Source organism: Pelophylax lessonae (assembly GCF_965119305.1).
Source record: "Pelophylax lessonae genome assembly, chromosome: 7".
NCBI lineage: Eukaryota > Metazoa > Chordata > Amphibia > Anura > Ranidae > Pelophylax > Pelophylax lessonae.
In genome coordinates, this window is record NC_138774.1 from 1,070,121 (window position 1) to 1,142,209 (window position 72,089).

At 49.6% G+C, this 72,089-nt stretch overlaps 1 protein-coding gene across 1 annotated transcript; it reads right to left on the reverse strand.

Moving 5' to 3' along the window:
- Positions 1-19,618: 19,618 nt before the first annotated feature.
- Positions 19,619-59,683, reverse strand: PPP5C (protein phosphatase 5 catalytic subunit). The gene is made up of 13 exons (XM_082263754.1): positions 59,526-59,683; positions 56,681-56,922; positions 55,777-55,924; positions 54,311-54,432; positions 54,128-54,193; positions 53,896-53,994; positions 53,575-53,680; positions 48,369-48,511; positions 48,143-48,230; positions 47,950-47,990; positions 47,698-47,876; positions 46,556-46,637; positions 19,619-20,082 (listed from the first exon to the last, which is right to left on the reverse strand). Exons 1-13 carry the CDS (start codon positions 59,656-59,658, stop codon positions 20,020-20,022), a joined length of 1,512 nt encoding a protein of 503 aa, XP_082119880.1. The 5' UTR covers positions 59,659-59,683; the 3' UTR covers positions 19,619-20,019.
- Between the last annotated feature and the right edge of the window lie 12,406 nt (positions 59,684-72,089).

The following is a 72,089-nucleotide window of genomic DNA, read 5'->3' on the forward strand; positions in this document are numbered from 1 at the left end:
GGTGTTATATGGACTGGGGGCAGGAGGGGGAGGTGTTATATGGACTGGGGCAGGAGGGGAGGTGTTATATGAACTGGGGGCAGGAGGGGGAGGTGTTATATGAACTGTGGCAGGAGGGGGGTGTTATATGGACTGGGGGCATAAGAGGGAGGTGTTATATGGACTGGGGGCAGGAGGGGGAGGTGTTATATGGACTGGGGGTAGGAGGGGGAGATGTTATATGGACTGGGGGCAGGAGGGGGGAGGTGTTATATGGGCTGGGGGTATAAGGGGGAGGTGTTATATGGACTGGGGGAAGAAGGGGGAGGTGTTATATGGACTAGGGGCAGGAGGGGAGGAGTTATATGGACTGGGTGCAGGAGGGGGAGGTGTTATATGGACTGGGGGTAGGAGGGGGAGGTGTTATATGGACTGGGGGCAGGAGGGGAGGTGTTATATGGACTGGGGGCAGGAGGGGGAGGTGTTATATGGACTGGGGGCAGGAGGGGGAGGAGTTATATGGACTGGGGGCAGGAGGGGAGGTGTTATATGGACTTGGGGTAGGAGGGGGAGGTGTTATATGGACTGGGGCAGGAGTGGGAGGTGTTATATGGACTGGGGGCAGGAGGGGAGGTGTTATATTGACTGGGAGAAGGGGAGGTATTATATGGACTGGGGGCAGGAGGGGAGGAGTTATATGGACTGGGGACAGGAGGGGGAGGTGTTATATGGACTGGGGGCAGTTGGGGGAGGAGTTATATGGACTGGGGGCAGGAGGGGGAGGAGTTATATGGACTGGGGCAGGAGGGGGAGGTGTGATATGGACTGGGGGCAGGAGGGGGTGGTGTTATATGGACTGGGGACAGGAGGGGGAGGTGTTATATGGACTGGGGGCAGTTGGGGGAGGAGTAATATGGACTGGGGGCAGGAGGGGGAGGAGTTATATGGACTGGGGGAGGAGGGGGAGGAGTTATATGGACTGGGGGCAGGAGGGGGAGGAGTTATATGGACTGGGGGAGGAGGGGGAGGTGTTATATGGACTGGGGGCAGGAGGGGGTGGTGTTATATGGACTGGGGCAGGAGGGGGGTGTTATATGGACTGGGGCAGGAGGGGGAGGTGTTATATGGACTGGGGAGAGGAGGGGGAGGTGTTATATGGACTGGGGGCAGGAGGGGGTGGTGTTATATGGACTGGGGCAGGAGGGGGGGTGTTATATGGACTGGGGGCAGGAGGGGGAGGTGTTATATGGACTGGGGGCAGGAGGGGGTGGTGTTATATGGACTGGGGGCAGGAGGGGGAGGTGTTATATGGACTGGGGGCAGGAGGGGGAGGTGTTATATGGACTGGGGAGAGGAGGGGGAGGTGTTATATGGACTGGGGGCAGGAGGGGGAGGTGTTATATGGACTGGGGGCAGGAGGGGGAGGTGTTATATGGACTGGGGGCAGGAAGGGGTGGTGTTATATGGACTGGGGGTAGGAGGGGGAGGTATTATATGGACTGGGGGCAGGAGCGGGAGGTGTTATATGGACTGGGGGCAGGAGGGGGGTGTTATATGGACTGGGGGCAGGAGGGGGAGGTGTTATATGGACTGGGGACAGGAGGGGGAGGTGTTAAATGGACTGGGGACAGGAGGGGGAGGTGTTGTATGGACTGGGGGCAGGAGGGGGAGGTGCTATGTGGACTGGGGGCAGGAGGGGGGTGTTATATGGACTGGGGGCAGGAGGGGGAGGAGTTATATGGACTGGGGGCAGGAGGGGGAGGAGTTATATGGACTGGGGGCAGGAGGGGGAGGTGTTATATGGACTGGGGGCAGGAGGGGAGGAGTTATATGGACTGGGGGCAGGAGGGGGGTGTTATATGGACTGGGGGCAGGAGGGGAGGTGTTATATGGACTGGGGTCTGGAAGGGGAGGTGTTATATGGACTGGGGGCAGGAGGGGGAGGTGTTATATGGACTGGGGGCAGGAGGGGGAGGTGTTATATGGACTGGGGGCAGGAGGGGGAGGTGTTGTATGGACTGGGGGCAGGAGGGGGAGGTGTTGTATGGACTGAGGGCAGGAGGGGGAGGTGTTATGTGGACTGGGGGCAGGAGGGGGAGGTGTTATATGGACTGGGGGCAGGAGGGGGAGGTGCTATGTGGACTGGGGGCAGGAGGGGAGGAGTTATATGGACTGGGGGCAGGAGGGGAGGAGTTATATGGACTGGGGGTAGGAGGGGGAGGTGTTATATGGACTGGGGGCAGGAGGGGGAGGAGTTATATGGACTGGGGCAGGAGGGGGAGGTGTTATATGGACTGGGGGCAGGAGGGGTGGTGTTATATGGACTGGGGACAGGAGGGGGAGGTGTTATATGGACTGGGGGCAGTTGGGGGAGGAGTTATATGGACTGGGGGCAGGAGGGGGAGGAGTTATATGGACTGGGGCAGGAGGGGGAGGAGTTATATGGACTGGGGGCAGGAGGGGGAGGAGTTATATGGACTGGGGCAGGAGGGGGAGGTGTTATATGGACTGGGGGCAGGAGGGGGTGGTGTTATATGGACTGGGGCAGGAGGGGGGTGTTATATGGACTGGGGCAGGAGGGGGGTGTTATATGGACTGGGGGAAGGAGGGGGAGGTGTTATATGGACTGGGGAGAGGAGGGGGAGGTGTTATATGGACTGGGGGCAGGAGGGGGTGGTGTTATATGGACTGGGGCAGGAGGGGGAGGTGTTATATGGACTGGGGGCAGGAAGGGGTGGTGTTATATGGACTGGGGGCAGGAGGGGAGGAGTTATATGGACTGGGGGGCAGGAGGGGGAGGTGTTATATGGACTGGGGGCAGGAGGGGGAGGTGTTATATGGACTGGGGGCAGGAGGGGAGGAGTTATATGGACTGGGGGGCAGGAGGGGGAGGTGTTATATGGACTGGGGGCAGGAGGGGGAGGTGTTATATGGACTGGGGGCAGGAGGGGGAGGTGTTATATGGACTGGGGGCAGGAGGGGGAGGTGCTATATGTACTGGCTTCTCCTTTACTGTCCAATCACAGGGGAGGTAACTGCAGGCGGAGCTGTGTAAATCTCAGGACTGGATGGACAGAAATGTGAATGCTTTGCCAGGTAGAGAGGAATGCGGATTTCTTTACTCGGAGTTCCACTTTACTGACCATAAAATCCATCTATACTGCGCCATGAAAATTAATGGAACACCCCCCCTCCCCCCCCCCCCCCATCCCCATCCTCCACACCTCCAATAACACAGAGAGACGCAGGAAGGATGTAAAGAGCAGCGCTGCCCCCTTCTGTCCAATCACAGTCCACACCGCAGCGTCTGGATACATTGTGTGTATATAGGAGGAGTCTTCAAAACATTTCCGCACTTTGTTATATTTAATAAAGTAAAAAAAAAAAATTGCAGAAACTTTCCGAAGTTCCCTCCTATGTGTATATATATATACTGAGCATCCGGAAAGTTCTGACAGCGCTTCACTTCTTCCACATTCTGTTATGTTAAATTCATTATTTTCCTCAAAATTCTACAAACAATCCCCCATAATGACAACGTGAGAGAAGTTTGTTTGAAATCTTTGCAAATTTATTAAAAATTAAAAAGGAAAAAAAAATAAAAATCCCATGTATCTGACAAAAGTAAGTACACCCCTCCCATGTGACAACACTGAAGAAATGAGACTTTGCTACAATGTAAAGTAGTGAGTGTACAGCTTGTATAACAGTGTAAATTTACTGTCCCCTCAAAATAACTCAACACACAGCCATTAATGTCTAAACCACTGGCAACAAAAGTCAGTACACCCCTAAGTGACAATCTCCACATTGGGCCCAATTAGCCATTTTCCCTCCCCGGTGTCATGTGACTCATTAGCAGACATGGGAGTAAGTCACACAGGTGCAAGTCCCAAGTTAGCCCCGGTTCACACTTCTGCGTGTGCGGGGTTCGCATGTAATGTCGGAGCGCACTGCTCCGACATTACATGCGATCAGCTGTGCGGTGCGAGTATAGCCATACAGTTTGTATGGCTAAATTCGCATCGCACCCGCAGCAAACACGCACAGGAGGCATTTTTGCTGCCGCATCAGGATCGGATCGCACAGCGGTTCACACTTGTGCGATCCGATCCTGTGCGAACTGCACGATCGCACTGCGATATGCGATCAAACTGGGGGTGTCGTTAAGATTACATTGACACCCCCAGCGTATCGCATATGGCAGTGTGAACTGCCGGGGGTGCGTGTGCGATGCGGGAACAGGCTGCGAATTCGCAGCCTTCCCGCATCGCATATATGTGAACCGAGCCTTACTGTGGAGAAAAGCAAGCAAGTCAAGTCCCACTCCCTGCTAGAAGTCAAGTCATTTATTTTGGTCACAAATCAAGTCAAAATATTGATCTACCCCAATTTTCACCTTTAAATCAGTTAAAAGTCAGTGGTCAGGGTCAGTGGTCAGGGGTCAGGGTCAGGGGTCAGGGTCAGGGTCAGTGGTCAGTGGTGAGTGGTCAGGGGTCAGGGTCAGTGGTCAGGGTCAGTGGTCAGGGTCAGTGGTCAGGGTCAGGGTCAGGGTCAGTGGTCAGGGTCAGTGGTCAGGGTCAGTGGTCAGTGGTCAGGGTGAGTGGTCAGGGTCAGTGGTCAGGGTCAGTGGTCAGTGGTGAGTGGTCAGGGGTCAGGGTCAGTGGTCAGTGGTCAGGGTCAGGGTCAGGGGTCAGGGTCAGTGGTCAGGGTCAGTGGTCAGGGTGAGTGGTCAGGGTGAGTGGTCAGTGGTGAGTGGTCAGGGGTCAGGGTCAGTGGTCAGGGTCAGTGGTCAGTGGTCAGGGTCAGTGGTCAGGGTCAGGGTCAGTGGTCAGGGTGAGTGGTCAGTGGTCAGGGTGAGTGGTCAGTGGTCAGGGGTCAGGGTCAGTGGTCAGGGTCAGTGGTCAGTGGTGAGTGGTGAGTGGTGAGTGGTCAGGGTGAGTGGTCAGTGGTCAGGGTCAGTGGTCAGGGTGAGTGGTCAGTGGTCAGTGGTCAGGGTCAGTGGTCAGTGGTCAGGGTCAGTGGTCAGGAAAGGTTTTTGTTTTATTTTCAACATTAACAAAACTGCTTAGTGTTTTTTTCTTGGCATATTAAAGAAACACTTTGAATGCCAAAACAGCTCAAAATCCTTCATCCGGTCATCAACACCACAGTCACTAAAAACATGTTAAGTATTTCCATTGTTAAACAGCCAGTGTCCTAAAAATCAGAACATACTGAGGGGTTTTAAGTGACTGAGGTGTCAGAAACATAACAGGCATTCATTTTTCTTTAACACATCTTGAGAAAAATGCAAATATTTAATAACTTAAAAGAGTTAAGTAATTTCGAGTCATATGTCTCAAGTCATGAATACCAAGTCAAAGTCAAGTCGAGTCTTTTATTAAGTTTAGTCAAGCAAGTCTGAAGTCCTCAAACTGGTGACATAAGTCAAGTCATGTGACTCGAGTCCCCCACCTCTGCTCGTTAGTGTTGCAAGGTCTCAGGTGTGAATGGGGGGCAGGTGTGTTATATTTGGTGTTATCGCTCTCACTCTCTCATACTGATCACTGGAAGTTCAGCATGGCACCTCATGGCAAAGAACTCTCTGAGGATCTGAAAAAAAGAATTGTTGCTCTACATAAAGATGGCCTAGGCTATAAGAAGATTGCCAAGACCTTGAAACTGAGCTGCAGCACGGTGGCCAAGACCATACAGAGGTTTAACAGGACAGGTTCCACTCAGAACAGGCCTCGCCATGGTCCACCAAGGAAGTTGAGTGCCGTGCTCAGCGTCATATCCAGAGGTTGTCTTCCATTTACGGATTATGGAGGCCACTGTGCTCATTGGGGACCTTCCTTGCTGCAGAAATGTTTCTGTACCCTTCCCCCGATCTTTGCCTCCATACAATCCTGTCTCCGAGGTCTACAGACAATTCCTTGGACCCCATGGCTTGGTTTGTGCTCTGACATGCACTGTTACCTGTGGGACCTTATATAGACAGGTTTGTGCCTTCCCAAATCATGTCCAATCAACTGAATTTACCACAGGTGGACTCCAATCAAGTTGTAGAAACATCTCAAGGATGATCAGTGGAAACAGGATGCACCTCAGCTCAATTCTGAGAGTCATGGCAAAGGGTGTGAATACTTATGTACATGGGATTTTTTTCCTTTTTTATTTTCAATAAATTTGCAAATATTTGAAACAAACTTCTCTAACGTTGTCATTATGGGGGACGGTTTGTAGAATTTTGAGGAAAATAAATGGATTTTTTTAATACAGATTTACCTGTAAAATCCATTTCTTGAAGTACATCAACGGACACAGAGCCATAAATCATAACATATGGGTTATATAGCCACATACAGGTGAAGGACACTGGCAACCAATCAGAAAGGATGTCCCCCTATATAACCCCTCCCACACAGGAAGTACCTCAGTTTTGTAGCAAGCAATAAAGACCCCATAGAAGAGGGGAGGGACCTCTGTGTCCCATGATGCAGAACACTGCGGCCAAAAGCAGATTCCTCCTGGGTCCCAACATCCACTCTATAGAAATGAGTGAATGTATCAACCTACGACCAGGTCCCAGCCTTGCAAATCTGAGCCATAGAGGCTTGATGGCAATGTGCCCAAGAGGCAACTACTCTGATAGAATGTGCCTTTACAGGAAAAGATGGAACCTTCCCTTCTATATCATACGCCTGGGTAATAACCTTGCGAATCCAATGAGAAATCGTAGACTTAAGCCCCGTACACACGCAACGATTATCGGCCGACCGATCGTCCGTCTTTTGTCCAGAGTTGTGTTTTGTTGGTTGGAATGTGCTGTGACAGGAAGTCAGGTAAATCTGTGGATGTAGTCACAGACAGGAGATACATTTCCACCTGGTTTAGAAAGTTCACCAATTACTATAGGGTGTTGGCTGCAGAGGTAGCCAGCAGGAAGTTGAAAACCAGCTGTTCAGAATGAGGAAATGAAGGCCTCTATAATTTGTCCAGAGGAAGTCTAAGGATTGCTACCTCCTGCCGCTGTGTGGGCATGGGGAGAGGAGGACAGTCAGATGTGTGCCCCCTGAAAGCTGTGTGAGCATGGGGAAGACCTCCTGAAGCAATGTGGCTGAGGAGGGTAACAAGTGTGATGACTACTCAAGGTGAGGTCTTGGATCGTTTCTAGGTGAAAAGAAACCAATGGACATTTCCTGTGTGAAGGGGAAATTAATTAAGACTGAAGACTACTCAAGGTGAGGTCTTGAACTATTTCTATGTGGAAGAAAATAAATGGACTATGGAGTGTCTGCTGTAGGATCAGCAAAGTTTGCTCCAACAGTAGGTTGGAGGCAGACTCCGTAGATAGGTTCCGGTATGTGAGAAGGTAGCCACCCACAGTGGCAAGGATTTATTTTATTTATGTTTATTTTGAATTATGCTGTTTTTGGAGCTTGCACTTGTGTGAAGAGATCTTTCAAGAATAAAACCTTACACTGTTGTTTTCAACCACTTCTCGGCTATCTCCCTGTGTAACGAACCCCCCAAGGGGTCATCCACACCTACCACCGAGCTAATCAACCCCACAGTGCCTAGACTGCACACGAATTTTCTCGTCCAACAAAATTCTACTTCAGAAGTGATGTCAGGTGTTGGTTTGCTTTCTTTGTGTTCTTTCTTCACTGAGCATGCCCAGACTTGCTCATCAGATTTTTCCCTGTCGAAATCTGTACTGACTGCACGAAAATCGGCCATTGTGTTGACGGCCAACAAAAATTTTATAGTCTGCACACCAGATTTTTTTCGGCCGAAAAGTCGGAATTGGTTGTCGAAAGCATGATACTAACAAGCCGAAAATCAGCAGATCGGACGTTGGCAGAAAATTCCCTGCCAATTTTCGACGCGTGTGTATGGGGCTTTAGATGCTGCCAACCCCTTTCTGGGGCCTTCTGGCAGCACAAACAAGCTCTCAGTCTTGCAAATCCAATCTGATTTCTCCAAGTAAAATTTAAGTGCAGGCATTACATCAAGAGAATGCAATAAGGTTTCCTCCTCTGAGTGAGGATCTGGAAAAAAGGAAGGTAATATAATGTCCTGATTCAAATGAAAGGCAGACACCTCCTTGGGCAAAAAACCTGAGTGTGGATGTAGAATCACCTTATTTTGATGAAAAATGGCTCTTTACAAGAAAGAGCTGCTATTTTCGATATACTTCTAGCTGAAGTTATCGCAATGAAAAATACCAGTTTTCTGGTCAAAAGAACCACTGGGACCTGTCCCAGAGGATCAAAAGGCTGTTTTTGTAAAACTTCCAGCACCAAATTTAAGTCCCAAGGACATAATGGTGGCTTCACAGGCGAAACCAAACATAACATTCCCCGGACGAAGGTCTGAACCAACGAATGGGAAGCGATCGGTTCTTGGAAGAAAAGCGAGAAGGCTGAAATTTGCCCTTTAATAGTGCTCATTTCATATCCACCCCTGCTTGAAGGAAAGCTATAATTCTCCAGATTATATATTTGCGGGGATGCCTCACACCAGGCAATGTAGGATTTCCAGACTGTAATAAATCTTTCTAGAGACTGGTTTTCTAGCGTTTATCAGTGTATGAACTGCAGGGCCAGGTACACCCCGCTCCTTTAAGATTACAGCTTCAATACCCAAACTGTCAAATTTAGAGACTGTACAGCAGGGTGGAATATCGGACCTTGAAACAGTAGGTCCAGACGCAGTGGAAGAACCCAAGGCCTCGTCACTGCCAAACTCTGGATTTGTGCATACCAAACTCTGGATTGTGCATACCAAACCCTCCTCGGCCATACCGGAGCTGGTTTCCCCTCTAGCTGGATTCTGCGCAACAGACACGGTATCCGCTGTACCAGAGGAAAGTAAATCAGGGAATACTCCATCCAAGGAGTCACCAAAGCATCCACTCCGACTGCAAGTGGATCCCTGGTCCTGGACACAAATCTGTCCAACTTGTTGTTGAACCTGGATGCCAACAGATCTACGTCTGGGACCCCCCCAGCGCCCAGCGTTAGCAGATTGAGTGAAAAATCTCAGGATGTAAGGACCATTCCCCTGGAAAATCGTATTTTTGTAAGATCTTACCGTAAAATCCTTTTCTCTTAGCTCATTGACAGACGTAGTCTTCTTGATTCACAAGAAATGGGTTATGTTGTCTCCGCAGGAGTAGGACTAGGCAGAAAGAAAAAACGTTCTGGCTCCACCCTAGGGGCAGTCCCAGAGGGTATATCCTCCCTCTCTCTGCTACAAGGCATCAGTTCTGTCACAAAGCAGCAACAGAGAATTTAACCCAACCCAACTCAATGATAGAGGGGCGGGTAGTACGTCTGTCAATGAGCTAAGAGAAAAGGATTTTACGGTAAGATCTTACAAAAATCCGATTTTCTCTGTCGCTCATTGACAGACGTAGTCTTCTTGATTCTCAAGAGCTGGGACATCCAGAAGCAGTGCCACAAATGAGGGGTGGGATTGACAGAAATCAAAATCCAATCTAGAAGGCCCAACCGGAGCCAACCAGAAGTATCAAAGGACTCATCGAGTAAACAGATGAGACCTACCCCACAAATCCTCGAGGTAGACCAACAGTCTCCTCAAACAGTGGCCTGCAGGAACCTTGCGGCCAGAAGAGGCATCCGACGATGCCATCACATAAACCTTATACAATATTGTAAAGGTATGAACCGACGACTAAACAGTCGCCTTGAAAACCTGAACCACTGACGCCTGATGGCGGAAGGTCCAGGAAACTCTAAGCGCCCGAGTAGAAGGCGCTTTAACAGGGAACGGGGAATCCCAACCCTTAGATAAAATAAGCCTATACCACCGTCTGTCTGATCCATCTAAAGATGGTCGCAGCAGAACAGGCAACCCCTTCTTAGGGCCATCCGTGATCACAAACAGTGAATCCGTCTTACAAATTGAATCCGTAGTATTCAAATATATCCTGATCGCCCGAACTACATCTAAGGAATGCCATGCAAATTCTCGAGGATGATTGGGCTAAGGACATAGGAAGGACAATACACTGTCCTCATTCAATGAAACTTTGAAACCACCTTAGGAAGGAAGGATGGATTCGGATGAAGAACAACCTTATCCCTATGAACCACCAGATATGGGGAACAACAGGATAATGCAGCCAGTTCTGACACCCTGCGTGCAGAAGTGATAGCCACCAAGAAGGCCACCTTCTGGGATAAAGTAAGCAAGGGAATCTCCCTGATATTTTCAAAGGGAGGTGTCTGAAGAACCGACAGCACCAAATTAAGATCCCAGGATGGTAACGGCGCGTGCACTGGCGGAGCCAGGTGTCGCACCCCCTGGATGAAATTCCGCACCAAGGAATAAGTAGCCAAAGGCTTCTGAAAGAAGATAGCTAATGCTGAAACCAGACCCTTGATAACACTCAAGGCCAGCTTCTGCTCAACTCCCTGTTGCAGAAAAGCCAATATTCGGGCTACCGAATAAAGATGTAGATGGAACCCAAGGGATTCACACCACACAATATAAGACTTCCATGTACGATGTTAATCTTTCTGGAAGTCGCTTTCCTTGTTTTAACTAGAGTAGGAATAACTGAAGCTGACAATCCCTTGTCCTTCAGCACCTGGGTCTCAATAACCAGGCCGTTTAAAAACCAGCGATCGTAAAGCAGGATGGAAGATCGGTCCCTGAGACAGTAGATCCTCCCTGAGAGGAAGTCTCCACGGGACGTCCGCCACCAGTCTGACCAAGTCGGAGTATCAAGCTCGACGAGGCCAGTCCAGAGCTACCAGGATTACTGGAATTCCTTCCTCCTCTATCCTGCGAAGAAGTCTTGGCAGTAACCCAAGAGGAGGGAAGGCATACATTAGCTGGTATTGCCCCCACGGGGTGACCAGTGCTTCTGCGGTCTCTGCTAGAGGATCGCGGGAGCGAGCCACGAATCTCTGTACTTTTTCTGTTGAATCGTGATGCCAACAGATCCACATCCAGGGTGCCCCAACGTAGGCACAACTGGTGGAAAACTTCTGGATGGAGGGACCATTCCCCCTGATCCGGAGTCTGACGGCTGAGATAATCTGCCTGAAAATTTTCCACCCCCGGAATGAACACCGCAGAGATAGCTGGAACAAATCGTTCCGCCCAGCGAAGAATGCAAGCCACTTCCTTGGCCGCTCGGACACTCTTGGTGCCCCCCTGGTGATTGACATAAGCCACGGCCGTGGCGTTGTCCAACTGGATCCGAACTGGGCTGCCCTGGAGCTGCTCGGTCCAGTGAATCAGACAAAGTCTGATCGCTCTCAGTTCCAACACATTTATCGGCAACCTGGATTCTTCCGGGGACCAAAGTCCCTGGACAGATAACTGACTGAGAATTCCTCCCCATCCGGATAGACTGGCATCCGTGGTCACTATCGTCCAATATATTGGCAGAAATGACTTTCCCTGGCTGAGTATCGGAGACTGAAGCCACCAGACCAGAGACTCTCTGGTCTGTTTGCTCAATCGGATCCGATAGTCCAGAGATTCCGGATTCCGATTCCATCTGAGAAGAATCTCTTGCTGAAGAATTCGGGTATGGGACTGGGCAAATGGGACTGCTTCGAAGGAAGCCACCATCAAACCCAGAACCCTCATGCAAGTCCGAAGGGAAGACCAGCTGTTGGATAGTAACAACTGGACTGCTGATTGAATCTTCCGGAGTTTCCCTACCGGAAGGAAAACTCTTGTCCTGAACGTGTCTAGAATTAGACCCAGATATTCGAGCCTCTGGGTGGGAACCAGAAATGACTTTTGCTGGTTCACCAGCCACCCGAATTCCTGTAAAGAAATTATAGTAATTTCTAGGTTTTGTAGCAGGGTCTGAAGAGACTCTGCATGAAGCAGGAGATCGTCTAGGTAACCTAGAATCAATATGCCTCTTTGGCGCAGTAGTGCCAACATTGGGGCCAACACCTTCGTGAAGACCCGAGGAGCCGTGGCGAGACCAAAAGGTAACGCCACAAACTGATAGTGGTTCTCCCTGCGAAATTGGGAATGTGAAGATAGGCGTCCTAGATTCTATGGACGCTAGGACATCCCCTGAATGGAGGAAGGCTGCTACTGGATTCCATTTTGAATTTTCTTATGTTGAGAAAGGAATTGAGTGCCCTTAAGTCCAGAATTGGACGCACTTTGCCCTCTTTCCTGAGTATTGTAAATAGGTTTGAATAAAACCCTAGAAAAAACGTTCTGTCCAAGGAACGTGGACTACCACTCCTTGTTGTAGTAAATCCGTGACTGCTCTCCGCAGATCTTCTAAACGATCCGGGGATAGTCGGATATTGGAAGGGAAGAATCGCGCCAGTGGGAGAGATCGAAACTCGATCTTGTACCCTGATCTTATGATTTCGCAAACTCACTTGTCCGGGATTCTGGAAAGCCATGGATCCGGGAACCGGCGAAGACGTCCCCCCACCCCAATTATGGGTGGGGGCGCACCTTCAGGCTTTGGTCGACTTATCTTCAGGTCTGGAGGGGGCGGGCTTTTGCTTGCCCGACCAACGTCCCCTGAAGCCTCCTGAAGGAGCTTTGGAGGACTTAATTTTTTCACCCGCGGGGCGAAAAAACTTTTTGTGAGCAGAGAAAGAAGGCCCTCGTCTTTGACGAGTTCCTTTACCCTTAGCATTTTGCGGTAAAAAGGTGCTCTTTCCACCCGTGAGATCCTTAATGATCTCATCTAAGTTGGCTCCAAATAAACGCTCTCCTAAAAAGGGGATATTAGCCAATGCTTTTTTGGAACCTTGGTCGGCTAACCAACCTTTTAGCCACAGTGTACGCCTGAGAACCACTGCTGAAACTGATGCTCGCGCCAAAAATGGAGTGGCGTCTAACGCCGCATCACACACAAACTGTAACCCCTGTATCATCTGTTCCAACAAATCTGATACCGCCTGGGGGACCTCTTCTAAGTCCCGGCGTAACCATTTGGTCCATTCGGTTACAGTCTGCAAAACCAGCCCAATAGCAATTATTGGTCTGAAAGCTGATCCAATCAAGGTAAAACGTGGTGCGAGACATAGCTTCTATCTTGCGATCCACCGGATCTTTTAAAAGACGGAGCGTCTTCTAATGGAATAACCGTGGCTTATTCAATCTAGCAATTGGTGAATCCACCACAGGTGGTTCTGTCCATTTCTTAATGAGGGTTTACTCAAACGGATAACGCCTGTTAATGCGTTTGGAAATAGCAGAAGTGCGTTTTGGCAGACTCCATTCTTCTTTGATTGGATTGCCCAAACATTTGGGCAATGGAAAAACCTTCGCCACTTTGATGCGTTTTTTAGTCCCAAAAGGGGATTTCAGTTACAGCTATTTCTGACGGAATACCCTGTAATCTTAAGGTTTCTTGAACAGATACAATGAGTGCGTTTACCAACGCTTCCTCTTTGGCTATGGCTGATGCCGAAACATCCTCCTCACTGTCTGAAGAGACAGTACCCGAGACACCAATACCAGATGAGGTACCTGCAACTGCAGAAATGGGCTCAGAGTCTGAATCCGAGGTTTCAGATAATATGGGGTTAGGCGGGGGTCGCTTTCTTGCGCCCTGTCCCTGACAAGCCACTTCCACCCGGGACACAAAAGTTTCCATAATAGCTGACAATGATTCAATTGTCAGTGGGGTGCTGGAGGATCCTGCAGACCCCTCGAAGGGATCTGGTGGAGATACATGAGTGGCAGGGTCCATGTTAATCCAGGACACTTTGCCAGTAAAAAAGAAAAAACATCTTTTTTTTTTTTTTTTAAATAAAAAATACCTCTTTTTTTTTTTTTTTTTTATGTGTCTCCCCCTAGCGCAATAGCGCCCCTCAGAGTACCTGCTTCTCGATCCCCACAGAGAGAGAGAGGGACCCTCAAGGCTCACCACCCGATGCAGAGAAGTTTCCAACCAACTGCAGTCAGCGTCTGTCTTTTACAGACTGGAAAGAGCTGTGTTAGTTTTCCCGGGTAGAAGGACGTGGCTCCGCCCCCTGTGTACGCCTTCCGGCGTTCCCAGCTCTCCACGAGGTAGCTGGGCTCAAACTAAGTCCACTTCCCACCAAACACATGCTGTATTTACAAGGGGGACTTTTAGTGTCAGATATATACTGACCATGTATGGAGGGGCCCATAATTCATACTGCCTCATAACGAGGAAAAAAGGGAACGTTTACTCACCATACCAAACCGACAGGCACCCTCTCTCTGGTTCCTGGCGTCCAAGCGAGACTTTTAACTCGCAAGGTCAGTCCCTCCAATGGGACTCCGTCGCGGCCGACCCAGCGCGGAGCTCTGGTCTGCACGCGCTCGTAGGCAGAAACCGGGGTGACCACTGGATCTCAACATCCAGCCCGTCGCCCGGCCCCGCATACTTACTTGAATGTGTCGCGGCCGACCAAGCGCAATGCCATGGTCTGCGCGCGCTCGTAGGCCGGCTGGGGTGACCACTAGTGTCGCCCAGTCCGGCATATTTGCTTGAAGATCTCACAGGAAAAAAACACTGGAGAAAACTGCCTAAAAAAATATATTTTTTCCAAAAAAATCTTGCCAGGACCAGAGATCCCAGCAAGGAACTTAGGTCCTTACTCCTGACTAGACAGAAAAAAACTGATGCCTTGTAGCAGAGAGAGGGAGGATATACCCTCTGGGACTGCCGCTAGGGTGGAGCCAGAACGTTTTTTCTTTCTGCCTAGTCCTACTCCTGCGGAGACAACATAACCCAACTCTTGTGAATCAAGAAGACTACGTCTGTCAATGAGCGACAGAGAAACATCTGCCCGCCAGTTCTCTATTCTTGGAATAAAAACTGCCGTCAGGCATGGCACAAACTTCTCTGCCCAGGACAGGGTTAACATCCACCTCTTTCTGGGCTGACTGACTCTTTGTGCCTCCTTGATGGTTGATATAAGCCACAGCCATGGCATTGTTGGATTGCCCCCCGTACAGAGTGACCCCAAAGTCTGGGCGTCCAGTATTTCAAAGAGCGACTGACTGCTTGGATTTCCAGAACGTTGATGGGGAGAACTCTCTCTACCCAAGACCATTTCCCCTGGACAGTGGCTTCCTCCAGAACCGCTCCCCAGCCGGAGAGACTGGCGTCCGTAGTCACCACCTTCCAGGTAACTGGAAGAAAGGATTTCCCCTTCTCCAGATTTCTGGTCAACAACCACCAATTCACTCTGACGTACTCTTGGTACCAGAGACATGGACCAGTCCAGAGACTGAACCCTTCCGGGCCTTGTAGACAGAATGTTGTTCTGTAAGGGTATGGCATGGAATTGAGCATAGGGAGCTGCCTCATGCAAAGACGTATAGAAGGACATCTCAGCCTTACTACGAACCGAACCAGATCCTTCAGGTCTGTGACCTTTCTTGTTGGAAAGAATATCTTTGCCTTTACCGTGTCCACAGAAAGACCCAGATATTCCAGAGGCTGGACCGGCTGTACTGCTGACTTCGCCAAGTTCAGTATCCAACCCAGACTTTCTAGGAACTGTACTGTCTGGAGGACATTTTGGCTTCTTTCTTCTTTGAAGAGAAATGTGGAGACTCTTCACAGTGACCATCATCTTTAGACACTGGTGAATAAATTGAGGTACGTTATACTTCCTCCTCTCTGCACAGGAAGCCCCGATCCTCCTCTTCTTGGGTCGCTCTTCTGTGCTCCTGGCTCCTCTGCTTTGGGGAGTGTCCCCATGGAAAGTCGCTTTACATGTCGGGTTGCCACCTTTTCTTCAAGCCAAATCTGAACACTTTAGCGGCACACAGCAATGTTTTAAGGAGGAATGCAGTGGACTGTAAAGGGGAACTCTGATGCAAGGAAGTTTCTGCTCACCAAACCTTCCACTTACATCAGAGTCCATCTTCTCTTACCTTAGTGTACTCACTCGCTCGGAAGCAGGAGAGAGAAGGGAGGGAGGGAGGGGGGAGACGTCAGACATTGGATGGTGAGCTCACTCACCCGAGGATGGAGGCTCAGGCATCGACACCTTTCACCCACCATGTATCTGCTGGTTGCTGAGCTTCAGATTTCCAGCCCACACATCCATTTCCCGAGGCACAAAACACTTTGGATTGGAATATGGGTGGGCAAATAGAGGGGTGGGGGCAGGAGCAGATCAAGCCCTCTCTCCCCTGTCTGTGTACGGGGGGCATGTGCACACCTATACACTTGGCAGTTGTGGCACTTAGTTACTTGGGGAACCACAGTCCAGTTCTAAATATTGTGTCCGGGTTTCAAGTGGTCTGAAACCTGGACTGTCTGGGTAAATTTCGGACGGGTGGCTTCCCTATTTCCATGGGGCACCCAAGCATGCTCGCTCCCGAGCCACCCTATTGACACAGACCAAGCCCCCCGATCCCTTGTTACAGCATTTGACAGCCAATAGCTCCCGCTGTCAAATGAGGAAGGAGACAGCAGCTGGAGCCACTGCTCTTGTGCACACCGCTGGATCAGATTGGGCACAGGGAAGAATAGGGGGGGCTGGGGGAAATCCTGCAGCAGAAACGGTTAATGCATAGAATATATAAAGGTAAAAAAGCTTGAGGCTTTAGAACCACTTTAAAAGGTAAAAAAAAAAAAAACTTCTACCACTTTAAATGACACACGTGGCTCCCAGCGATCCGGGGTTACATGGGAGGGGTTGTAGTCCCAGCTGTCAATCACCAGCAGGGGTGGCGGAGGGGGAGGGGCGGGGCATACCTTCATACTTGGAAATATTTTTTGGAGCGTACGCAGAGCACCGACCTCCTCTACGCATTTGATTTTAACATTTCCAAGATTTAATTTTTTCCCCCTCAAATTGACCAGAAATTCTACGCTTTTGGCTCGGTTCACACTGATGCGACTTGAAAGTTTAAGGTTGCATGACAACTCGCATCCCTTTAACTGCAATGGAAACGTTCTAATCGGTGCGACTCAGAAAAAGGTACCCACACCACTTTGGGGCAACTTCAGCTGCAAGCAACTCCCCATGAAGTCACATCCCAAGTTGTGTGACTTTACTTTGCCATGGCGGCAGTGTGAACCCCGAGCCTTAAAGGCAGAAGGTGTTCTCTACATTAGGGTGGGGGGAAAAAAAAAACCTCCTTTGTGCAGCTCCCCCCCTCCCCCACATACTTACCTGAGCCTAATCTCAGTCCAACACTGCTCTCTCCCTCCCTCCTCATTGGCTCCTGCTATTGGGGTACTTTGTAAGGTAAGGGGAGCCAGGAGCAACAGTGGGGACCCCAAAAGTGGAGGATCGGGGGCCGCTCTGTGCAAATCACACACAGGAAATAAAACATGTTTATTATTTAAAAAAAAAAAAAAAAAAAGAGAACTTTACAATCGCTTCAAATCCAAAGTTCGATCAGATATGAAACTGCGTAAATGTCGAGAAATACCAGAAACGCGGCGTTCCCAGACTGGCGGAGTGCAGAGTATACATTGTATATATGAGGGAAGGCAGACGATGTCACCGGTCGCAGGATAACCATCTCTCTGATCTGAGCGAACCACACACAGCGCTATGGAGGACAACCGACCACCCACAGCACAACGCACGGTGTACCATCCTCCACCCCCGACAGGCCACCAACCCCCCCAAATGTCACATTTCCCTTATAACTTCAATATGATTCTACATGTTGTGGATGATGTGCGCTCTGTGTACGCTCTGCACAGTGATTGGTGTTCAGGAAGTGGGCGGAGCTCACAGGGCCATATACTGCGTCTCGGCAAGCCGTGCGATTATAGACTCCATGCCGCAATAAATACATAAAGAGAACCGGTCCCTCCCCCGCACACCAATCTCCTTCGGAGCCACAGATAGGGATCCAACTTCACCGGGACCAGCATAAGGTGGTCACCCATGGCAACCCAGGACCACTCTGCACACAATTTCCATCATCACACCGCCCCTCCTCCCCCACATCACCATTCCCCCAATCCAACCCAATAACCCCGCCCCTTTCACCATTCTCCCAGTCCAACCCAATACCCCCCCCTCACCATTCTCCTAGTCCAACTCAATACCCCCCTCACCATTCTCCCAATCCCCCCCCCCTCCCAATCCCCCCAAAATAACGCAACCCCCCCAACCATTCTCCCAATCTAAACCAATACTCCCCCCTCACAATTTTCCCAATGTAACCTAATACCCACCCCCACCCTTACCATTCTACCAATCTAACCCAATACTCCCCCCCCCCCCTCACCATTTTCCCAATCTAACCCAATACCCCCCTCCCTCACCATTCTCCCGATCTAATCCAATCCCCCCCATTCTCCCAATCTAATCTAATACCCACCCCACCACCATTCCCCAATTTATATAACCCAACCCTCCCCCCCAACATTCTCCCAATATATCATCCCCCCACCATTCTCCCAATATAATCCCCCACCACCATCCTCCCAAACTAACCTAACCCCCCCCCCCCACCATTCTGCCAACACAACCCAACCCCACCCCTCCACCATTCTCCCAATCTAACCCAATACCCCCCCCTTCTCCCCATATAACCCCCCACCACCATTCCCCCAATATAATCCCAGCACCCCCATCCTCCCATTCTAACCAACCACCCCTCCACCACCATTCTCCCAACATAACCCAATCCCCCCTCCACCATTCTCCCAATCTAACCCAGTACCCCCCCCCCTTCACCATTCTCCCACTATAACCCCCCCAATGTAACACAACCACCCCCCCATAAAATCCAATCTCCCCACCACCCTTCCAAAATAACCCTACCCATACCCTCGACCACCATTCTCCCAGTATAACTCGCACCCCCCCCCCCCCCCCGCACCATCCTCCCAACAAACACTCCTCACCATTCTCCCAATCTAACCCAACCCCCCACCACCATCCTCCCACTCTAACCCAGCCCCTCCAACACCAGCCTCCCAATCTAACCCAACCACCCTACCACCATCCTCCCAATATGACCACCACCATTCTCCCAATCAAAGCCAACCTCCTCCCCATCCTCCCAATATAGCCCAACCCCCCCCCCCTTCACCACCACCCTCCCAATAGAACCCCCTCCCCCCATTCTCACTCCCAGTATAATCCCCTATCACATTCTTTACAATAACCCCCCCCCCCCTTACCATTATAACTCCCACCACCAATCTAGCAATATAACCCCCCCCCCATTCTTCCTCCCAGTATAACACCCCCCCCCCCCATTCTTCTAAACAGAATAACTCCCTTCACCATCCTCCGTCCATCATAAACCACCCCCCACCATTCTTCCTCCCAGTATAACCCACCCCACCATCCTCCCAATCCAAACTCCACCCCATTCTCCCTCAAAATATAACTCCCCTCAACATCCTTCCTCCAGTATAACCCCCTCCCCCCCACCATTCTCCCTCCCAGTGTATATACCCCACCCCCTCTATTATTTCATCTCCCCATAAAAATGCCCTCCCCCATCACCATGCTCATCCTCCATGTTTAGCCCCCCATCTTCATATAACCACCAGCCACTGCCCCCCTATCTTCTCCATATCGCACCTTTCTACCCTCCCCCACCCCAGAACACCATTCACATTCTCTCCACTTACCACTCACCCCCTTCCCCAATTCCACCCAGGGTGAACCTTCCATAGGTAACCCCCCCCCCCCCCCCCAAGTAAAAGACTGCATTGTGTTGTGTGATCAGAATCTTTATTAGAAGCTAAATAATGACAGACAGCGGGGGAGGGGGAAGTACAGGTGTGGTGTAGAGCGAGGAGGCGGCGCACACAGGTTATACGGAAAGGGGGAGGGGTGCAAGATTATTGTGCGTTTCTAGCTGAGACAACCCCCTCCCCCACACACACGCACAGTCACACACACGTGCGCACACACACTCACGCGGCACACGTCCACACGCGGCCCTCTCCCGCTCGTCTCTCTTCCTCCTTTACAGTAATAAAAATATTCATCTGGGTTCTCTTGTATCCCCGAACCGAGATTGGGGGGGGGGGCAAATACTGCGACAGCCCCGTTCACCGTCCGCCCGCGGGGCAATAAACCAATGGGCTCAGCCGCTGGACCGTCCGCCTCACATCATCCCCATCTGCAGCAGAGAGTTGGCGTACATCATGGGCTTCACGTTGGGGTGCGGCTGCAAGAGAAACGGGAGATCGTTACTGGGCGCCATGACAACCGATCCCAACAACCAATCACAGACCAAGCGCTGCCACCGGACCTCTGGACTTACTGGAAGATCCAAATTCTGAGGGACACAGAAATCCAAAGGCTGCCGGGTTATACTGCCAACTACAGGAGGATTGGAGAATGGCAGGCAAAAAGGACAGGGGTCAGCCCTCTGACTCCTCCTACTACCAGCGGGAGTGGGAGGGACCTGTGTCACTCAATAAGAGACAAAAAATGGATTTTCCAGCAAGTAGATAAACCCCCTTTTTTTTTTTTAAATTAACCCCTGAGGGACCCGCCCTTTTTCTGACATTCGTTGTTGACACATAAAAATCTGTATTTTTTGCTAGAAAATTATTTAGAACCCCCAAACATCATAAATCTATTTTTCTTTTAGCAGAGACCCTAGAGAATAAAATGGCGGTCGTTGCAATTTTTGTTTGGCACAGGTTTAATCTAAAAATAAATTAAAAAAAAAAAAAAACATGATATCTACCCCCGTTTTTTTTATATAATATGAAAGATATATAAAGGAATAAAGCTGAGCTAAATTAGAAATCTATGTTAATACAACCTATGCATAAATGTGAAACAAACAGTGAACAATACGAATCAAACTGCGATACCACAGCATCAATAAAAAAATATCATAGTGTTCATAATTCAAAAATGATCGAAAAAGAGATAAAATCCAAACAAGAAGTGCAGAGTGCAAGAAACGGAAAACCTCCACCGCAATGAAGGGACTCCTTCCTCCATCAGTGATAAAGGTCAAAGCCACGCTATGCACTTACCAGAAAGAAGATGCAATAAAGCCCTTCAGTGAACTCCTATGGTATGGCTCCAATGGTAAACACTCTAGCCTCTTATGCCGGTCCAGCCCAGCGGCGAGCCGCGATAGGGAACCAGCACCGCAATGCGGACAACCCAAGTCCAGCACTCTCCAACATACACCATAAAAAGATGGAGGCCACAGATAGTGAAGTACGTAGGCACAAAATTTATTAAGTAAGGTAAACAACTCACATGGAATAAGAATAAAGTGCTATTTCCGGTAGAATCCAAATGACCGCAGCCGCCCGACTTCCGGGTCTCACGTGGTGACGTCAGGGATGGCGTGCTCATGTCACCACGTGAGACCCGGAAGTCGGGCGGCTGCGGTCATTTGGATTCTACCGGAAATAGCACTTTATTCTTATTCCATGTGAGTTGTTTACCTTACTTAACCACTTAAGCCCCGGAAGATTTTACCCCCTTCCTGACCAGGGCCTATTTTGCGATTCGGCACTGCGTGACTTTAATGGACAATTGTGCGGTCGTGCGACGCCGTACCTAAACGAATTTGACGTCCTTTTTTTCCCACAAACAGAGCTTTCTTTTGGCGGTATTTGATCACCTGTGCGATTTTTTGATCATGGCGCTATAAACAAAAAAAGAGCGTCAATTTTGCAAAAATAACAATATTTTTCACATTTTTTTATATAAATTCCCCCCAAAAAAAATGTATCAAATTTTTTTAACATTTTTGGCCAATTTGTTTTATGCTACCTATGTTTGGTAGCCGGGGATTTTCAACAGGGCGCCACTCCCCTCCAGCCGAGGGACGGTGCGGACGCCCCAGGACACGCTGCAATTGGACTCAGACTGCATCAACCTAGCCCTACTAACTGTAAGTTTATCATCCAACCAATGCTTTATTTTGCATTGTTGGATGTACCTTCATTACAAGTGCCCAAAATGCCTTCTACCAAGGCTGATCAGCACTAACTTTCTCACCAGGGAATTACCAGGATCCATGACCAGGGCTCCCCCTGCTGTTTGGTATCCGGAACTCCCCTCAATGTAAGTTCCTAACAATACTTCATACCAATACTAAAATCACTATAACTGTACCAACACAAACTACAAATCTACTCCACTATACAGGCTTAATGTAAAGCAAGAAAACACCCCTCACAGGCCTCCTTACCAACAATTGGATCACCACCAAGACCTTCACTGTAAGTGATGAGCACTAATTACCTTAGTGCTTTCTAAACAAAATAAACAAATTCTCAAAACAATTATCGTGATTCCATATGCTATACTTTCAGGTCACTGAGAAGGACTCTCTTCCTCCTCACACATATTGAGTGATCCCCTACGCCATGTAAGTCTGTTCAACATATATCTCCTCTTATACCCATACTTCAGCTGGCAATATCATCACTGCCTCTATCATATAATTCTACAGACAGCCTTTCCTCCATAAATCCTGTGTGAACAGTTTGGGACAAGCAATGGGAATTCCAAAGCCTGGGAATCGACCGCTTAGTCACATGTATGTGCTTACTTCATTACTATTCACTATTTTTTCAAATAGTGCTATATCATATATTTCAATATATACCTACTATATATTTTCCAGATATGGTGAACTCTCCACCGCTTCCTTGATAAAGGCAATATACTAATATGCCGAAACGCGTCGGAAGTTCGACAAGACACTCTCTCTCAACAAGCTCATATCCCTGAGCCCAAAAGACAGAGTTCCAAAAGTCACCATTTTCACTTTGTCACCTTTCGTTCCATTTTTTCACTTCTTCACATGGGTCTATAACCCATTGGCACCTATTGTCTTATTATGTTTGTATTATAATTTTTTGCATATCGCAAACCAATATATGTTTAATAAAACATACTATTTTTACTGAGCCCTTAAAGTCCCAATTCCTTTGACCTGAGGCACCAAAAAATCTTCTAAAAAAAAAAAAAAAAAATCACAAAAAGCGTATTTTGATTGGTTTGCACAAAAGTTATTGCGTTTACTAACAAAGGGAAAGATTGTCATTTTTGTTGGGTTTTTTTTAACGCGTAATGGCGGCGTTCTGCGATTTTTTTTTGTGGTACTGCGACATTGCGGCGGACAGATCGGACCCTTGACTGACATTTTTGACACTTTTGGGGTTACCAGTGACATTACTGAAGTAATCAGTGCTATACATATGCACTGTTACTGCAAAAATGACACTGGCAGGGAAGGGGTTAACTGTATTGGAGAGGGAGGGGTTAAGTGTGTCCTAGGGGCGTGATTCTAACTGTAAAGGGACATGGCTATTGGTGTAAAAACAAAGATCAACAGTCCTACATAGTAGAACCGTCTGATCTTCATTTTTACACAGGGGAGAATGACGGGCGGCTTGTTTACATAAGCCGCCTGACTTTCTCCCTTCACCGGAGCGATCGTGAGTGACGATCAGGTCCGCCGGTCACACGCACTGACTTGTCAGTGAACGAGCCGGGGCGGGCGCGCGCCCGCCCGCAATTGGCTAACACGTCAGTGACAGGTGAGTGACGTACCCCTACGTCACTCTGCCTGGCCGGGGCTGACCGCCGCAGTATATAGTCGTGCGTTAAGTAAGGTTAAGTAAGGTAAACAACTCACATGGAATAAGAATAAAAGCGTTATTTTCGGCAGAATCCAAAAGGACCGCAGCCGCCCGACTTCCAGGTCTCACGTGGTGACATGAGCACGCCTTCCCTGATGTCACCACGTGAGGCCCAGAAGTCGGGCGGCTGCGGTCCTTTTGGATTGCTCGCTGCTGGGTTGGACCGGCACAAGAGGCTAGAGTGTTTACCATTGGAGCCATACCATAGGAGTTCACTGAAGGGCTTTATTGCTTCTTTCTGGTAAGCGCATAGCGTGGCTTTGACCTTTATCACTGATGGAGGAAGGAGTCCCTTCATTGCGGTGGAGGTTTTCCGTTTCTTGCACTCTGCACTTCTTGTTTGGATTTTATCTCTTTTTCGATCATTTTTGAATTATGAACACTATGATATTTTTTTATTGATGCTGTGGTATCGCAGTTTGATTCGTATTGTTCACTGTTTGTTTCACATTTATGCATATGTTGTATTAACATAGATTTCTAATTTAGCGCAGCTTTATTCCTTTATATTGTTACTTGGTGTATTCCCACTATAGCTGCAGCTTTCTTCCCACTTTTTCACATTTTATATCACAATATTTGATTTGTTTAGTATATCAATTTCTTCTTCATCTTGTGTGCTTAGCACGGTTATTTTTTTGTATATAATATGAAAGAAGATGTAACGCCGAGTAAATGGATACCCAACATGTCAAGCTTTAAAATTTAAACTACAGTACTTAAAAATCTCCAAAAGGCGACACTTTAACTTTCTACAGGTTACCAGTTTAGAGTAAGGGCTCTTTCACACGGGCGGTCCGATCCGATCCGCCTGTCAGTTTTTTAGGCGGATCTGATCGGATCCTCCATGCAGCTCTATGGGGCAGCGGGTGTCAGCGGAGACACCTCCGCTGCCATCCGTATCCGATCCTGTGCTGAAATCTGGACGGATGGAAACCCTATTTTTCCATCCGTTCAGTAATCAGAGCGGAGCGGATCTGATGAGAGCGGACAAGCGGTCCGCTCTCATCCGATCCCCCATAGAGGGCAGCGGGTGCTGAGACACCTCCCTCTACGCTCTGCAAGCGGAGACGGAGCTGTCATCCACCCGGCTCAGCGGGGATCGCGGATCGATCCCCGCTGAGCAACACGGATCCGCCTGCGGAGGCGGACCGTGTGAAAGAGCCCTTACAGAGGGGGTCTGGTGCTAGAATTATTGCTCTTGCGCTGATGTTTGCGGCGATACCTCACATGTGTAGTGTGAACCCAATATACTTATGTGGGCGTGGCCTATGTATGCGTTTACTACAGTGCATATGCATGCAGGGACGGGGGCTCTTTAAAAAAAAAAAACTGACAGACGCAGCTTCAATCCTTCAGACCATTGGGCTTTACGCTGTCTCTCTTCAAGCGGAAACCTTTTTGGTTACGCCCCCTAGGGCAGTCCCAGAGGGTATACCATCACTTTCTGCTATAGGACTCCAGGTTTGTAACAAGCAGTGTCAGAAGAACAAATAACCCCAAAGAGGGGCGGGTGCTGTGTCCATCAATAAGGATTTTACCGTAAGACAAGCTTCATATTCTTCAGACCATTGCGATGTCTCAAAGCCGTGCAACATGAGGGGGTGGGGAAAAAAAAACACAGCAAACACAGAATTCCCAACAAGGCAAAACATAGCCAACCAGGAACAACAGGAGCTCAACCAGGATAGCTAACCAGGGAACAACAGGAGCTCAACCAGGAACAACTGGAGCTCAACCAGGAACAACTGGAGCTCAACCAGGAACAACTGGAGCTCAACCAGGAACAACTGGAGCTCAACCAGGAACAACTGGAGCTCAACCAGGAACAACTGGAGCTCAACCAGGAACAACAGGAGCTCAACCAGGAACAACAGGAGCTCAACCAGGAACAACTGGAGCTCAACCAGGAACAACTGGAGCTCAACCAGGATAGCTAACCAGGGAACAACTGGAGCTCAACCAGGAACAACTGGAGCTCAACCAGGAACAACTGGAGCTCAACCAGGAACAACTGGAGCTCAACCAGGAACAACTGGAGCTCAACCAGGAACAACTGGAGCTCAACCAGGAACAACTGGAGCTCAACCAGGAACAACAGGAGCTCAACCAGGAACAACTGGAGCTCAACCAGGAACAACTGGAGCTCAACCAGGAACAACTGGAGCTCAACCAGGAACAACTGGAGCTCAACCAGGAACAACTGGAGCTCAACCAGGAACAACTGGAGCTCAACCAGGAACAACTGGAGCTCACCACCAGGAAAAAAAATACACCCTCAAGAGGCGGTGGCCTCTGCAACCGCAGCCTGCAAAACTAAGCGGCCAAACGCTGCATTCGAAGATGCAAGTACATCCACCTTATAAAACTTTGTGAATGTTTGTACAGACGACCACGTAGCCGCCTTGCACACCTTAACCACTGATGCCTGATGACAGAAGGCCCAGCCAGGAGGCACTGAGCGCCCTCATAGAATGCGCCTTGACAGGGAAAGGAGGAACCTGACCCTTAATGGAATAGGCCTGCACCACCGTCTGCCTTATCCACTTAGAAATGGTCGCAGGAAATGCAGCCTACCCCTCACAGGGGTGGGGAACCTACGTCCCGGGGGCCGTATGCGGCCCTCAAAGTCATTTGGTCCGGCCCCCCGTGCAGCTGAGTCAATGTCTCTCAGCTGATCTGTCAGAACGGAGCCAATGCTTCCTGTATAGTTCCGGCTCTGTAGTGACAGTCTGAGTGAGTCACAGGAGGAGTGATATCAAATGCACTCTGCCTGTGACCAATACAGGAAACATCGCCTCTTCCTCCAGCGCGGCGCCGCTGCTAGCCAGCATTTCCCGCCAGCAACACACACAGCAGTACCAGCCAGAGTCAGCAGTACCAGCCAGAGTCAGCAGTACTCACAGCAGTATAAGCCAGAACCAGCAGTACCCACAGCAGTATAAGCCAGAACCAGCAGTACCCACAGCAGTATAAGCCAGAATCAGCAGTACCCACAGCAGTACCAGCCAGAGCCAGCAATACCAGCCAGAGCCAGCAGTATAAGCCAGAGCCAGCAGAACCAGCAGTACCCACAGCAGTACCAGCCAGAGTCAGCAGTACCCACAGCAGTACCAGCCAGAGTCAGCAGTACCCACAGCAGAACAAGCAGTACAAGCCAGAGCCAGTAGTACCCACAGCAGTACCAGCAGGAGTCAGCAGTACCCACAGCACAGTACCAGCCAGCAGTACCCACAGCAAAGTACCAGCCAGCAGTTCCAGCAGTACTAGCCAGTAGTACCAGCCTGAGCCAGCAGTACCAGCCAGCAGTACCTACAGCACAGTACCAGCCTGAATCAGCAATACCCACAGCAGTACCAGCCTGAGCCAGCAGTACTCACAGCAGTATAAGCCAGAACCAGCAGTACCCACAGCAGTATAAGCTAGAACCAGCAGTACCCACAGCAGTACCAGCCAGAACCAGCAGTACTCACAGCAGTACCAGCCAGAGCCAGCAATACCAGCCAGAGCCAGCAGTACTCACAGCAGTACAAGCCAGAGCCAGCAGTACCAGCCAGAACCAGCAGTACCCACAGCAGTACCAGCCAGTGTCAGCAGTACTCACAGCACAGTACCAGCCAGCAGTACCCACAGCACAGTACCAGCCAACAGAACCAGCCTGAGCCAGCAGTACTAGCCAGTAGTACCAGCCTGAGCCAGCAGTACCAGCCAGCAGTACCCACAGCACAGTACCAGCCTGAGCCAGCAGTACCTACAGCACAGTACCAGCCTGAATCAGCAATACCCACAGCAGTACCAGCTTGAGCCAGCAGTACCCACAGCAGTACCAGCCAGCAGTACCCACAGCACAGTACAAGCCAGCAGTACCAGCCAGCTGTACCCGCCAGCAGTACCAGCCAGCTATGCCCACCAGCATTACTCACCAGCAGTTCTTTTCAAAACTTACCACCACAAAGTCAACTGCGCTCCAGACTGACCGACGCAAACCTGGAAAACCAGTTGCGAGTAGCATCATCATCAATACCAGCTAACATCACACACCTCACCAAAGAGAAGCAGTTGCAGCCATCACATTAGGGGTGATTTAATTAAATGTTTGACCAAATATAACAGGCACATTTTTAAGTTGATAATTTTGTACGGCCCCACGAATGATTTTATAAATACCCAAATGGCCCTTGGCAGAAAAAAGGTTCCCCACCCCTGCCTTATGAGGTCCACCCCTAAGAACAAAGAATTGGATTTTCTAATCGGCTCAATCACCGCCAGGTACACCTGAATCGCCCTTACGACATCTAAGGCATGTAAGGCAATTTCCTTAGGATGTTTAGGCTTAGCACATAAGGGACGGTAGCATAATGTCTTCATTCAAATGAAACCCAGAGACAACCTTAGGAAGGAACGCCTGACAGGGTCATAACACCACTTTGTCCCTATGAATCACCAAGTAAGGTGACTGACAGGACAACACAGCCAACTTTGACACGCAACGTGCATAAGTAATAGCTACTAAGAAAGCCACCTTCTGCGACAGAGTGAGAAGAGGAATTTCTCGAATATTTTCAAAGGGAGGCTTTTGAAGCACCGAAAGAACCAAATTGAGATCCCACGGAGGTACCAGGGATCGCAACAGGGGAGCCAAATGGCGAACTCCCTGCACAAAAGTGTGAACCAAGGTCTTCACCACCAACGGTCCTTGGAAAAAAATAGCTAAGGTGGAAATCTGGCCCTTGATGGTGCCCAGAGCCAAACGTTGATCTACACCTAATTGTAAAACTCCAGCAGGCGACATACAGAAAAGGAGCGGGGAAAAACCCCCCGCGACTCAAACCAAGTAATATACAACTTCCAAACTCAATGATAAACCTTCCTGGAAGTTGATTTCCTAGCCTTCAACAGCGTAGGAATCACTGACTCAGACAGCTCTCTGTCTTTCAGCTTTCAATAGCCAAGCCGTTAAAGCCAGCGACCGTAAAGCAGGATGGAAGATCGGTCCCTGAGACAGGAGATCTTCCCTGAGAGGAAGTTTTCAAGGGACGTCTGCTACCAGCCTTACCAGGCCTGCGTACCAAGACCGGCGAGGTCAGACTGGTGCCACCGGAATGACTGGAATTCCTTCTACCTCAATTCTGTGTAGCAGTCTCAACAGAAGTTGTATTGGAGGAAAGGTGTAAATCAGACGATACTGACCCCAAGGGTCCACCAGAGAATGTGCGGCGTCGGCCAGAGGATCCGGAGACCTTGACACAAACCTCTGCACCTTCCTGTTGAGATGGGAAGCCAGCAGGTCCACATCAGGGGTCCCCCACCGAAGACACAGTTGATGAAATACCTTCGGGTGAAGAGACCATTCTCCCGGATCCAACGTCTGTCGACTGAGATCGTCCACTTGCCATTTCTCTACCCCTGGAATGTGCACAGCAGAGAGGGCCGAACATATTCTGCCCACCTCAAGATACTGACCACTTCCCGGGCCGCCAGGGGACTCTTTGTGCCCCCTTGATGATTGACATATACCACAGCCGTAGCATTGTCCGATTGAATCTGCACAGGGCGTCCCTGTAGACGATCCGTCCATTGAGACAGAGTCTGATCGCCCCAATTTCCAGGGTAATGATCGGCAACCTGGACTCCTCCCGAGTCCAGACTCCTTGGGTCGAACACACTCCTAAGACAGCTCCCCATCCGGATTAGACTGGAATCCATGGTGATTACAGTCCAATACAGGGGAAGAAAAGATTTTCCCAGACACAGAGCCACCATGTGAAGGAACTGGAGAGAGTCCAGAGAAGGGTAATAAAAATAATTAGGGGAATGGAGGACATCAGCTATGAGGAAAGACTACAAGCACTGAACCTATTCTCTCTAGAGAAGAGACGATTGAGGGGGGATATGATATCAATGTACAAATACTGTACTGGCAACCCTAGCATAAGGAACAAACTATTCAGAGAAAGGGAATACAATAAGACACGTGGCCACTCACTAAAACTAGAGGAAAGGCAGTTTAACCTTAAAATACGTAGGGGGTTCTTCACTGTCAGAGCGGTAAGGATGTGGAATTCTCTTCCACAAGCAGTCGTATCAGCAGGGAGCATCGATAGTTTAAAAAAACTATTAGATGGGCACCTTAAAGACCACAACATACAGGGGGCATACAATGTACAACATACAGGGGGCATACAATGTACAACATACAGGGGGTATACAATGTACAACATACAGGGGGTATACAATGTACAACATACAGGGGGTATACAATGTACAACATACAGGGGTATACAATGTACAACATACAGGGGGTATACAATGTACAACACACAGGGGTATACAATGTACGATTAACAGCAAACACACACATCATAGGTTGAACTGGATGGACTGATGTCTTTTTTCAAACTCACTAACTATAACATAGGAGAGACTCCCTCGACCCCCAACTCAACAGAATCAGTTTGTCTAATGACAGCGGATCCTTATTCTATTTGATCAGAATCTCCCTTTGCTAAGGTCTGGTGTGGAACTGCACAAACAGAACCGCCTCGAAAGGTGGAGACCATCAGACCCAGCACTTGCATGCAAGTCCTGAGTGATGACGATGGTTGGTCAACAAGAGCCAAAGAGCATCCTGTAGCTTCAGAAGTTTTGTCTGAGGAAGAAACACCCGGGCTGACAGTGAATCCAGCGTCAGACCCAAGTAGTCCAGCTTTGTGGAGACAGTGCCGATTTCTGAAAATTCAGTGTCCACCCGAACTCCTGCAGAGTTTGCACCGGAACGTCCAAGTCGGCTTCTAGAGCTGAGGAAGACTCTGCACTCAGAAGCAGATCCCAGTACCGCAATAAACAAGGCCACCACTTTCTTTGTGAACACCTGAGGAGCTGAGGCGAGACCAAAGGGTAACGCCATGAATTGAAAGTGCTCCTCGCCCACGGCTAAACAAAGAACACGCTGATGTATGACATATATTGGAATATGAAGGTAAGCGTCCTTGAGATTGATAGCAGCCAGCAGATCTCCTTGATGAAGGAAAGCTACTACCGCGTGGATGGACTCCATCCGAAATTTCTGAACCCGTAGAAAGTGGTTCAGAACCTTGAGATCCAAGATCGGATGAACCTTGCCTTCCTTCTGGGGAACTGTAAACCGATTTTTACTAAAAACCTTGGAAATGTTCCAACTCTGGAACCGGCACAATGACTCCTTGTGCTAACAGGTCCTGCACTGCCCCATAAAGGCCCTGTAGCCCATCGGGAGACAGGCGTAAGTTGGAAGGAAAGAACCTTGCCGGAGGCAAGGACCGAAACTCGATCTTGCAACCGAACCAAATCAGTTTGTGGACCCATTTGTCCTGAATGAGCAAGGTCCACGAATCCGGAAAGAAGCAAAGACATCCCCCCCTACCCCAGACGCGGGTGAGGGTGCCCCTTCAGGCTGGGGAAGGCTTATCTGTGGAACCAGATGGACTTACCATTCCAGGGTCTCTTAAAGCCTCCCGCAGTTACGGGTGGATATGGAGCCCTTTTCCTGTGATCCAGACGGACGAAAGGGCCGTTTGTGAGCCGAAAAGAAGGGACCCCATTTACGGCGAGGTTCCTTGCGCTTAGCCTGCAGAAGCAATGTGCTCTTGCCACTCGTAAGGCCCTTAATGATCTCTTCTATAGAGGCACCAAACAGACGGTAACCTACAAAAGGAAGATCAGTCAGCACCTTTTTAGAAGCCTGGTCAGCTGACCAGTACTTCAACCAGATCATGTGGCGAAGGCTCACCGCCGTCACAGAAGCCCTGCCGGCTAAGGAGGCCGCATCCAGGGATGCATCACAAATGTACTGTAATGCTTCGATCAACTGATCAGCCAGGTCCGCCAGCTCAGAAGGGTGTTGACTCCCCTGCAGATCCTGGCGCAAAATCTTAGCCAATTCTGTTAAGGTCTGGGGCACCAAGGTGAAAGCAAACACCGGTCTTAAAATGGAACCAGCCACGGTGAAGAGGTACCGGACCAGAGCCTCAGCTCTTTTGTTCATGGGGTCCTTAAAAGATGGGGAATCTTTCACCGGCAAAAGTGTGGCCTTATTTAGCCTGGAAACCTGAGAGTCCACCGATGGTGGAACCATTCGTTTCTTCAGAAGAGACTCCTCAAGGGATATCTCCTAGCAAAACGCTTAGGTATTCCAACCATGCGTTTCGCACAGCCCCACCGACTAGTGACAATCTCCTCAAAATAGGCAAAAAAGGGAAACACCCTAGTCACCCTGGACGATTTGCGGGTGCAGAACTGCACCGGCGTCGCCGACTCAGCTCAGCAAAAGATCACAATTTTTTTTGATCTGCTTTAACTACTTCCGGTCCGCGCTATAGCCGAAAGACGGGAGGCCGTCTTTAAACGGCCTCCCAGACATAGGCTCCCCGTGCGCTCCCGCGAGCGTGCATCGGGGAAAATCTGTGTCGGCCGTGTCCCTTGGACACAGCCAATCACAGATCGTGGTAAATGGCCAATCACAGCGGCCATTTACCACGTGATCGGCCCATGCAATGAGAGCAACAATTCTAGCCCTAGACCTCCGTCAACTCCAAACTGGTAACCTGTAAAGGCGTTAAAACATCGCCAATGGAGATTTTTAAGTATCGTAGTTTGTCGCCATTCCAGGAGTGTGCGCAATTATAAAGCGTTGACATGTTAGGTATTTACTTGCCGTAGCATCTTCTTTTATATTCTACAAAACAACTGGGGTAACTACTGTGTTTTTTTTTTTTTTTAATTCATCATCTGTATTTCCCCCCCCCCCCAAAAAAAAAAAAAAAAAAAACCCTGCATTTGCAAAAGCGCTGCGCAAGTAACGTGTGCCATAAAAAATTGCAATGAGAGCCATTTTATTCCCTAGGGTCTCTTCTAAAGAAATGTACAATGTTTGGGGGGTTAGGAGTAATTTTCTAGCAATACTGATTTAAACCTGTAAACAAAAAAGTGCCAGAAAAAGCCGGGTCAGCAAGTGGTTAAATTTAGCCGTATCAAAAAGAGGGTTTGGTGTAACCAAAAACCTGCGCAAATGGTTCAACCGTGTATATAAGAAAAATTATATATGTATATATGTGAATAAATAAATAATTTAATAAATAATTAATTATTATTATTAATTTAAAGGAATTGCTTCCTTATAGTGAGCAGCAACAAAAAAGCAAATGTGCTGAACGATTGTTTAAAAGAAGGAAAGTGTCGCGCTCAAACAAATATAAAGTGCCTGTGCAGATATTAAATCAACAATTCATAATTAGTACCAATCAAAATTCAAAACATCAATCAATCTGTGCCCAACATTAATGTAAAGTGCAAACAGTCCATATGCAGCATCAACCAGTCCACATATCATTGGTGTCACACAATGTGGCAGAGACTTGATAGTTAGTGCAGATTAAGCCTTCACCTCCACACTTCACCCAGTGATCTAGTAAGGTACTCCTTACCGGAAATATATGACCCCTTGATTATAGGGGGTCACATAGACATTTTCTCCAACTCAATGCACGATCCTCAGCTCCTCTGTCACACAATAGGTTCCAGCAATAAGCCTTTAGAGCATATCTCGGATCAGGTGGCAAACATGGGTGGAATGAAAAGAGACTCTCATGGTGCAGTAAATCAAAACATGTCGCTTTATTTAAAAGGAAATGCACTTACTAGAATCACCATAAAGAATCGCCTTTCTCATCAGAGTATACAGCGGGGTTGAGAGCACTGCCGATCGTACAGCGCTCCTCTAACCCGGAAGTGGCTACGGTCTCACGTTTCCCTTCCCGACGTACGTTTCGTTAGTACGACCTGACGTCATCAGGGGATCATGTGACCGTATGTTTACTTCTCCTTTTTATTGAGAGTAAACCACTCGGCATCCAATCAAAATCTCCTTAGTTCCTTACTCCACCCACATGACTCGGATCGGAATCATTACGGGGGCCTGACTAGAACAAAAAGGATAACAACATAATATTGCAGCATTATCGCCGCAGCTTCTCCCTTTTATTGGAAAGAGGGTAATCAGATCTGTACCAAGAGTTTCTTCAAGGACACGGATAGGAATAGTTATATTCCCACAAGAAGTTGTCATCATCCCAAGTGGCTGGGAGCTATACCGAAGGGACAATACATGCGCATAAGACGCAATTGTAAGAAAGAGGAGGACTATTTGACTCAATCTAATCTGTTAACATCTAGATTTGTTGAGAAAGGGTACAAATTGGAAGAAGTATTGAAAACAAGAGAACTTGTGCGACAAATGCCTAGGAAAGATCTGCTCAAAACAAAAAAGAAGAATAAGAATAGCAATGGAGAAACAGCATTCCTAACCGATTTCAACAGAGATTATAAAAAAGTGGAAGCCATTATGAGAAAACATTGGCCAATTTTGAAAAAAGATAAAACCTTGAACAAAATATTGCCGGAAAAAACAATTTTTATATATCGAAAAGCTCCGAATCTCAGACATAGCATTGCTCCAAATATACCAGACCCACCCACTAACAAATTAACATTTCTAGACCAGAATGGTTTTTTTCGTGCAAGAAAACTAAGAAAAATCCGAGGAAAACCACCACCTTCCAATCGAATGTTACTGGTCAGCAATTCAACATCAAAAAATTCATTTCATGTAGGTCCACCCACGTTACATACCTGATAAGTTGTCCTTGTGGCCTCCAATATATTGGAAGGACCACTAGACAACTATCGGTGCGTATTAACGAACATGTAAAAAACGTGAGGAAGGGATTCCCAAAACATAGCCTCTCCAATCATTTTCGCCTGTACCACAATAAGGATCCCTCAAAAATGACGTTTTGTGGTATAGACAGAGTAATAAATCATTGGAGAGGAGGAAACATGACCCAAAAAATATCCATTAATGAAATCCAATGGATATATAAAATGAACACATTGCAACCTTTAGGTATGAACATTGAGATAGACTTGAATTGCTTTATATCTAATTTTTAATATTTTAATTTTTTAAAAATATTTTTTAATTTTAACCGGAATTTAATTTTAAACTGTATAACCAAAATAATTTTAATTTATAATCCATCCCCAATCAAGGGTTTTAAAGATATTAAATAAATGTTTAAAGTATATGCAAATCTGCAATTTAGAACGTGTTATTTGAGACATTAAGATATTTAGTACACAAATGGTTAATGAGTCTAATTAGGTTTATGCATTTGTATTAATATTGTTATTTTAAGTAATAAATTTATTGTAACACGAGGCATTCCATTAAAAAATCCCAGTAAGCATAGTTGCAGTATAAGTTTAAAACTAAGCAAATTTTTGCATTGGGTTTAATATAAGCGTATGCTCCAATAAAAGGGAGAAGCTGCGGCGATAATGCTGCAATATTATGTTGTTATCCTTTTTGTTCTAGTCAGGCCCCCGTAATGATTCCGATCCGAGTCATGTGGGTGGAGTAAGGAACTAAGGAGGTTTTGATTGGATGCCGAGTGGTTTACTCTCAATAAAAAGGAGAAGTAAACATACGGTCACATGATCCCCTGATGACGTCAGGTCGTACTGACGAAACGTACGTCGGGAAGGGAAACGTGAGACCGTAGCCACTTCCGGGTTAGAGGAGCGCTGTACGATCGGCAGTGCTCTCAACCCCGCTGTATACTCTGATGAGAAAGGCGATTCTTTATGGTGATTCTAGTAAGTGCATTTCCTTTTAAATAAAGCGACATGTTTTGATTTACTGCACCATGAGAGTCTCTTTTCATTCCACCCATGTTTGCCACCTGATCCGAGATATGCTCTAAAGGCTTATTGCTGGAACCTATTGTGTGACAGAGGAGCTGAGGATCGTGCATTGAGTTGGAGAAAATGTCTATGTGACCCCCTATAATCAAGGGGTCATATATTTCCGGTAAGGAGTACCTTACTAGATCACTGGGTGAAGTGTGGAGGTGAAGGCTTAATCTGCACTAACTATCAAGTCTCTGCCACATTGTGTGACACCAATGATATGTGGACTGGTTGATGCTGCATATGGACTGTTTGCACTTTACATTAATGTTGGGCACAGATTGATTGATGTTTTGAATTTTGATTGGTACTAATTATGAATTGTTGATTTAATATCTGCACAGGCACTTTATATTTATGTTTGAGCGCGACACTTTCCTTCTTTTAAACAAAATTTAGCCGTATATTGCTCGTTACTCCCATAACCTTCCACCAAAGCATGACCCAAAATAAAATTCTCCCGCTCCTGCCGATCGCAGCAATACCGCATGTGTGTTAGTTGTTTGTATCCAGAGTACGGGTCATTTGGTGGGAATTTTTTTATATCCTGCAAAAAACTTTTATTTTTATTGTTTTAACTCTACCCATAATATGCTGACTGTGACCTTTGACCCCAATCCTAACCCCTCCCCCCAACACTTACCCTGGCAAACCATCATGTAAAAAAAAAAAAAAAAAAAAAAAAATTTGATTTTTGACACTGTAGAATCAATTTCTCCGATGTTCATTGATGGACACAGCTCCTGATTCTTCTTAACCATCGGGTTATACTGCCCCCTACAGGTGTAGGACACTTGGCAGCAAAAAAAGTCTGGCTATGCCTATCGGCAGTCCCAGGGGGTACACTCCCTCCCTCTACCATTGAGTTATACTGCCCCCTAAAGGAGTAGGACACTAGGCAGAAAAAAGTCTGGCTACGCCTATGGGAAGTCCCAGGGGGTATATATTTTTTTTTGTAAGAAAAAAACCCCCCTGCACACAGCTACCACAAGAATCAGCGTACCCGCGGTGCTTTCTATAGCAGAGGAAGGACTGTATACCCACAGGGACTCACCACCATGTACCCAGAGCTGGATCCAGAGCGCCAAACTGCCTGCCACGCTCCCTACTATATAGTCACTCAGTTTTGTTACAAGCAGTGGCAGGAGAATTACAACTCCACAGAGGGGTGGGCGCTGTGTCCATCAATGCACATCAGAGAAATGGATTTTACGGTAAGTAAAAAAATCCCATTTTCTCATTCATTGATGGACCCAGCTCCTGATCTTCATAACCATTGGGACATCCCAAAGCAGTGCCAAAACATGAGGGGTGGGAAGAGCAAAAAAATTCCCAAGGCTAAGCATTAGCCAACCAGGCAACAGGAGCTCAACCAAAACTGAAGCTCACCTGAAAAAAACAATACACCCTCAAAGGAGGATCAGGTCCTTTAACAGCAGCCTGCAAAACCTTGCGGCCAAAGGAAGCATCCACAGAAGCCAACACATCCATTTAATAGAACTCTGTGTAATGTGCACTGATGACCAGGCGGCCGCCTTGCAAACTTGCAGCACTGACGCCTGATGACGGAAGGTCCAGAAGGCACTGAGCGCCCGAGTAGAGTGCGCCTTGATAGGGAAAGGAGGAACCTGACCCCTGATGGAATAGACCTAAAGAACTGTATGTCTGATCCATCTAGAAATGATTGCAGAGGAAGCGGACAACCCTTTCCGAGGCCCATCCGTGAGCACAAATAGAGAGTCTGACTTCCCCACCAGACTCCGTAGCTGCCAGGTACACCCTAATTGCCCCGACCACATCCAAGGCATGCAAAGCAATTTCCCTCAGATGTGTTGGCCTGGGACACAATGTCTTCATTCAAATGTAAATCAGAGACAACCTAAAGGAACGATGGAAAGGGGCGAAGAACCAACTAATCACAGTGAACCACCAGTAAGGTGAACGACAGAATAACGCCGCCAGTTCCAACACCCTGCATGCAGAGGTGAAAGCCATCAAAAAGGCCACTTTCTGGGACAGTGTAAGCAGGGGAATCCCCTGAAAATTCTCAAAAAGAGGCATCTGGAGGTCTAAGAGCACCAAATCGAGGTCCCAAGGCAGCAACAGAGACCGCACTGGAGGTGTCAATTGCCTAACTCCCTGAAGAAAAGTACACACCAGTATGTGGCCAAGGGCCATCGAAATACGACCGCTAAGGCCGACACCTGACCCACCAAAAAATACCAAAGATGAACCCCAAGAGACTCACACCACGCAATGTACGTCTTCCACATACGACGGTAGATCATCCTAGAAGTGGGTTTCCTAGATTTTAACAGCGTAGGAATCACCGACTCACGATTGTAAAGCAGAATGGAAGATTGGTCCTTGGAACAGCAAATCCTCCCTGAGAGGAAGCTTCCAAGGAACGCTGGTGACCAGCCACACCAGATCGGCGTACCAAGTCTGGTGAGGCCAGTCTGGGGCCACAAAGATAACCGGAATCCCTTCTGCCTCAATCCTGTGTAGAAACCTTGGTAGAAGCTTGAGAGGCGGAAAGCAGACGATACTGACCCCATGGGGTCACCAGCGCATCTGTGGCGTCCACCAGAGGATCCTGCCACAAACCTCTTGCACCTTTCTGTTGAGCAGGGAAGCAAACAGATCCACCGCGGGGATGCCCCACCAGAGACACAACTGATGAAAACACCTCCGGGTGAAGGGATCACTCCCCTTGGTCCAACGTCTGCCGACTTAGGTAATCTACCTGCTAGTTTTCCACCCCGGGAATGTGTACGGCAGAGAGGGCTGGAACAAACTGCTCTGCCCACCTTAGAATGCAGGCTACCTCCAAAAGCTGCCAGGACACTTCTTGTGGCCCCCTGGTGACGGACATAAGCCACGGCCATTGCATTGTCCGATCGAATACGCATTGTACATCATTGAAGACCATCCGTCCAATCGGAGTTCCAAGATGTTGATCAGTAGTCTGGACTCTTCGAGTGAAATCTGTGGAGATGCCTGTCCAATACATGGGGAAGAAGAATTTGCCCAGCCAAAGTGCCAAAAAACGAAGCCACCATATCAGGGACTCTCTCGTTCCCCGGCTCAGCCGGCTCCGATTGTCCAGAGACCGCAGATTCTAGTCCCATTTTGCCAGAATCTCCCTTGCAGGGACCTCGTATGGAACTGTGCAAACAGAACCGCCTTGAAGGTAGACACCATCAGGCCCAGTACCCGCATGCAAGCCCAGGGGGATGACAATCTGCTGGACAGCAGTAGACAAATTGCGGCCTGTAGTTTCTATATTTGTCTAGAGGAAAGAGTCCAGAGTCAGACGCAGATAGTCCAGCTGGTAGACTCAACGAGAAGAGAAGACTTCTGAAAATTCAGAATTCAGTCAAACTCCCTGAGGATCATATGGTGAATTCCAGGTTTTCCAGCAGAGCAGTAGGAGACTCCACTCACAGAAGCCCAGTACCACGATCCCCCGTTGACATAACAATGCTGGCACCGGGGCCAACACTTTCTGAAGACCCAAGGAGCAGAGGCAAGACCAAAAGGTAACGCCACAAACGGATAATGCGCCTCTCCCACAGCAAAGAGGAGGAAGCGCTGGACACTGACACATTGGAATGTGAAGATAAGCATCGATGTCAATGGAGGCAAGAAAATCCCTGATGCAGGGAAGCCACCACCGTGAGAACGGACTCCATTCTGAACTTCTGCACCCGCACAAAGCAGTTCAGCGCCTTAAGGTCCAGAAACGGACGCACCTTGCCTTCCTTCCTAGGAACTGAACAGGTTTGAGTAAAACCCCTGAAAACCTTCCCAAAGTCGAAACCGGGACCATCACCCTTTAAAGTAAAATGTTCTTGCGCCGCCCAAAAAAAGAGCCTGCAAGCGGACCAGGGACAGACGCACGGCGGAAGGAAGAACCTTAGAGGGTAAGAACGAAACTCGATCTTGTAGCCGGACCAAATGACCTCGTGGACCCACCTGACTTAGACCAGGGGAGTCCACAGGCCTGTGAACAAGGGAAGACGTCCCCTCCACCCCAGACACGAGTGAGGGCGCACCTTCCTGCTAAAGGGGCCTTGTCCGCGGGTCTGGAGAAGCCAGCACTTGACTTGCCAGACTACATTCGCTTGGATCCTCCAGAGGAGGCCCCAAAGGGCTCCGATCCCTTGTCAGTCGACCCGGAGGGATAAAACAACTTCTTATGAGCCGAGGAGGGCCCATGACTACAACAAGGGTCCTTGCCCTTACTAGCCTGTGGAAGAAAAACACTCTTCCCCCTATGAGACCTTTAATGATGTCATCCAGGATAGCACCAAACAGGCGATCTCCTTGAAAGGAAAGATCAGTCAAGGCCTTTTTAGAAGTCTGGTCCGCAGACCAGCATTTGTGCCACCAGACACGCCGAAGGACCACTGCCGAAACAGAGAGTTGAGGCATCACAGATAAGCTGCAGCCCCTCAACTAGCTGGTCCACCAGCTCAGCAAAGGCAAAAGAGAGCTACTTCCCCTCCATGTCACAGCGTAAAAGCCTAGCCCAGTGATGGTGAACCTTGGCACCCCAGATGTTTTGGAACTACATTTCCCATGATGCTCAAATACACTGCAGAATGCATGAGCATCATGGGAAATGTAGTTCCAAAACATCTGGGGTGCCAAGGTTCACCATCACTGGCCTAGCCCATTCAGTCTGCAACACCAGGGCAATGGTGAATATTGGCCTCCGCGCCGAAACAGCCAGGGTGTATATATTGGGGGCCACAGCCTCTGCCTTCCTGTCAGCTGGGTCCTTAAAGCAGAGTTCCAGCCGTTTTCGTGTTTATTAAAAGTCAGCAGCTACAAAAAGTGCTGACTTTTAATAAACACATACTCGCCTGTCCCACGATCCAGAGATGCGATGCGGCCCGGGGGGAGCCTCGGTTCTCTCTGTCTTTTCCCCGCCCTCTGGTGTGGGCACCCGGCTGTGACAGCTTGCGGCTTCAGAGCTGGGTGGGCAGGGTGCATGCGCGAGTCGCGCTGGGCGTGCTGAATGCACAGACAATCTTCAGTGACCTCTGACGTGTCCCAGAAGATTGCAGGGTTGGAGAGGCGGAGAACTTTCGCCCGAGACGCCTAGGCGGCCCGAGCGGAAGTGGGAGCGGGTACATGTCAAATCTAGGTACCTACACACCGCCCCCCCCCCCCCCCAAAAAAAAATGACATGCCAAATGTGACATGTCAGGGGGTCAGGACCACTTAAAGCGGAAGTTCCACTTTTGAGTGGAACTCCACTTTAAAGGCTGGGGACTCTTCAATTGGAATCATGGTTACCTTGTTTAAACTGGAAACCAGAGGGTCCACCACCGATGGAACAGTCCACTTCTTAAGGAGGAACTCCTCAGAGGGGTATCGCCTAGCAACTCGCTTAGGGACCACAAAGGGAAGCTTTGGTCGTCCCCATTCAGTGAAAATTCTGTCAAAATAGGAGGGGAAAGGGAATATTTCTGCCGTTCTGGATGGCTTGTGAGTGCCAAAGGGAAGCTGCGACTGAGGCCTCCAACTAAGTCTCAAGCACAGATTCAATCAGTGCATCCACCAGCGCCATTTCGTACGCGGTTGCAGAAGTGGAGGAATCCTCCTCACTATGTGAGGATTCAGGGCGCGTGGTCACAGACCCAGCAGAGTGACCCACGTCTGCAGCGGCCGAATCAGATTCAAGATCTGAGGAGACAAATGAGGCAGAGGAAGGCGGGGGGGCGCTTTATGCCAGCCCGTCAACCTAAAGCCACCTCGCCCCTGGACTGCCGTCAGTGCATAGATGGATGGGTTGGACCCAGAGGGCCCCGCAGCCCCAGAGAGAGGAGATCAAGTGGGGAGATGTGCTCCAAAGACTCCATGAGTCACCAGGGGGACCCAACAAAAAGTGTAAAACACTGCTAAGAGACAACCCCCACCGCTCTGACAGTACCACCCGGTTATCAGTCACAGAGCACCAATCGATCCGCAGCAGAGAGGGAGAGGTCCCCACCAGACTCACCACCCAGAGGGCTCCACTGTCATGGCCGCAGCTATTTTCGCTAGCAAACCACCGCAAAATGGACCCTGGACTACACAAACATGGCCGCCGTGGCTACAAGAAAATGGCGGCCCCGCACAGCACCCTGAGGCTCCCAGGGACCCAGAAGGGATCCTTAGGCCTTAAGGACAGGCCCAGCCAGAACGACTGGGAGGCCCTGGCAGGAGCCCCCCCTTTAGGTACACCCCCCCCCCCTTCCCGCACAGCCGATCGTCTGGTCACTAGGCAGAAAAAAAAGCAAAAAACGAGCACCTATAGCACAAAGAGGGGAGTATACCTCTGGGACTGCCCATAGGCGTAGCTAGACTTTTTTCTGCCTAGTGTCCTACTCCTGTAGGGGGGCAGTATAACACAATGTTTAAAAGGATCAGGAGCGGTGTCCATCAATGAACGGAAGAGAAAAGCTTCTTCAAACCTTATTTTTTTATTTTTCATTTTAATTTTTTGGGGATTTTTTTTAACATCTCCTGCAAGGGGAGAGAGCAAAGCATCTTCCTATCCATTAAGAAGAGGAATGGAACACAGGGGCGGGAGCACAGCGACTGATCACTATACTAGCAAATCAGAGGCTACCACAGCAATCAGGTGACCCGGAATCGGGGAGATACGCATATATAAAGCCCTACGAAAAACGACACTTCTGTAAGGCCATATATATGCGACACGGCAATCCAGAGACTGATGGGTCGTTTAATAGTGGTCCAAGAGTAACAAAACACAACAGAAACAGAAGACCAGGTGGTGGCCTTGGGACTGGGAAATCTGGGACAACAGTTGCTTGATGCTGAAAAGCTTAGGAAGCCCTCGCAGATCTAGCAGAGAGCTCTTTGAAAGAAAAGGGAGGAACCCAATCCCATAGACCAGCCTCTCCTAAACTTTATACGTCACAAGAACCCTAAAAATAATTTTCAAGTCTCAGGGATTCCCTGCTAGAATGAATCCATTGGAGGTCAGCGGCAAGAAAGTCCCCGCCGTTACCATGGTGGTCAGAATGCAAACCTCGAAGGCAGAAGAAAGATCATAGGTGTCATGCTGCCGGCTCTGTGACATGGCATTGGCCCCGGAACCTTGCAGGCACCATGAAATGGGAGGTGAATTCACCAAAGCTTAAGGAACCTCTGGAAGAACCCTACGATTTTAGGGAACCCCTAGCAACTTCTGGAGGAACCCTACCTTCCAAAGAACCCCTAGCAATCTCTGGAGGAACCCTACGATTTTAGGGAACCCCTAGCAACCTCTGGAGGAACCCTACACTCCATGCAATCCTGGCAGAGAATCGCTGCTATAACCTTGGATGAAGGTTTGTCTGAGTATTAGGAAATGGAGTGAGAAGGTAGTTACCTCTTACAGGGGGAATGGCAAAGAGATACAAAGGTAAACTCGTACAGGAAAAGCTACATCCAGGTTATGGAGAGAAATCTCCTTCTGATGACCTGGAGCCGGACAGAGGAAAATAATGTCCTGGTTGAGGTGAAAACCAAAAAACTTCATCGTGTAGGACAGAAGTTCTGGGCCTTGTAGACATGCAAGACCAAAAGGGGTTCTACATGATAGGGCGGTCAGGTGCCCCCTTGGCTGAAGTGATGGCAACCTTGTGAGTGAGAGAGGAAGGGGGAATATTCAAGATAAATTCAAAAGGCAGCTTTCAAAGTGCCAAAACATCCAAATAGCAATACCGAGGAGTCACAGGAGAGCGGCACCAGGGGGAGCTACATGAGGGCAACCTGTGCAAATGTGTTCAACAAAGAATAGGAAGCCAGCAGAACAAGATGGTGTTGGTCATATAGACCAGTGGTCCTCAACCCTGGTCCTCAGGGCCCACTACCAGGCCAGATTTGCAAGATAACTGAAATACATCCCAGGTGATATAATTTGCTGCTCAGTGATTGAAGTACTCTAGTCTGCATCTCCCCAAGGTAATACTTAAAATCTGGCCTGTTAGTGGGCCCTGAGGACCGGAGTTGAGGACCACTGATATAGACCCAACATTAGAAGGTGATAAGGGCCAAGTGCTGGTCCAGGAAATCTGCAGAAGGGCCAGGATTCGTCCCAATTATGGGATAAACATTTCTTGCCTCCCACTGTGGAAAATACGCCTTCCATGTGCAATGGTAGACCTTGGGAGAATTATAGACTTCAAAGATTTTTAGATTTGGGGGGGGGGGGGAATCAACGATTTGAAAACATCTCCGCCTCTCACAACTTGGCCTTCAACAGCCTTGAGGTGAAATCCACTGACCATGGAGTAGGAGGGTAATTCGGTCCTTGAGACAAAAGATCCAGAAGATCCCAACAGAGGAGTCAGAGCATGACATACCTGCCTGGGCTGACCGAGACCTACGATCCTATTGAGCAGATGAGGAATAAAAACATAGTTTAGAGTCTACTGATCCCACAGAGTCACCAGAACATCCACTGCTTCTGCTAGAGGACCTCTGCACCTGAAGACAGTCTTGCCCAGTTTGATGTTGAATCTTGGAAGTCAGGAGGTCCAAATCTGGCACCTTTTACCTGTAACGAAATTCCTAGAACACAGCCGGGGGGGGGGGGGGGAGGGTAGAGTTATACTTCTGGGTCAAGGAGCTGTCCATTGTTTACACCCAGGATATAAAACATGGCCGAGGATGAATCAAAGTTCTGCCAAAGATCATTTATATTTCTCTTGCTACGGTTGGACTTCTGTTTCCCCCCTGATGGTTCATGCCACTGCTATGGCATTGATTGACCAAATCAGAATCTGAAAACCCTCTAGTCAATATGTCCAGCGCTGCAAAGATATCCAAGTTTCCCAATGCTCTAGGACTAGGTCATTTGGGAAATTAGATTTCCCTGCAAGTCCAAGTCCCCTCCACCAACAAGGCATTGGAAGATGGGATTCCTTTGACATCTAAGTCCCCTCCACCAACAAGGTGTCCAAGAGTCCTTCCCAGCCCAACAGGCTGGCATCTATCATGAGAATCTTCCAACAGATCAGAAGGAAGGACTTTTCCAAACCCAAAAAGATTTCGGAGCCACCAAACCAGGGATACCAGGTCTTCGGTGGCAGAGAAATTGGTCAGTCCAAAAACTGGACTGTCTTGTCCCATGGTGATGGGAAGTTGAGTTATCGGGATTTGGAGTGGAACTGTAAAAGTGTGGAGGCTACCATAAGTTTTCGGGACTCTCAATGTGAAGCGAAGATTCAGGCAACTCCTGGACTAAAGAGTCCAAGCTTTGCAGCAGAGAATCTAAAGCAGGGGTCTTCAAACTGTGGCCCTCCAGTTGTTCAGGAACTGCAATTCCCATCATGCCTGGTCATGTCTTTAAATGTCAGAGTTGTACAATGCCTCATGGGACCTGTAGTTCTGCAACAGCTGGAGGGCCGCAGTTTGAAGATCCCTGATCTAAAGTGTCTTCCAGAGAAGGAAAATCCTGTCTAGAGCTGTGTCCAGGTTTAGATATTTCAACCAATGAAGGATCAGGACCCAGTCGCACCTTAAGGTATGGAATGTCCAGGCTTCTTGTCCATCAGATCCTGAGCTGACTGTTCCCTCAGGAGACCATCTAGATATCCCACTATAGGGATGTCCTGACATTGCAGTAAGCTTGGCACAGGAGCCAGCACTTCGGTGAATACCCAGGCCAAATGGCAGGGCCGCAAACTGAAGTGCACAGGACCTACAGCAAAGCAATTACCTATGTATTGGAAGAATGGGAATATGTGAGTACGCCTCCTTGATGCCGAAAGAGGACAGAACATCTTTCTGATGAAGGAAGGTTGTAGACCAGGTAGAATCAATACAAAGTTTCTGGGCCCAAATGTAGATATTTAAAGCTTTGGGATTCAAGATGGGGTGCATGACCCTTTGGGTTTGGGAACTGAAGAGGTTGCAGTAGAATCTCTGTAACCATTCCACCACAGGTATTAGTGTAATGAGCAACCCGGAAATGTACTAATCTGTGCAAAGACACAGGCAGGTCGGAAGAACCGAGGAGGAGTCTGAAAGCAGAATTCCAGCTTGTACCTCCCTGGAAACACCTCCTGGCCCCAAGCATCTGAGATTCAAGTTGTGTAAGTGTTCACAAGGCTAAGAGTCCCCCCCCCCTACTTTGGAAAGTGGGGGTGCCCCCTCACAATGAACAGGATTCATCAGAGAACTTGGAGGACTTCACAGACTGGGGGAGTTGTAAGTGGACAGGAAGCCAGACATGGATTTGAACCCCCGACGAGGGGCGTGTCCTCCCAGGCAGAACCCTTGACTTTTTCTGTTGAGGAAGAGGAGTACTCTTGCCCTTGGTGACATCCTTCATGAGAGCTTTCAGGGCAAACCCTTCAGAGACCTCCCTCGAAGAGCATGCAGGGTCCATGACCCAACACTTTAGATGTCTACCGTTCAGGTGTTCAACCTCCTGGGATACGAGCAAAACACTCAGGCATGCTGTTATAGGAGGGGATATAGTGGGTAGGAGAGGGGGTCACACGGGGCAGAGGAGGGGGTCACACGGGGCAGAGGAGGGGGTCACACGGGGCAGAGGAGGGGGTCACACGGGGCAGAGGAGGGGGTCACACGGGGCAGAGGAGGGGGTCACACGGGGCAGAGGAGGGGGTCACACGGGGCAGAGGAGGGGTCACACAGGGCAGAGGAGGGGGTCACACGGGGCCAGCTTACAATTTTTTGGCTTGCAGTGTTCAATCCTCCTGTAGTTGGTAATATAACCACAGTCTCTGAACCGGTGCCCTCCAATGAATGAGAATGAAAAGCCTTTTCTGTATCTTAGGTGTGCACTATTAGATCTCCACATGGAACACTTCTGCTAAAAGTTAGTCCGTACCCCCCCCCCCCCCCTTCAAAAAGAACCTGTCAGCCAATTAAAGTGCTGCCTAAAATCAGACACCACAATTTACCTTCTATTCCTTTCTGTATGTGAGCGCGCCTCTGGTTTAGTTTCACCTCATTACTAGGAGTCTGACCATGTCTCACTCTCTAGGCATCCGTAATCTAGAAGGTGTGGAAATTACGCCAACAAACAGGAACTACACAAGAGGGGGGCGCTATGCCGAGGAAACAAGAGGAGGGGGGGGGGGTGCTATGCCGAGGAAACAAGAGGAGGGGGGGGGGTGCTATGCAGAGGAGACAAGTTGGGGGGGTGCCATGACGAGGAGAAATGAGGGGGGGCAGAAGAGAGGAAGGACTCACCACAGCATCAAACTGATGAAATTTTGGCTTCAGGTCGGAGCCGCTGAGATGTATGTATGCACCTTTATTACCCATCTGGTCACTGGAAGACAAGAGGGGAGGAGTCGTCAGACACCATGATCAGACACAACAGAAGGGGAGGAGTCATGCACAGAGCGGGAAGACACAACAGAAGGGGAGGAGTCATGCACAGAGCGGGAAGACAAAACAGAAGGGGAGGAGTCATGCACAGAGCGGGAAGACACAACAGAAGGGGAGGAGTCATGCACAGAGCGGGAAGACAAAACAGAAGGGGAGGAGTCATGCACAGAGCGGGAAGACACAACAGAAGGGGAGGAGTCATGCACAGAGCGGGGAAGACACAACAGAAGGGGAGGAGTCATGCACAGAGCGGGAAGACACAACAGAAGGGGAGGAGTCATGCACAGAGCGGGAAGACACAACAGAAGGGGAGGAGTCATGCACAGAGCGGGAAGACACAACAGAAGGGGAGGAGTCATGCACAGAGCGGGAAGACAACAGAAGGGGAGGAGTCATGCACAGAGCGGGAAGACAACAGAAGGGGAGGAGTCATGCACAGAGCGGGAAGACACAACAGAAGGGGAGGAGTCATGCACAGAGCAGGAAGACACAACAGAAGGGGAGGAGTCATTCACAGGCCGGGAAGACACAACAGAAGGGGAGGAGTCATGCACAGAGCAGGAAGACACAACAGAAGGGGAGGAGTCATTCACAGGCCGGGAAGACACAACAGAAGGGGAGGAGTCATGCACAGAGCGGAAAGACACAACAGAAGGGGAGGAGTCATGCACAGAGCGGAAAGACACAACAGAAGGGGAGGAGTCATGCACAGAGCGGAAAGACACAACAGAAGGGGAGGAGTCATGCACAGAGCGGGAAGACACAACAGAAGGGGAGGAGTCAGGCACAGAGCAGGAAGACACAACAGAAGGGGAGGAGTCATTCACAGAGCAGGAAGACACAACAGAAGGGGAGGAGTCAGGCACAGGCCGGGAAGACACAACAGAAGGGGGAGGAGTCAGGCACAGGGCGGGATGACACGAGAAGGGGAGGAGTCAGGCACAGGGCGGGGTGACACAACAGGAAGGGGAGGAGTCATACAGATGTGGGCGGGTACTCACCAGTAGTTTGGGGCGGAAAAGACGGTCACACAGCTACCATTATGCGTCACTTCATATCCCTCCCCCTTCACCTCGTGACTGCGGATGATGTAGTCCAGACCGTTCTCTTCCAGGAAGCGGCGGGTGATGTCCGGACCGAACTGACAACTGACGCCGCGTTTACTGGGGGAGCGCCCGTCCTGGGGGGGGGTGGAAGCAGTTATAGAAGACCTGTGGGGGGGGGGGCACATCACCCAATACCAGAAACCTTACCTGCGGCTGGGGATCCGACCACAACAAATCACACATTGGACCTGGAAGAGAGAGAGCAGTCAGTAGGGTCATGGGACGGGGGAAGGGCAGAGGGTCATGGGACGGGGGAAGGGCAGAGGGTCACGTGACCCGGCAGTGCACAACCCCTATACGGCCAGTACAATGACATCACAGAGATGGGTTCCCGTCACACCTGAGTCTGGAGGTTGGCGGTTTCGTTCGATGTTCCGGATCTGCTCCAGCGTCACCCCATCCTCAGAGAAGAGCCCGCCGTGCATTATCTGTGCGGAGACACAACATACATCTTCATACACAACGCAGGATGGATCCTTCCATCATCCAATCACATGGACCCCAGAAATGTACATGTAGGAGGAGCCTATGACTCGGACCCCAGTCCGTCCCCCCGGGGGGCTCACCAGAACTCGCTGGTTCACGCACATGGCCAGCGGCAGCCACTGGAACACTTCACTGAAGAGCTGGAACATCTGGGTGGAGTATTTGGCTTTCACCTCTCCCTCGAAGCCGTACATCTGGTTCATGGTGTCCGTCTCATGGTTCCCTGACAGGAGAGAGAGAGAGACAGGTGACACCCCAGTACAGGATCTGCAACCTCCCACCATCGCTACACCAAGATCAGGGGTCTGCAACCTCCCACCATCGCTACACCGAGATCAGGGGTCTGCAACCTCCCACCATCGCTACACCGAGATCAGGGGTCTGCAACCTCCCACCATCACTGCACCGAGATCAGGGGTCTGCAACTTCCCACCATCGCTACACCAAGATCAGGGGTCTGCAACTTCCCACCATCGCTACACCAAGATCAGGGGTCTGCAACCTCCCACCATCGCTGCACCGAGATCAGGGGTCTGCAACCTCCCACCATCACTGCACCGAGATCAGGGGTCTGCAACCTCCCACCATCACTGCACCGAGATCAGGGGTCTGCAACTTCCCACCATCGCTACACCAAGATCAGGGGTCTGCAACTTCCCACCATCGCTACACCAAGATCAGGGGTCTGCAACCTCCCACCATCGCTGCACCGAGATCAGGGGTCTGCAACCTCCCACCATCACTGCACCGAGATCAGGGGTCTGCAACCTCCCACCATCACTGCACCGAGATCAGGGGTCTGCAACTTCCCACCATCACTGCACCGAGATCAGGGGTCTGCAACCTGCCACCATCACTGCACCGAGATCAGGGGTCTGCAACCTGCCACCATCGCTGCACCGAGATCAGGGGTCTGCAACCTGCCACCATCGCTGCACCAAGATCAGGGGTCTGCTGCACCAAGATCAGGGGTCTGCAACCTCCCACCATCGCTACACCAAGATCAGGGGTCTGCAACCTCCCACCATCGCTACACCGAGATCAGGGGTCTGCAACCTCCCACCATCGCTACACCGAGATCAGGGGTCTGCAACCTCCCACCATCACTGCACCGAGATCAGGGGTCTGCAACCTCCCACCATCACTGCACCGAGATCAGGGGTCTGCAACTTCCCACCATCACTGCACCGAGATCAGGGGTCTGCAACCTCCCACCATCACTGCACCGAGATCAGGGGTCTGCAACCTGCCACCATCACTACACCGAGATCAGGGGTCTGCAACCTCCCACCATCACTGCACCGAGATCAGGGGTCTGCAACCTCCCACCATCACTGCACCGAGATCAGGGGTCTGCAACCTCCCACCATCACTGCACCGAGATCAGGGGTCTGCAACCTCCCACCATCACTGCACCGAGATCAGGGGTCTGCAACTTCCCACCATCACTGCACCGAGATCAGGGGTCTGCAACCTGCCACCATCACTGCACCGAGATCAGGGGTCTGCAACCTGCCACCATCGCTGCACCGAGATCAGGGGTCTGCAACCTGCCACCATCGCTGCACCAAGATCAGGGGTCTGCTGCACCAAGATCAGGGGTCTGCAACCTCCCACCATCGCTACACCGAGATCAGGGGTCTGCAACTTCCCACCATCGCTACACCGAGATCCAGAGTCTGCAACCTCCCACCATCGCTGCACCGAGATCAGGGGTCTGCAACTTCCCACCATCGCTACACCGAGATCAGGGGTCTGCAACCTCCCACCATCACTGCACCGAGATCAGGGGTCTGCAACTTCCCACCATCACTGCACCGAGATCAGGGGTCTGCAACCTCCCACCATCGCTGCACCGAGATCAGGGGTCTGCAACCTCCCACCATCGCTGCACCGAGATCAGGGGTCTGCAACTTCCCACCATCGCTACACCGAGATCAGGGGTCTGCAACTTCCCACCATCGCTACACCGAGATCAGGGGTCTGCAACTTCCCACCATCGCTACACCGAGATCAGGGGTCTGCAACTTCCCACCATCGCTGCACCGAGATCAGGGGTCTGCAACCTCCCACCATCGCTGCACCGAGATCAGGGGTCTGCAACCTCCCACCATCGCTGCACCGAGATCAGGGGTCTGCAACCTCCCACCATCACTGCACCGAGATCAGGGGTCTGCAACCTCCCACCATCGCTACACCGAGATCAGGGGTCTGCAACCTCCCACCATCACTGCACCGAGATCAGGGGTCTGCAACCTCCCATCGCTGCACCGAGATCAGGGGTCTGCAACCTCCCATCGCTGCACCGAGATCAGGGGTCTGCAACCTCCCATCGCTACACCGAGATCAGGGGTCTGCAACCTCCCACCATCACTGCACCGAGATCCAGAGTCTGCAACCTCCCACCATCGCTGCACCGAGATCAGGGGTCTGCAACCTCCCACCATCACTGCACCGAGATCAGGGGTCTGCAACCTCCCACCATCACTGCACCGAGATCAGGGGTCTGCAACCTCCCACCATCGCTGCACCGAGATCAGGGGTCTGCAACCTGCCACCATCGCTACACCGAGATCAGGGGTCTGCAACCTCCCACCATCGCTGCACCGAGATCCAGAGTCTGCAACCTCCCACCATCGCTGCACCGAGATCAGGGGTCTGCAACCTGCCACCATCGCTACACCGAGATCAGGGGTCTGCAACCTGCCACCATCGCTACACCGAGATCAGGGGTCTGCAACCTCCCACCATCGCTGCACCGAGATCAGGGGTCTGCAACCTCCCACCATCGCTACACCGAGATCAGGGGTCTGCAACCTCCCACCATCGCTACACCGAGATCAGGGGTCTGCAACCTCCCACCATCGCTACACCGAGATCAGGGGTCTGCAACCTCCCATCATCGCTACACCGAGATCAGGGGTCTGCAACCTCCCACCATCGCTACACCGAGATCAGGGGTCTGCAACCTCCCACCATCGCTACACCGAGATCAGGGGTCTGCAACCTCCCACCATCGCTACACCGAGATCAGGGGTCTGCAACCTCCCACCATCGCTACACCAAGATCAGGGGTCTGCAACCTCCCACCAACGCTACATCAAGATCAGGGGTCTGCAACCTCCCACCATCGCTACGCCGAGATCAGGGGTCTGCAACCTCCCACCATCGCTACACCAAGAGAACTGATGGTGGCCATACATGACTCCTATAGGTCAGTCTATGGGGGGGGATCACATACGGCTCCTATAGGTCAGTCTATGGGGATCACACAGAGCTCCTATAGGTCAGTCTATGGGGATCACACAGGGCTCCTATAGGTCAGTCTATGGGGATCACACAGGGCTCCTATAGGTCAGTCTATGGGGATCACACAGGGCTCCTATAGGTCAGTCTATGGGGGATCACATACGGCTCCTATAGGTCAGTCTATGGGGATCACATACGGCTCCTATAGGTCAGTCTATGGGGATCACATACGGCTCCTATAGGTCAGTCTATGGGGATCACATACGGCTCCTATAGGTCAGTCTATGGGGGGGGATCACATACGGCTCCTATAGGTCAGTCTATGGGGATCACATACGGCTCCTATAGGTCAGTCTATGGGGGATCACATACGGCTCCTATAGGTCAGTCTATGGGGGGATCACACAGGGCTCCTATAGGTCAGTCTATGGGGGATCACATACGGCTCCTATAGGTCTATGGGAGGATCAAATACGGCTCCTATAGGTCAGTCTATGGGGGATCACATACGGCTCCTATAGGTCAGTCTATGGGGGATCACATACAGCTCCTATAGGTCAGTCTATGGGGGATCACACAGGGCTCCTATAGGTCAGTCTATGGGGGATCACATACGGCTCCTATAGGTCAGTCTATGGGGGATCACACAGGGCTCCTATAGGTCAGTCTATGGGGGATCACATACGGCTCCTATAGGTCAGTCTATGGGGGATCACATACGGCTCCTATAGGTCAGTCTATGGGGGATCACATACGGCTCCTATAGGTCAGTCTGTGGGGGATCACATACGGCTCCTATAGGTCAGTCTGTGGGGGATCACATACGGCTCCTATAGGTCAGACTATGGGGGATCACACAGGGCTCCTATAGGTCAGTCTATGGGGGATCACATACGGCTCCTATAGGTCAGTCTATGGGGGATCACATACGGCTCCTATAGGTCAGTCTATGGGGGATCACATACAGCTCCTATAGGTCAGTCTATGGGGGATCACATACGGCTCCTATAGGCCAGTCTATGGGGGATCACATACGGCTCCTATAGGTCAGTCTATGGGGGATCACATACGGCTCCTATAGGTCAGTCTATGGGGGATCACATACGGCTCCTATAGGTCAGTCTATGGGGGATCACATACGGCTCCTATAGGTCAGTCTATGGGGGGATCAAATACGGCTCCTATAGGTCAGTCTATGGGGGATCACATACGGCTCCTATAGGTCAGTCTATGGGGATCACACAGGGCTCCTATAGGTCAGTCTATGGGGATCACACAGGGCTCCTATAGGTCAGTCTATGGGGGATCACACAGGGCTCCTATAGGTCAGTCTATGGGGGATCACACAGGGCTCCTATAGGTCAGTCTATGGGGGGGGGGAATCACACAGGGCTCCTATAGGTCAGTCTATGGGGATCACATACGGCTCCTATAGGTCAGTCTATGGGGGAATCACATACGGCTCCTATAGGTCAGTCTATGGGGATCACACAGGGCTCCTATAGGTCAGTCTATGGGGATCACACAGGGCTCCTATAGGTCAGTCTATGGGGGATCACACAGGGCTCCTATAGGTCAGTCTATGGGGGATCACACAGGGCTCCTATAGGTCAGTCTATGGGGGGGGGGAATCACACAGGGCTCCTATAGGTCAGTCTATGGGGATCACATACGGCTCCTATAGGTCAGTCTATGGGGATCACACAGGGCTCCTATAGGTCAGTCTATGGGGATCACACACGGCTCCTATAGGTCAGTCTATGGGGGCTCACACAGGGCTCCTATAGGTCAGTCTATGGGGATCACACACGGCTCCTATAGGTCAGTCTATGGGGGCTCACACAGGGCTCCTATAGGTCAGTCTATGGGGATCACATACGGCTCCTATAGGTCAGTCTATGGGGATCGCACAGGGCTCCTATAGGTCAGTCTATGGGGATCACATATGGCTCCTATAGGTTAAGCCATTCACAGGTCTTTGGTAATATAGGTTGGGGGGGCCCCCAATGACGGGACCCCTTAGACCTCAGGACCTACCTCGCAGCAGGTGGAAGTGAGCCGGATATAGAAGCTTGAACCCGCAAAGAGTCACTATAACCTCCACCGAGAATGAACCGCGATCTACAAAATCACCATTAAATATCTACAGAGGTTCAGGAAAATCCCGAATATGAGACCTGGAAGGGGGGCAATGAGGAGACAAGAGAAAGGGCAGAAGAGAGCAAAGGAAAGAGAAGAGAAGAGGAGAGACAGCGGGCGCAGGGGGGAGACAGGGGGGGGGAAGAAGAGGAGAGAGGAGTAAGGGGTGGGGGAGGGGGTGTCACAAATATCCCCCCCCCCCCCCATTGTGAAGGATACGTAGGGGTTGCTCTCTGAGGGAAGTCCGTTGAGGTGGAAGATGTTCATGAGATCATAGAATTGTCCATGTGTGTCCCCGCAGACCGTCACCTGCTGAGACTACAGGAAGGAAAGGGGAAAGGTCAGGAGTTCAGGGAGGAGTTCAGGGAGGAGTTCAGGGAGGAGTTCAGGGAGGAGTTCAGGGAGGAGTTCAGGGAGGAGTTCAGGGAGGAGTTCAGGGAGGAGTTCAGACCTTATCCAACGAGATCTCCACCAGGCTGGGCAGCTGAGCCAGAATCTCCTTCACCTGCACTAATATCTGGAAAGAGATGGGGGAGGGGGGATCAGTAACACCAAATACAGAGGCAGCCCCTCTCTACTCCCATACACCGAGTTATATTACCCCCCCAATGTACAGCATGACAACCTTCATTACCTGATAGACGTATTTCCTATGAAGCTTCTTCTGGTCTTTATAAAATTTCATTAAGTCCACCATGAAGTCTAAGGAGACCTTCCCGTCCTGCAGCTGGGGCCCCGAATACTCGTCTTCTATTGCTGGAGGGGGAAGGGAGGAGAGCCACACATCACTCCGGGTATAAGACTGCACTATACAACAGGCCTGAGCCATACCTATTACCGCCCCCCAACCATGGATAATAAAGGCCAGATATCGGGGGAGAATATTACTCAGGAAATGACAAATTGAGAATAAAGGGGCCCCGGGCCCCCCTATACTTACCAGCGCTTACTTGCAGCAGTGTATGTGACCTGTAGGTGAGGTCAGTCACAGGTATGGAGGAGGAGGGGCGATCGGTCACAGATAGCTGACGGCGCTCACTGCTCTTCCCATCTCCAGGAGGGGGGGCCCAGGTGGTGGGTGCACTTCTTCCTCTCCCCTCACCCTCCACCACTGACTCCCACCCTCCACTACCATCAATCCCACCGCTCCCCTCACCCTCCACCACTTACTCCCACCCTCCACTACCATCACTCCCACCGCTCCCCTCACCCTCCACTACTGACTCCCACCCTCCACTCCCCTCACCCTCCACTACCTCCTCACCCTCCACTACCTTCTCCCACCCTCCGCTACCATCACTCCCACCGCTCCCCTCACCCTCCACCACCATCACTCCCCTCACCCTCCACTACCTCCTCCCACCCTCCACTACCATCACTACCTACTCCCACCGCTCCCCTCACCCTCCACTACTCACTCCCCTCCTCACCTCCCCTACCCCCTCCACTTACCCCCACCCTGCACTCCCCTCAACCTCCACTACCTACTTCCACCCTCCACTACCCCTCACTCACTCAACCCCCACACACACCCTCAGCTCCCCTCATTCACTCCCCACTCCCCTCCTTCACCCCCTCACTCACTCTCACCATCTGTTACCCTGACCCCCCACTCATTCCCACCCTTGGCTCCCCTCACTCAATCCCCCCCACCTCCCCTAACTCACCTCCACTCTCAAATCCCCTCATTGGGCCCCCCTCCACTTACTCCCACCCTCCTCCACCCCCCTCACTCACTCCCACATTCCGCTTCCCTCCTTCACCCCCCACTAACTCCCACCCTTGGCTCCCCTCACCCTCCGCTCCCCCCACTCACCCTCAACTCCCCTCATTGACCCCCCCCCACTCACTCCCACCCTCCGCGCCTTCACCCCCACTCACTCCCACCTCTTTCACCCCATCACTCACTGCCACCCTCCACTCATTACCCCCCCTCCCCACTAACTCCCACCCTTGGGTCCCCTCATTCACCCCCCCCTCCCCACTCACCCCCCCTCACTCCAACCCTCTGCTTCACTCACTCCCACCCTCCGCTCCCCTCACTCACCCCAACCCTGCGCTCCCCTCGCTTACTCCCACCCTCCGCTTCCCCTCACTTACTCATTCCTTCAATGTCCAAAGAGTCGACTACAGATCGATTGTGTTGGTCACAGGCGATCGCTCGTTCAAACGCTTTCTGCCGCACCAGCTTGCTGCACTCCTGGAACTTCATCTGAGCGTCCTTGTCATTGGGGCGCACCTTCACCACCTGGGAAGGAGGACAAGAGAAAGAGATGAGGGGAGTACTGGGCAGGCAACGAGGAGAGAGGAAGGGGCTAGGGGGTGCGGGGGTTGGGCGAAGGGGGAGCAACCAGCAAGAGAATGGAAAGTAGGGTCAAGTAAGGAGTGAGGAGGGAACAGGAAGAGGCAAGGGAGGGGGGGAGAGGAAGGGGTAAGGGACGGGGGGGGGAGAGGAAGGGGTAAGGGACGGGGGGGGGAGAGGAAGGGGTAAGGGACGGGGGGGGGGGAGAGGAAGGGGTAAGGGACGGGGGGGGAGGAAGGGGTAAGGGACGGGGGGGGGGAGAGGAAGGGGTAAGGGACGGGGGGGGGAGAGGAAGGGGTAAGGGACGGGGGGGGGAGAGGAAGGGGTAAGGGACGGGGGGGGGGGGGAGAGGAAGGGGTAAGGGACGGGGGGGGGGGGAGGAAGGGGTAAGGGACGGGGGGGGGGGGGAGGAAGGGGTAAGGGACGGGGGGGGGGGGAGGAAGGGGTAAGGGACCGGGGGGGGGGGGGAGGAAGGGGTAAGGGACGGGGGGGGGGGAGGAAGGGGTAAGGGACGGGGGGGGGGGGGGGAGGAAGGGGTAAGGGACGGGGGGGGGAGGAAGGGGTAAGGGACGGGGGGGAGAGGAAGGGGTAAAGGACGGGGGGAGAAGAGGTGAGAGAAAAGGAAAGGACTGGGGACTGGATGGGGGGTTGGGGAGGACGGGGGAGGAGCATACAGACAGCGGGGCGCTCAGCCAGTCTCACCGTCTCGTAGTCTTTCAGCGCAGCCTTCAGTTTGCCCAGCGCCATGTTGCTGGCCGCCCGTCTGTAGTAGCCTTTGATATATTTGCCATCGATCTGGATGGCGCGAGAGGCGTCGGCCAAAGCATAGCCATAACACTCAGTGCGGAGGTACGCCAGGCTGCGGTTCCCATAATAAATGGCGTTGTTTGGATTGATAGTGATGGCTTCTGTGTAATATTGTACAGCGCGGTCATAGTCCTTCACTGGGGGGAGAGAGAGAGAGAGGTCAGTCCGATACTGGCCCAGAACTACAAGTCCCAGCATCCCTATCAGAACCGAGACTGAGTACTACAAGTCCCAGCATCCCCTATCAGAACCGAGACAGGGTACTACAAGTCCCAGCATCCCCTATCAGAACCGAGACAGGGTACTACAAGTCCCAGCATCCCCTATCAGAACTGAGACTGGGTACTACAAGTCCCAGCATCCCCTACCAGAACTGAGACTGAGTACTACAAGTCCCAGCATCCCCTATCAGAACTGAGACAGGGTACTACAAGTCCCAGCTTCCCCTACCAGAACTGAGACTGAGTACTACAAGTCCCAGCATCCCCTATCAGAACTGAGACAGGGTACTACAAGTCCCAGCATCCCCTACCAGAACCAAGACTGGGTACTACAAGTCCCAGCATCCCCTACCAGAACCAAGACAGGGTACTACAAGTCCCAGCATCCGCAATCAGAACCGAGACAGGGTACTACAAGTCCCAGCATCCCCTACCAGAACTGAGACTGGGTACTACAAGTCCCAGCATCCCCAATCAGAACCGAGACAGGGTACTACAAGTCCCAGCATCCCCAATCAGAACCGAGACAGGGTACTACAAGTCCCAGCATCCCCTATCAGAACTGAGACTGAGTACTACAAGTCCCAGCATCCCTATCAGAACTGAGACTGAGTACTACAAGTCCCAGCATCCCCTATCAGAACTGAGACAGGGTACTACAAGTCCCAGCATCCCCTACCAGAACTGAGACTGAGTACTACAAGTCCCAGCATCCCCTACCAGAACCAAGACTGGGTACTACAAGTCCCAGCATCCCTATCAGAACTGAGACTGAGTACTACAAGTCCCAGCATCCCCTATCAGAACCGAGACTGGGTACTACAAGTCCCAGCATCCCCTATCAGAACCGAGACAGGGTACTACAAGTCCCAGCATCCCCTATCAGAACCGAGACAGGGTACTACAAGTCCCAGCATCCCCTACCAGAACTGAGACTGAGTACTACAAGTCCCAGCATCCCCTATCAGAACTGAGACAGGGTACTACAAGTCCCAGCATCCCCTACCAGAACCAAGACTGGGTACTACAAGTCCCAGCATCCCCTACCAGAACCAAGACAGGGTACTACAAGTCCCAGCATCCGCAATCAGAACCGAGACAGGGTACTACAAGTCCCAGCATCCCCTACCAGAACTGAGACTGGGTACTACAAGTCCCAGCATCCCCAATCAGAACCGAGACAGGGTACTACAAGTCCCAGCATCCCCAATCAGAACCGAGACAGGGTACTACAAGTCCCAGCATCCCCTATCAGAACTGAGACTGAGTACTACAAGTCCCAGCATCCCTATCAGAACTGAGACTGAGTACTACAAGTCCCAGCATCCCCTATCAGAACTGAGACAGGGTACTACAAGTCCCAGCATCCCCTACCAGAACTGAGACTGAGTACTACAAGTCCCAGCATCCCCTACCAGAACCAAGACTGGGTACTACAAGTCCCAGCATCCCTATCAGAACTGAGACTGAGTACTACAAGTCCCAGCATCCCCTATCAGAACCGAGACAGGGTACTACAAGTCCCAGCATCCCCTATCAGAACCGAGACAGGGTACTACAAGTCCCAGCATCCCCTACCAGAACCGAGACTGGGTACTACAAGTCCCAGCATCCCTATCAGAACTGAGACAGGGTACTGGGGTGAATGGTGTAATTGGGGTGTATGGGGGAGGGGTGTCAGTTTTGGGGTGTATGGAGTAATTGGGGGAGGTCGGTGTTAGGGTAATTGGAGTGTAGGGGGGGGTCACTTTTGGGGGTGTATAGGAGGAGGGGGTGTCAGTTTTGGGGTAATTGGGGTGTAGTGGGGGAGGGGGTCTCAGTTTGGGGGTAATTGGGGTGTAGTGGGGGGAGGGGGTGTCGGTTTTGGGGTGTAGTGGGGGAGGGGGTCTCAGTTTGGGGGGTAATTGGGGTGTATAGGGGGAGGGGGTGTCAGTTTTGGGGTGTAGTGGGGGAGGGGGTGTCAGTTTTGGGGTATTTTGGGGGTAATTGGGGGAGGGGGTCTCAGTTTGGGGGTAATTGGGGTGTAGTGGGGGAGGGGGTGTCAGTTTTGGGGTGTAGTGGGGGAGGGGGTGTCAGTTTTGGGGTATTTTGGGGGTAATTGGGGGAGGGGGTCTCAGTTTTGGGGGTAATTGGGGTGTATTGGGGGAGGGGGTGTCAGTTTTGGGGTGTAGTGGGGGAAGGGGTGTCAGTTTGGGGGTAATTGGAGTGTAGTGGGGAAGGGGGTGTCAGTTTTGGGGTGTATTGGGGGAGGGGTGTCAGTTTGGGGTATTTTGGGGGTAATTGGGGGAGGGGGTCTCAGTTTTGGGGGTAATTGGGGTGTATTGGGGGAGGGGGTGTCAGTTTTGGGGTGTAGTGGGGGAAGGGGTGTCAGTTTGGGGGTAATTGGGGGAGGGGGTCTCAGTTTTGGGGTAATTGGGGTGTATTGGGGGAGGGGGTGTCAGTTTTGGGGTGTAGTGGGGGAAGGGGTGTCAGTTTTGGGGTAATTGGGGTGTATTGGGGGAGGGGAGGGTGTCAGGTACCCCGGAAGTACTCGTTGGCTCTCTCTTTCAGCTCCTCCGCCGTGTTGCCCCCGCCGCCCCCACTCTCTGCCCCGCCGGTCTCCGCCGCCATCTTGCCGGTCACCGTTAGTGCGTCACCAGCACAGCGACACATGGTGGGAAGGCAGAGCAGCACGTGACCGGCGCCATCTTGGGAGTGGCGGAAGTAGGGGATGAGTGGAGGCGGCGGCCATATTGGGGAGGGAAGTCAGGTTGGATTGGAGAGCAGAGGAGGCTCCTGATTGGATGAAGGAAGTTCTGTGTCTCCTCCTCTCACCTTTCCATCTCTGACAATATTTCAAACACATTTAGGGACATTTTTTTTCCAGAGAGCCAGTGTGGGCGGAGTAGTACGTCAATTAGGGGCGGGGCATTCATTTTGTGGGTGTGGTTGAAGAGATAAAATTTGCAGTGTCAGAAAAATGAGCTTTACATTCTGTTAGACATTGGGCGTGGCTTAAAAGTGGGTGTGGCCAAACAGTATCAGATTTTCCTGCCCCCCCCCCATGCAACTTTACTTTCCAAACCAAAAATAAAAAAAAACACCCCAGACCTTTACTCCTCCCCCCTAGACCTTTACTCCTCCCCCCCAGACCTTTACTCCTCCCCCAGACCTTTACTCCTCCCTGATCTTTACTCCTCCTCCCCAGACTTTTACTCCTCCCCCAGATTTTTACTCCTCCCCCAGACCTTTACTCCTCCCCCCCAGACCTTTACTCCTCCCCCAGACCTTTACTCCTCCTCCCCAGACTTTTACTCCTCCCCCAGACTTTTACTCCTCCCCCAGACCTTTACTCCTCCCCCAGACCTTTACTGCTCCCCAGACCTTTACTCCTCCCCCCAGACCTTTACTCCTCCCCCAGACCTTTACTTGTCCTCCCCCAGACCTTTACTCCTCCCCCCAGACCTTTACTCCTCCCCTAGACCTTTACTCCTCCCGGACCTTTACTCCTCCTCCCCAGACTTTTACTCCTCCCCCAGACTTTTACTCCTCCCCCAGACCTTTACACCTCCCCCCAGACCTTTACTCTTTCCCAGACCTTTACACCTCCCCCCAGACCTTTACACCTCCCCCCAGACCTTTACACCTCCCCCCAGACCTTTACTCTTTCCCAGACCTTTACACCTCCCCCCAGACCTTTACTCCTCCCCCCAGACCTTTACTCCTCCCCCTAGACCTTTACTCCTCTCCCCAGACCTTTACACCTCCCCCCAGACCTTTACTCCTCCCCCCCCAGACCTTTACTCCTCCCCCCAGACCTTTACTCCTCTCCCCAGACCTTTACACCTCCCCCCAGACCTTTACTCCTCCCCCCCCAGACCTTTACTCCTCCCCCCAGACCTTTACTCCTCTCCCCAGACCTTTACTCCTCCCCCCCCAGACCTTTACTCCTCCTCCCCAGACTTTTACTCCTCCCCAGACCTTTACTCCTCCCCCCAGACCTTTACTCCTCCCCACAGCTTTGCTCCCCCCCACACCTTTGCTCCCCCCCAGACCTCTACTCCTCCCTCCCCCAGACCCTTACTCCTCCCCAGACCTTTACTCCTCCCCCCAGACCCTTACTCCTCCCCCCAGACCTTTACTCCTCCCCCAACATACCACAGGAGACGGTCCAAGTATACCACGTCCACAGCCACCCCTCTGTCCAAGGTTTTACTTACCTTCAGGTTTGTTTGATTCTGTCTCTCATGAATCCATTCTGTCTGCTGCTTAAAATATTTTTTTCCAGCAAAAACTCCTCTATGGGGTCTTTTATTAAACTCTCCAATATTTTCCCGACTATAGAAGTTACACTAACAGGTCTATAGTTACTTGGCAAAGACTTTCATCCCTCTTTAAATATAGGCACCACATTGGCCCTGCGCCAAATCAGTGCTACTATTCCAGTCCTTAACGAGTCCCTAAAAATTAGAAACAAAGGCTTAGAAATTACAGCGCTCAATTCTTTTAGGATGCGTGGGTGGAGCCATCTGGTCCAGGCGCTTTATCCACCCTTATTCTGTCTAAATATTTTTGGACCATATCACTTCTGAGCCATTGTGGATCATTTGGGGCTGTGTCACTACCACCCCCATTATGGTCATAAACCCCTCCCCCATGACCTTTGTATATACAGAGCTGAAGAAAGTATTTAATAAATTTGCCTTCTCTTTGTCCCCAGTCCCCCACTCCTGATTATTGTGTAAAGGGCCGACATGCTCAGTCCTGACCTTTTTACTGTTAATATATATGAAGAATATTTTGGGGTTTGTCCTACTATCTTTTGCATTCTGTCGTTCATTTTGAATTTTTGCGTCCCTGATTTCCTTTTTACATATTCTGTTATATTCTTTGTAACAATTAAACGATGATAGTGTTCCCTCATTTTTATATTTTTTAAAAGCTCTTTTTATTTATAGCTTTTTTAACTTTGGCCGTGAGCCACATAGGTTTTATTTTTAGCTTTTTAAACTTATTACCCATGGGAATATACTTTGCAGTGAAGTCTTTTTAAAAATTCCCATTTCTGTTCTTTGCTCATCGATGCCGATATTCCAATATTCCCTCCCAGTCTAAATCCTGGAGAGCGGCCCTCATCCTTGGGAAATTTGCTTTCTTAAAGTGAAGTGTTTTTGTATTTTCTGTATGCGTTTTTTGCTTACAGCTAACATTAAATGAAATCATGTTATGGTCACTGCTACCCAGATGTTTTATATGAACATTGGTAATAAACTCTGCATGGTTTGAGATTACCGGGTCCAACAGAGCATCATTTCTAGTGGGGGCCTCAATAAACGGCACCATAAAATTGTCTTGTAATAGGTTTATACATCTGTGCCCTTTAACTGTTCCAGCAGTGCCATTACTCCAGTCAATGTCTGGGTAGTTACCATCCCCCATTATTATCACTGTCCCGGCCCTTGAAGCCCTTTCTATCTGTGCCAGGAGCGGAGTCTCCGCCTCCTCATTAATACTGGGAGGTCTATAACAAACTCCAATGATAATCTTTGTATTACGCACACCCATGTACATTTCCACCCATAATGCTTCAGGCTCAGCACACTCCCCATCAACTAGGTCCTCTTTCACACTCACTATGAGATCACTTCTCACATAGACAGTGCTTTAAGTGGCCCAAAAGAGGTGCCGGTACTCTATTATAGCCTATACATTTTTTTTATATCAGGGTCCCCACAGAGCCCCCCTTCACATCAGGGTCCCCACAGAGCCCCCCTTCACATCAGGGCCCCTACAGAGCACCCCCCACCTCACATCAGGGCCCCTACAGAGCCTCCCCACACCAGGGTCCCCACAGAGCCCCCCCTCACATCAGGGCCCCCACAGAGCGCCCCCCCACCTCACATCAGGGTCCCCACAGAGCCTCCCCTCACATCAGGGCCCCCACAGAGCGCCCCCACCTCATATCAGGGCTCCCCAGAGCACCCCCACCTCACATCAGGGCTCCACAGAGTGCCCCCACCTCACATCAGGGTCCCCACAGAGCCTCCCCACATCAGGGTCCCCACAGAGCGCACCTCACATCAGGGTCCCCACAGAGCCTCCCCACATCAGGGTCCCCACAGAGCCTCCCCACATCAGGGTCCCCACAGAGCCCCCCTCTCACATTAGGGTCCTGCCGCTGCTGCTGGCCTGGACTGGGACTCCGGAGCCAGGGGGACTCACTGGTGGTGACTGGTCTGGCGCATATGTCAAAAATGAGCGTACCGGTACGCTAAGGCACACAGAGAGGTGGCGGTACCCTCAAGAGCCATATTTGGAAGTGGCGGAACTGAGTACCGGTGCGTACCGGCCCACTTAAAGCACTGCACATAGAGACAGACACCCCCACCCCTCCGTTTTACCCGGTCTTTCCGAAAGAGAGCATAGCCAGGAATATTAATAGCCCAGTCATGTGAGGAATGAAGCCAAGATTCAGCAATACCAATTAATTCATAGTTCTCCTCGTGCACCAGAGCTTCCAACTCACCGACTTTGCTTGGCAGACTTCTGCCATTGGTGAACAAACACTTTAATTTATTGTCACATTTTGCACAATTATTTTGCATATTTTTTATTTTAGTACAAATAGTACAATTTCCAATGGTTGTTTGTAACATGGGAACCTTCTTATCCTCTGCCATAACTCTCCCCCCATCTTTCCCCATTCCACCCACCAATAGGGGCTGACCCCTGTCTGCCCCATTATAATTTCATTCACCCCCCCCCTTCAATCCTAGTTTAAAAACTCCTCCAGCCTTCCCATAAACATCTCCCCTAGAATAAAAGTCCCCCTTCTATTTAGGTGCAAACCATCTTTAGCGTATAGGTTGCACCCCAATGAAAAGTGAGCCCAGTGCTCTAAAAACCCAAATCCCTCCTTCTTACCCCAGGTCTTTAGCCATGCATTCAGCTCTCTGATCTCCCCCTGCCTTTCCTGTGTTGCGCATGGCACAGGCAATATTTCAGAGAATATCACCTTGGAGGTCCTTCCCTTCCACTTGCAGCCTAGTTTATTAGATTGGTTCTTAACCGGTTGCCGACCGCCGCACGACTAGATACTGCGGCGGTCAGCCCCGGCCAGGCAGAGTGACGTATCGGTACGTCACTCGCCTGTCACTGACTTGTGAGCCAATTGCGGGGCGCCTGCCCCGGCTCGTTCACTGACAAGTCAGTGCGTGTGACCGGCGGACCCGATCGTCTGCCGGTCACTCACGATCGCTCTGGTGAAGGGAGAAAGGCAGAGCGGCTTATGTAAACAAGCCGCCCGTCATTCTCCCTGGTGTAAAAATGAAGATCAGACGGTTCTACTATGTAGGACCGTTGATCTTTGTTTTTACACCAATAGCCATGTTCCTTTACAGTTAGAAACACGCCCCTAGGACACACTTAACCCCTCCCTCTCCAAAACAGTTAACCCCTTCCCTGCCAGTGTCATTTTTGCAGTAACAGTGCATATGTATAGCACTGATTACTGCAATAATGTCACTGGTAACCCCAAAAGTGTCAAAAATGTCAGTCAAGGGTCCGATCTGTCCGCCGCAATGTCGCAGTACCGAAAAAAAATCGCAGATCGCCGCCATTACGCGTTAAAAGAAAAAAATGACAAAAATATTTCCCTTTGTTAGTAATTGCGCAAACCAATCAAAATACGCTTTTTGCAATTTTTTTTAACCAAACATATGTAGCAGAAAACAAATTGGCCTAAAATGTTAAAAAATTTTGATTTTTACATTTTTTTTTGGGGAATTTCATATAAAAAAAATGTGAAAAATATTGTTATTTTTGCAAAATTGACGCTCTTTTTTTGTTTATAGCGCATGATCAAAAAATCGCACAGGTGATCAAATACCACCAAAAGAAAGCTCTGTTTGTGGGAAAAAAAGGAAGTCAAATTCGTTTAGGTACAGCGTCGCACGACCGCGCAATTGTCCGTTAAAGTCACGCAGTAAAAAAAATCGCAAAAAACCCCTTGGTCTTTTAGCAGCCAAATCCTCCGGGGCTTAAGTGGTTAATGAGCCTCCACCTTCCATATATTCTGTCATTGGTTCCAATGTGGACCAAGACAGCTGGGTCAGGCCCAAGCCCCTCCCAGTAATTCATCAACCCGGTCCACCACATGCCGAACCCTGGCACCAGGGAGACAGCAAACCATTCGGTTGAGGTGATCCTGGTGACAAATTATTCTATCAGTCCTTCTGACTATAGAATCCCCACTTACCACCAACTGTCTAGGCCTACCTACAGATGGATATCTGATCAGTTCCCCTCACTAGAGGGACCCGACAAGGGTGCCCTTTGTCTCCCTTGCTTTATGCTCTGCCTGCTGAACCACTGGCGATTGCAGTGCGCTCTCTCTCAGGGGTGATCGGGTTATGCATGGGTTCCATGACAGAAAAGATAAGCATGTACCCAGATGACACATTACTATATTTGGCTGACTCTTGGAATATTAATTGAATATTTGTTCATTTATTTATTATTATTAATTTAATATTAATGATATTTATTAATAATTTTTATGGCCATATCTAGTGTCTCACTATGCCAGTACCTCGATTATTATCGTTTTTTATCATTATTCCTTATTTTCATCTGGTCCTGCTGATACTATTACAAACAGCGACTATTTTTAATAAAATTGTTCGATTGGCCTTTCTTATAACCCATCAAATACAATTTTGGGGCAAAAGGTTGGCCTTTATATCGTTCACAGCTGTTTAATGTTCCTTTTAAATTGAGGGCAGCTGATCCAGTACTCAATATGGCGCCCGCTACTCTTCCTGCACACCTCAGATCGAGGCAGGGTCCATTGGTTGTCTTTATATGATGAGGTCAGCACGCTGCCTGCATCCCTATCAGAAGTCTGTTGAGACGAGCGCGTAGGGCACGGCGTGCTGACGTCACCGCGCTGCCCAGAGGACGGGCTACCGGCTTTTTTATCCAGAGCGAATTTCCTGAGTATATATGTGAGTTTTATTTTATACATTTATTTTAATAAATGTTTGACATTATTACACTATCGAGCCCCTTTTTCTTGTATGGCACCATTGGAGTTCACTTCGATTAACATCAGGATTAGTTTACTCTCTCCTGGCCATATCCATGGTTACTTGCTGGAGGAAGGATTTCTTATCTAAGTGGCGCTGTGAGGAGGTTCATACAGGTTCTGGTAAGGAGATAAGTGTGTCACTGTCCTTGGATCACTGGGGTGACTGCAGATTAATCTTCACATCTTTATCATTTCACTTTTCCTTTGGATTCAACTTTGGGACTTTATATGATATTATCATCTATGCCATGATTATTTATGGACTATTTTCACAATACTGTTTATGTATTTCTTTGTGATTTCTAGTGGTCACTTATTATTATTTATGTTACACATTAGTTACATTTGGTGTCTCACTGAGTGTTTGATGCTATTTACTATATACAGTGCCTTGCAAAAGTATTCGGCCCCCTTGAACTTTGCAACCTTTTGCCACATTTCAGGCTTCAAACATAAAGATATAAAACTGTAATTTTTTGTGAAGAATCAACAAGTAGGACACAATCATGAAGTGGAACGAAATTTATTGGATATTTCAAACTTTGTTAACAAATAAAAAACTGAAAAATTGGGCGTGCAAAATTATTCAGCCCCTTTACTTTCAGTGCAGCAAACTCTCTCCAGAAGTTCAGTGAGGATCTCTGAATGATCCAATGTTGACCTAAATGACTAATGATGATAAATAGAATCCACCTGTGTGTAATCAAGTCTCCGTATAAATGCACCTGCACTGTGATAGTCTCAGAGGTCCGTTTAAAGCGCAGAGAGCATCATGAAGAACAAGGAACACACCAGGCAGGTCAGAGATACTGTTGTGGAGAAGTTTAAAGCCGGATTTGGATACAAAAAGATTTCCCAAGCTTTAAACATCCCAAGGAGCACTGTGCAAGTGATAATATTGAAATGGAAGGAGTATCAGACCACTGCAAATCTACGAAGACCTGGCCGTCCCTCTAAACTTTCAGCTCATACAAGGAGAAGACTGATCAGAGATGCAGCCAAGAGGCCCATGATCACTCTGGATGAACTGCAGAGATCTACAGCTGAGGTGGGAGACTCTGTCCATAGGACAACAATCAGTCGTATACTGCACAAATCTGCCCTTTATGGAAGAGTGGAAGAAGAAAGCCATTTCTTAAAGATATCCATAAAAAGTGTCGTTTAAAGTTTGCCACAAGCCACCTGGGAGACACCAAACATGTGGAAGAAGGAGCTCTGCTCAGATGAAACCAAAATCAAACTTTTTGGCAACAATGCAAAACGTTATGTTTGGCATAAAAGCAACACAGCTCATCACCCTGAACACACCATCCCCCACTGTCAAACATGGTGGTGGCAGCATCATGGTTTGGGCCTGCTTTTCTTCAGCAGGGACAGGGAAGATGGTTAAAATTGATGGGAAGATGGATGGAGCCAAATACAGGACCATTCTGGAAGAAAACCTGATGGAGTCTGCAAAAGACCTGAGACTGGGACGGAGATTTGTCTTCCAACAAGACAATGATCCAAAACATAAAGCAAAATCTACAATGGAATGGTTCACAAATAAACATATCCAGGTGTTAGAATGGCCAAGTCAAAGTCCAGACCTCAATCCAATCGAGAATCTGTGGAAAGAACTGAAAACTGCTGTTCACAAACGCTCTCCATTCAACCTCACTGTGCTTGAGCTGTTTTGCAAGGAGGAATGGGCAAAAATTTCAGTCTCTCGATGTGCAAAACTGATAGAGACATACCCCAAGCCACTTACAGCTGTAATCGCAGCAAAAGGTGGCGCTACAAAGTATTAACTTAAGGGGGGCCGAATAATTTTGCACGCCCAATTTTTCAGTTTTGTATTTGTTAAAAAAGTTTGAAATATCCAATAAATTTCGTTCCACTTCATGATTGTGTCCCACTTGTTGTTGATTCTTCACAAAAAATGACAGTTTTATATCTTTATGTTTGAAGCCTGAAATGTGGCAAAAGGTCGCAAAGTTCAAGGGGGCCGAATAATTTCGCAAGGCACTGTAGGCACAATATTTTTGTCAATCACTATAACCTATTTAGTATGGTTTTTGCACATTACCTACTGGTTCATATTAGCGCAGCTTTCTTATCTATTTATTGTTGTTTGGTAGAAAGTTTCCCACCTTCATCCAATCACATAGATCTACCACTACAGAGGGTAAGTCACATTAAATACCTAGGGGTCAGATTGCCAACTCTTCGGTGGACTATGTCCCTGATAACATACAACCTCTCTTCACTATGATCAAAGCAAAAACCTGGACTCAGATTGCAGATTACGGTGATGGGTCGCATAAACCTTATAAAAATGATTCTCCTTCCCAAAGTTCTCTATCTCCTCTGGCACTCACCAATTTATCTACCTCTTAAACACTTCAAGTTAATGGAGTCATTGCTTAGACCATTTGTCTGGGGCACAAGTAGACATAAGCTACCATGGCAGAAGCTTAAAAATCCCACAGATCTAGGAGGCGCTGGGCTTCCCGACATAAATCTATATTACCTGGGGACTCAGCTGTCCCCACTATTTCACATAGACAAACACAGATTCCATTCTCTTCTATGTCCCACATGGTCACACCCTACAGCAGACCCACTATATGTAATAATGAGTGGACAGAGGGGAGCTGAGATTCCAGGCGACAATAAATCTCTCATATACAGTGCCTTGCGAAAGTATTCGGCCCCCTTGAACTTTGCGACTTTTTGCCACATTTCAGGCTTCAAACATAAAGATATAAAACTGTAATTTTTTGTGAAGAATCAACATCAAGTGGGACACAATCATGAAGTGGAACGAAATTTATTGGATATTTCAAACTTTTTTAACAAATAAAAAACTGAAAAATTGGGCGTGCAAAATTATTCAGCCCCCTTAAGTTAATACTTTATAGCGCCACCTTTTGCTGCGATTACAGCTGTAAGTGGCTTGGGGTATGTCTCTATCAGTTTTGCACATTGAGAGACTGAAATTTTTGCCCATTCCTCCTTGCAAAACAGCTCGAGCTCAGTGAGGTTGGATGGAGAGCGTTTGTGAACAGAAGTTTTCAGTTCTTTCCACAGATTCTCGATTGGATTCAGGTCTGGACTTTGACTTGGCCATTCTAACACCTGGATATGTTTATTTGTGAACCATTCCATTGTAGATTTTGCTTTATGTTTTGGATCATTGTCTTGTTGGAAGACAAATCTCTGTCCCAGTCTCAGGTCTTTTGCAGACTCCATTAGGTTTTCTTCCAGAATGGTCCTGTACTTGGTTCCATCCATCTTCCCATCAATTTTAACCATCCTGTCCCTGCTGAAGAAAAGCAGGCCCAAACTATGATGCTGCCACCACCATGTTTCACAGTGGGGATGGTGTGTTCAGGGTGATGAGCTGTGTTGCTTTTACACCAAACATAACGTTTTGCATTGTTGCCAAAAAGTTTGATTTTGGTTTCATCTGAGCAGAGCCCCTTCTTCCACATGTTTGGTGTCTCCCAGGTGGCTTGTGGCAAACTTTAAACGACACTTTTTATGGATATCTTTAAGAAATGGCTTTCTTCTTGCCACTCTTCCATAAAGGGCAGATTTGTGCAGTATACGACTGATTGTTGTCCTATGGACAGAGTCTCCCACCTCAGCTGTAGATCTCTGCAGTTCATCCAGAGTGATCATGGGCCTCTTGGCTGCATCTCTGATCAGTCTTCTCCTTGTATGAGCTGAAAGTTTAGAGGGACGGCCAGGTCTTCGTAGATTTGCAGTGGTCTGATACTCCTTCCATTTCAATATTATCGCTTGCACAGTGCTCCTTGGGATGTTTAAAGCTTGGGAAATCTTTTTGTATCCAAATCCGGCTTTAAACTTCTCCACAACAGAATCTCGGACCTGCCTGGTGTGTTCCTTGTTCTTCATGATGCTCTCTGCGCTTTAAACAGACCTCTGAGACTATCACAGTGCAGGTGCATTTATACGGAGACTTGATTACACACAGGTGGATTCTATTTATCATCATTAGTCATTTAGGTCAACATTGGATCATTCAGAGATCCTCACTGAACTTCTGGAGAGAGTTTGCTGCACTGAAAGTAAAGGGGCTGAATAATTTTGCACGCCCAATTTTTCAGTTTTTTATTTGTTAACAAAGTTTGAAATATCCAATAAATTTCATTCCACTTCATGATTGTGTCCCACTTGTTGTTGATTCTTCACAAAAAATTACAGTTTTATATCTTTATGTTTGAAGCCTGAAATATGGCAAAAGGTCGCAAAGTTCAAGGGGGCCGAATACTTTCACAAGGCACTGTATAGCAATATAGGTGCATATGGGACGTAGTGTCTGATAAACTCGACATCCCCCAATTTCACCAATTTACCCCCCTATGGCATAATACTTCCTTATCAGAGTTCCAATCTATCCCGGACTCAAACATATGGAGTGCCAGAGGTATCTATTACTTATCTCCTCTACTGACAAACGGAAGCCTTAAATCATTTGAAAGGTTGAAAAGTGAATTCCACCGACCAAACCAAATGTTTTTTAGATACTTACAAATTCGATATGCTTTTCAAGTGCAGTTTACGACTGAAACCATTCAAATTGATACTTCTCCAGTTATGGAAGTAATTAGGAGTGCTGATTCTAAAAAATTTATTTCAATATTCTACACCAGGGGTCCTCAAACTTTGGCCCTCCAGTTGTTCGGGAACTACAATTCCCATCATGCTTAGCCCTGTCTGTGAATGTCAGAGTTATACAATGTCTCATTGGACGTGTAGTTCTGATACAGCTGGAGGGCCGTAGTTTGAGGATCCCTGTTCTACACCATGTTACATCTACCCTCCTCCTCTAAACTCACTTATGTGCTTAAACACAGGCGGGGGAGGGATTTGGACACTATGGAGGATGAGGAGTGGAGTGAGGAGTTGGATGATTGCAAGTTCGTATCTCCTAAATTATCGGATCGACTAACACAACTATATTTCCTTCACCGTTCTAATCTCACCTCTGTCAGAATGGCTAGGTATAGAACAGACCAAAATCCCCGCTGCCCTATGTCTGGGGGTGGCTTAGACACCTTTTTTCATTTAACTTGGCTTTGTCCCGAAATCCAGGGTTACTGGAAACAAGTCATTCAATTCCTACCTGACAACATGGGTTCTCCCCTGACACTACACCCTAAATCATGTCTACTGGGAATACTCCATGAAGTAGACCTGGATAAAGTCACTAAGATCTTTCTTCATGAAACTCTTTTCACAGCTAGAAAACTCATTGCCAGATCATGGATGCCGAGATCATCCGCCGACTTTTGGGGCCTGGCAGCAGAAATAAACAACACCTTACCATACAGAATATGTTATAAATTCATAGAGGTTGTCCTTCCAAGTTTCATAAGATTTGGGATTAGATGGCTTCATACTTCAGAAACATGGAATAGTCATCATACGCGGGGATTGTGGTCTTCTGTTTGGATACCAATGGCCTTACCACTCATTGTGCTCTTTGGTATTGTTTCAGAGCATGCGCAACGGCCACACCGGGCATGCGCGCTCCTTTTTCAAGTGTAAAGTGTTTTGACACTTGAAAAAGGAGCACGCATGCCCGGTGTGGCCGTCGCGCACGCTGTGAAACGCGTTGTGTGCCATCTTCCACCTTCCCCTGACGTCATACACCCTTACATCGCGGTCTCCGCCTCCCGCTGACGTCAGCTCGCCCAGAAGACGGCGAATGCCGGCTCCCTCACCGTCTCCTGCTGACATCCCGGGCTTTGCGGCCTCGGTGTGGGCTACACTGCATCACTGGGCGTCCTTAGATGAGCAACGGTTTTTACCTCTATGTGAGTTACTACTGTTTATTCTGTCAATGTTAAATACGATTGCAGTCAGAGGCGCTCTCCTCTCTTTCTTTTATCCACATATCCAGAGTTGGCTTCACTCTCCTGGAGAGCTTGCCCTTTGCTGGTCATCCTTCCCCTGGAACTTTCATGGACCGTGCATATGGACATTGATACAGTCCCTTATATAT

What these genes read in the sequence shown, in the direction of transcription:
- PPP5C (XM_082263754.1), bottom strand. Translation starts at nt 59,658, where the DNA reads ATGTGTCGCTGTGCTGGTGACGCACTAACGGTGACCGGCAAGATGGCG. An exon ending in ATAGGAAATACGTCTATCAG is followed by an intron (nt 54,194 to 54,310) that starts GTAATGAAGGTT and finishes ATCTCTTTCCAG; the next exon opens with ATATTAGTGCAGGTGAAGGA. An exon ending in TTCATCAGTTTGATGCTGTG is followed by an intron (nt 20,083 to 46,555) that starts GTGAGTCCTTCC and finishes TTTCTCTTGCAG; the next exon opens with CCGCACCCCAACGTGAAGCC.